The sequence below is a fragment of the Convolutriloba macropyga genome, chromosome 10 (genome assembly GCF_964194025.1).
Source record: "Convolutriloba macropyga chromosome 10, txConMacr16.3, whole genome shotgun sequence".
Lineage (NCBI taxonomy): Eukaryota > Metazoa > Xenacoelomorpha > Acoela > Convolutidae > Convolutriloba > Convolutriloba macropyga.
The window spans coordinates 30,851,903-30,913,010 of NC_134477.1; the positions used below are offsets into that span (position 1 = coordinate 30,851,903).

The 61,108-nt window shown below is 38.1% G+C and overlaps 1 protein-coding gene across 1 annotated transcript; it reads left to right on the top strand.

Moving 5' to 3' along the window:
* The first annotated feature begins 17,511 nt into the window (after nt 1-17,511).
* Nucleotides 17,512-60,132, top strand: LOC142347989 (prothrombin-like). Its single transcript, XM_075399154.1, has 5 exons — nt 17,512-17,784; nt 27,875-27,959; nt 28,351-28,408; nt 48,001-48,143; nt 59,973-60,132. The coding sequence occupies exons 1-5, from the start codon at nt 17,529-17,531 to the stop codon at nt 60,130-60,132; spliced, it is 702 nt and encodes a 233-aa protein (XP_075255269.1). The 5' UTR covers nt 17,512-17,528.
* The last annotated feature ends 976 nt before the right edge of the window (nt 60,133-61,108 follow it).

Below are 61,108 nucleotides of genomic sequence, written 5' to 3' on the forward strand. Positions count from 1 at the left end.
GCTTACTAAGTTTGTAAGCAATGTACCAGATCTGGCTGTCCGAATTGATGGGTCAGCTCAATCCACTGAACCGAAGGTCATCGTTTCATCCAAGAAGGAATCAATGCACGTGCTTGCGCTTAAGTGGGATCACAACAACGATACTGTGGTTGTGAGTAGAGGTACTAACAGCACCATCACAAAAAGTCTAACACAGCGCTTGGTCTTAACTCTTGTGTCAAAGGTCTACGACCCGATTGGTCTTGTCGCACCGTTCACTGTTGGTGCTCGGTTAATCTTGAAAGACATTTGGCGTGTCAATGGACAAAGTTGGGATGACGAGTTACCTAAAGACACAGTTGACATATTCCTTGCCTGGTGTCTTGAACTGCCGCGGTTAGCTGAGATCACTATACCGAGAAGTTACTTTTCAGGACCATTCCAACATCTTGAACTCCACATGTTTGGTGATAGCTCGCAAGACGTATTCAGTGCAGTAGGTTTTCTTAGGGCTCAAGTAACTTGCACCTCCGGGGAGATTATAACAGAGCTGGCGTTTGTCTTGGGCAAGGCCCGTGTTGCACCTTTTAAGGTAATGACATTTCCTAAGTTGGAATTACCAGCCGTTCTTCTCGATGCCCGTTTAAAACGGAAATCTGTCGAGCATTAACGGTTACAGTGGACAAAGTCTTTATGTGGACAGATAGTACCATCGTCTTGCAGTGGGTAAAACTCAACAAACAAACACCCCTTCTTCATTGCAAATTGTGTTAGTGAAATCTTGGAGAACACCAGCGTTGACCAAGGGAACCACGTCGCCAATTGTGATATTCCGGCAGATGCTGGCACTCGTGGTATGTCCGCTGAAATTTTGCAATTAAATAGCTGGGTGAGGGGTTCTGACTTCTTGAGAACTAAGCAATTCCCTTTTGTACCAAATACTGACGTCGTTGATAACATCAAGCTCGGCGTTGTAACTAAGGAACAAGAAGATGACTCCATCTCATCTCTAGCCGCATCCGTAACGAAGCCCCCTAAGGAACAAAGCATTAATCTAATCCCGTTTGATAATTTCAGTTCTTGTCAAAAATTACTTCGTGTCACCGCATATGTGCTCCGTCTTTTACCATCTCATGAAAGTTACCGTACCTTAGACGGCAGCAAAGCCGACCCTGTTGAGCTTGACGAAGCCGCGCGTCACCTTCAGTACTTGGTTCAAGGAGAGTCCTTTAATACTGAAAGAAAGGATCTTCTTGACAACAAATCCGTTCAGAAGAGCAGCCGCATTGCTCAGTTCATTCCGTTTATTGGACCTCATGGTCTCATCCGTTCCTCTGGTCGACTCCGACGGCTAGTGGAAATTGACTTTGACACTAATCATCTTATCGTGCTTGATGCGCGTCATACTTTTGTTAAACTGTTTCTGCGGCATACCCATTTGACGAACCATCATCGGGGCATCGATTACATAAGGTCAAAGGTACAAGAACGTTATGCCATCCTAAAACTACGTTCCACACTGCGTTCCATCAAATCAAACTGCGTCTTGTGTAGAAAGTTCCGTGCAGCAACCATTCAACCTATCATGGCAGACCTCCCAAAGAAGAGACTCGCATACCAGTCTCCTCCCTTTACCAACACCGGGAATGATTACTTCGGTCCATTCTACGTCACAGTTCGTCGGACTACCGAGAAGAGGTGGGGATTTCTCTTCACTTGTCTCACTACTCGTGCTGTCCATGTTGAAGTTGTCCCGTCTATGGACACTAGTTCCTGTATAATGGGAGTTGAGCAGTTCGTCTCCCGTCGGGGTACTCCTGCTATGATTTTGTCGGATAACGGTACGAACTTCATTGGAGCGGAGAAAGAGCTCCGTGAATGTGTGGAAAAATGGAATACGCTTAATATCGCTGCCGAACTTGCCAATAAGTGCATTAAATGGAGGTTCAATCCACCCAGTGCGCCACACCAAGGTGGCATCTGGGAGAGGTTAGTTCGTAGTTTTTAAAGAGTACTGTACTCTATCCTCGGTACGCGTCGCCTCACAGATGAGGTTTTGAACACTACTTTTTGTCTGGTCGAACACGCACTAAATTCACGTCCCTTAACGCCTGTGAGCGCCGACCCGTCCAACCTAGGCGCAATAACACCTAACCATTTTCCTACTGGTAACCAAACAACCAGAATGCCGTCTATCGTTGGCGTTCGATCATCGTAAGCGGTACGCCCGTGCACAGTCCTACGCTAATGCGATTTGAGCACGTTGGCTTAAGGAGTATGTACCTGCGCAGAAATGAAGAGCTAAGTGGCAGAAGCCTGCCGAGCATCACCTCAAGGTTGGTGACTTACTTTGGATTGTTGAAGAAAGCAACCCTAGGGGTTACTATCCAACTGCTCGAATTGAAGAACTTCGTTACGGCTCCGACAGCGTCGCCCGCTCCGCCGTCGTACACACGTCGTTCGGATCGCTCGTACCGATCCTCCCAACATTTTCTTCCAGGCCGGAGGATGTTACCGCGTAATTGAGCAACGCTATTTAAATTAAAGCGAGAATTTAAAGCGAGAAAGGATTACGTAATTTCTTAACAATTTAACATCTAATATGCATAGAAAGCTTTGAAAAAGTTCGTGTAACATAATTTTCGTTAAGCCAACTAATATACTAAATCGATTGCGCTCTTTTTAGGCTGAATATTTTTATATTTTGAAAACTTATCGGTGACCAATCTGAGTCCAAAATCGGCTCAGACAATATACCTGTTAAAAGTGATCAAGCTAGATTTGCCGGGCCATTGAGATGGGCCTTTGGCTTAATGCGTTGTTGAATACAGCCGACTTTATCGTTTTGCTTACTGAATTTACACATCGAAAGACAATTATCAGCTTTAGTACTCACCAAGAAAACGTCAAGATATGTACGAACTTGCAAGTTCTTTGCATGGCTGTCAAGAAAAAAGATCTTGGCAAGATTTCCAAGAAATATTAAACATATCATGGCAAGATATATCAAATATTAAAAGTTCAATAGCACTTAAGAATGAGATGTAGCAGGAAATCATAAGATTAAGCAAGAATAATCAAGAAATAGCTAGAATTATCAAGAATTATCAAGAATGTAGGAAAATACCGCTCCTGTTAATTTATTATTCAACAAATGAGTCGCTTTTTTCCCGTATAAAAAAATTTTTAAGTGGATGCTAGCTCGGTATGAACATAGTACACACCTTATACAGGACAGCCACCGTTAAGGCCCCCACTAATGTCTCAAAGAAATCTAAAACTTGTAACATGACATAAGACAAAAAAAGCGTTGAAAACCAAGACAGCAAAAAAACAACACTCGGCAAGTTGAATACATACAAAGCAACTACAGTATTTAAGCATCTAACATCAAATAGGAAAAACAAAAAAAAAGTCAGCTTAAAAACCAAAAACTTTCATAACTCCATTTTTTTTAAAAAACACTAATTCTGACAGTTTAGGCTCATCGACATTCTTTTTGCAATTGAGAGTGTGAGGCTTTTTACAACGACGACGAGAACGGTATTCTACATGTTTTTACGATTCCAAGAGAAGTTTGGTATTCTACAGGTTTTTACGAAGCGGAGAGGAGTATTGGAATTTTTTATCCCCCACCTATCTAACTCTATTGGCCACCGCCTATGCACCCTCCACCATCTCTCTACCCTTCCCCGTATATACTAAACCCCTTCTCCACCTAGCTAACACCCACCATCCTACCTCCTCTTGTCTACCAGCCCCCACCATCAACCCAACCCCTCAAACTGAAAAGTTCGTTTATTTCTTTGCTCTTTGTTGCTTCCGATGTAGGTAGAACACCAGCTTTTTATCTTCAATTAGTCTGACTTAGAGATTATATAGCACGACTCTTCGAGCCGTTTCCGGTATTCTACCGGCTATAATTTTTTTAGCTAATGCAAATGGTGCATGAGTTAAACTTTGATTTTGAATATTGAATTCTGTTTTAGAAATGTGGTTCATTTTTTCGAACACTACTTTACTTTAACAGTACCCTTGTTTTTATAACGGAAGCTGTTATGCGAAGCTGTAAGCTGATCGAAGCTATATTGCGGTGCTCTTGGTTTTTTACAATCCAAAGAACTTGAATTGTATTGGGGCGCTGTGTTTTTTTAAGATGTGTTCACACATTTTTCAATGACTTTGATCTTTCAAAACGGGATAAACAGGTAAAGCCCAGCGGGCATTAAGTTTCATTAGAGGCCAAAAGTGGGCTTTAGTAGTCCCTCAAGTGCTCAGAGTGGTGCTGCTGCGGGGATGGCCTTAATTCAAGGTTAAAAGGTCATTTTTAGGAGTTTTTGGGCTCAAAATGGTGCAATTTTTCACGTTTTTTTTGTAATTTTTTGAGTTTTTTGTTTGATTAGTCTTAGGTTGAAGTTTTTAAAGTTAATGAAGGCCTTTTGCGAGACAAAATTACTTTTGTCAATTGTTTTTTGTCAATTTTTGAGTTTTTCCTGCTTCAGGGGTCAGGGAATCTCCTTTAGGGTTTGATAATAGGGCATTGAATATTTTCTAGTAACAATGGATTGGTTTTCAACATTTTAATGTCTCGAATTTCGGCATTTTTTTGTTGATAAAATCTGCAATTTTTTTAAGGTTTTCTAAAGTTTTGTCAATTTTTTTCCATTCTCAAGAGCCAGAAAACTTATTCCACCGTCTGATAAAAAGTTACGGCATTGTTGTTAGTGTCAATGGATTTGTTTTTCAAAAGTTTAACCCTTCGAATTTGAGAATTTTATTCATTTTTCTTGTCTCAGTAACCAGGTAACCTCATCCAGAATTTGATAACATGTTATTATATACAAGCTTGGGTGCATTCGAATGGCTTTCAACATTTTAATAGAACAATTTTCTATTTTTCGAACTTTTTTATTTCTAAAAACTATCGCCAATGAATTTTTTGAGGCTTGAAATTGGGTTACTGAATAGCCTCCAGAGACAGGGAACTGATTCTGAAGATATTAATATCACGGTTTTTTGCAACATTTCATTAAATTCGCATTTGATTTGTCATTTTTTTTTTAAAATTTATTGGTCATTTTCAGGTTAATCGATCTTTGAGGGCCAATGAATTTTTTTGGGCTCTTGCAGATATAATACTCGACCGATTTCAAAAACAAAATTTTGTCTTGAACATATTTTTGAAACATGTATTTTTAAAGGGATGAAATTTTGCCTAAGGTAAAAAAAAGCTTCAAGAGTTTTAGTAATGAGTATTTTTTTGTTTATTTTGTCTGATTGTTTTAGTTTTCAATTTTTGAGATGATTTTTGTTCAGTTGATGTTTTGGCTGGATTTGTTCAGTTGATCTGCTAGTCAGGTAGAGTACTTTTAAGTTTTTCAATCAATTCTTTGAATTGTATTTCAGGACTTGTCCTGCTATGTTTTTTTGTTTCGTCGTCTGACGCTCTTTCTTCATTTTACATTTTTTCCCACAGCAAAGCTGAAAAAGTCAAATTTTCTGACTGACTTTTTCCTCTCACTAACGGCATTTGCGCGCGTGACGTCATTTCTCACTTAGCAAAAGTTTCTAGGTTATTTGCGTGATTGGAATTTGATCATACGTGACTTACCTCACTCAATAAAATGACTTTTGCACTTTAAAACTTAGGTTTAATTTGAATTTGTTTAAGGTCAAAGGAACTCATATGTGCTGTAAAGGTCCCTAATAAAAGGCTTCTTCGGACTGAATTTTAACAAGCTTTTTTAATTTATCGCTGAATGTTTTTTACTTAGTTTTTTGAGCGGCGGCGATTTTTTCAATTTTGATCGGTATCTGTGTTTGTATATTATATGGCACGCAGATCTATTCTTTTGCAGCTATTCCGGCAATCTGCCGGCTATGTTCACTACATAGTTATTAGGAAGTGATGCAGTATTCAAGGTCGAAATGTGATTTTGAGAAGCTTTCTTCACACAACAGTCCTTCCAACAGATACCCCCACCAATCAGCCCCCCCACCACCACCATTGACCTACTGCTCAACAATACGCCCCCTTCTAAACTGTTCGCCTCACCAGTCGCTCGAAAAACTTAGCAAGAAACTCTTTCTTCTACAGAGCAAGCTATACACACTTGGCATTTTAGCGAAGAAGAACCAGTTTGCACGAGACCCAAGTTTTGTACAAAGTCAATTAATAATAAATCTTAGGTGTAATATTAAAAGATTCTTTTCAATTGATTTTTAGTTGAAAATTTTCTTTTTGCAGGTTTATCTTGCAATTGTATCTAGCTCGAAAAAAGTAACTGGTTCAGTCGGAAAAAGTTATTAATTATGGACAAAAATTGAAATAGTTTTCTTAAAGTTAAATTAAAAAGGCAAAATTAAAACAGATCCACAACGGTTTATCATATTCTTTTGTTTTGATAGAAAATTTCTCGACCTTCTTATAATCAGATTAGGATTTTTTCTTCTGTCAGAAAAATCTAGAATTATTCAAGGGACCTGAAGTGAAACGCAAAATTAATTCAAGTTATATAGCAAATGTAACTGTTAGCTTTTTGGCGTTATAAAAGCTCTATAATCCTGAAAAACAATTGTAACTGATCAAAAATAAACACTAAAATTGAAGAAGTTTGATGCAAGATTGCAATAACGACTTGCAAATTTTAATATGCCAAAATTGGTACACGATTATTTATGCGTCGGATTCCGATACAGACCACTGACAACCAGAACTACTCAGCAGATCTCTTACATCCATCCAGCAAACAAGAGCATCATCGTCTCAAATCTGAGATGCGAAAAATATAAAGTTTTTCATTAAAAGTAATCAGAAAACTCCTCCTTCGATTTGTAACTAATCTGTCTCAAAAGAAAATTTTGACAGCACGTCTGTAGAACCCCAATACGAACCAACATATTTTCCCAATCACCTGAAAAACACACATCTTAAGTCACAACTGAAAAACAACAAACTCCTACCGGTAATCTTTGAGGAAAATTCGACCACGTGGGAAATTTGTAAAACATTACAGAATCAAACAGCTCTAAAATAAAAAGATCAGAAATCACACCCTGTATTATACCTAGTTATGCAACACAGAGCACAAAAATATTCGCAAGCATAGCAAGGTAATACTAATGTCTAAATCTCAAGACATGGCCAGTCATCCAAATACAAGATTGCTTCGATTACTAGACTAGCAAATCTATGCCAAATCTTTTAGTGCTGCCAACGGTCTGTGGTCGAATTTTGATCCATACAGTAACCAACGCATTTTATTGGATAAAAAGGAGTCATTTGACTTCTATCGCAAAGAAACTTATACATCTATGTTATCGTAGAGCCCCTCTGTCATTTTGAAGCTCTGAAACCCTGCCTTAGCAACAGCTCCTTCTAGCGCACGAAACACCGACATTTGACCACCGGTTCGCTGAATTTGAAATCGCTGATCATCTAGTCGCTGACAACAGAAGTTAGTAATTAACAGTGATTTTCTATAGTTTCGTAGTACATAGAGCGTACAATTTAAAACATAAACATCTTATGCTCCTTGGGAAAATGGATAAGCTGAAGAGAGCAATCCACATTAATACACACTCTTAAGCACAGCTTTCGATACACAATACGACACATGGGCTCGGTAAAAAACAACATTTTATTTTACGCCTTTAAATAACAAGTGCGGACAAATATGAAACTCTCCCTATAGTTTTTAACATCTAGCTGCAGTGCATTTCATAACCGCATACTGGCGGATAACTCATCGTCCAACTCTCTTCGTAAACACACTCATACAGATTGTCTTTGTTATCATCGTCATTTCGAAAATTCAAAGAAAAACTTTTGCTTCTTGGTTCCCTAAAGAAAAAACTTACACACTGATGTCTGTTCCGAAGTCACAAATTGTTTTAAACAAAAAAATGAAAGATTTGGATCTATTCTGTTTTGGGCTCCAGCGTAGTGAGCATAAATCTTTTTGAACCCCAGGCGAACGTGCAATTTTTTTTACAGAGTAAGGTGCTGTATAACAAAACATAATTTGTAACTGCGGGTCATGACAAACATTGGGAGGGGGGGGGGACAAAATAGATCCCGCAATTTTTTTGTAAATCGACAATTTAGCAAAACCCAGCCACTGATATTTAGTACATATGTTCTCATTGTTTACAACACTCAACAAAAAGATTTGATAAAAGAGTACAACCAGAAAAATGGTTCTCCATAAAATAATTGAAATCCCCCTAATAGTTACATATCCCGGGTCGAGGTTTTTGGGTAAAATTTTGTAACAAATGCGGTGAATGCGGTGAAATTTTGTAAGAAATGCGGTGATTGCGGTGAATGCGGTGAAAATAAATATTTCAGCGCATTTCACCGCATTTCTTACAAAAATTCACCGCAAAATTCACCGCTAATGTAAGAAATGCGGTGAACGCGGTGAATGCGGTGAAAAAAAATAATTCACCACATTTCACCGCATTTCTTACAAAAAATTCACCGCATATGATTTCCAAAGTTTACTCAATCTGATTTAAATTCACAAGAAATTCCAAAGCTGTGAGTGAAACTTGGCGCTGTGGACTAAGCAGTTGAAGGCATGCAGGAGGTCAGAGGTTCGATCCCGTGTGGGGATGATTCTTTTTTGTAAGAATACTGAAAACGCGGTGAAAATAAATAATTCACCGCGAGTCACCGCATTCACCGCTAAAAGATGTAAGAAATACGCGGTGAAAATTATTTTTTTCACCGCATTTCACCGCATTTCTTACGAAAATTCACCGCCAAACCTCGACCCGGGATTGGTCAGGGGGCTTTCATTGTGAACAAATTATTCGTAAAAAGAGCAATACTGTCGTTTTTCCCCAAGGATTTTTTCATTGAAAGGAAAAATGCAAAAAAATTGTAGATAATTATATCGTGAAGAGACTATCGCAAAAGCAGCGGTTGCAAAACCGAAATCCGTCTCGTTCATTGTTGACACACAAGAATAGAATAAAACACATTTTTTTCACAGCCCACAGACCGACTGTCCCGACTAAGCAATGAAGACTCGGTAGAATACTATAATCTAGACGCTCGTTTACTAAGACATCCCTCAAAAGACTACCACCACTTTATAACACAAACGAAAAATTCTGATTCACTATCAATGCATCTCTAAAAATACAGACACACAAAAAAATACAAAAATCTCCTCTTCTAGAAAATTTCAAGAGAGCGAATATTAGCACAACACAATAAACAGAACTATGTTCATTTTCCCACAAAAATAAATATTTATAACCCTCTTAAACAGGGCAGCGAAATACCTCAGGTCATTCAACCCATACCCACCAATATTATTACCTTCAAGGAAACTTATTAATCAAAATCTTGTCATCCAAGACAAACTTGGCGAATAATGAATTCTCTTGTTAACCATGCATAATTTCAATTTTTCTCCAATAGGAAATATAAAAAGAGTAAACACTCTTTCTTCAACAGTTTTTTAATGAAAAGATAAGCAAAATTTTATTTGAACACTGGTCTACTGGTTGGTGCGGGAAACCTCCAAAAAATTTAAGCAAACGAAAAACGACTTGGAAACTTTTCCCTACCATTAGGAAAGTCGAAGTTAGCTGCAAATTCATGAAATACAGTCACTTTGTAGTCCTTTTCCTACTCAATTTTTTCTTTCAGCTCTTCTTCCCAATCGAAAAATATTTTGTCCAACTCTCTCTTAACTTCTAAAATTCTCAGCTCCATCTCTCTAATCTTCTAATTTTGTCTCAACCCTCTCTTAATTTTTCAGGTTCTGGACACATTCTCTCTCTTAGCTTCTAAATCTTCTCAACTTTCTCTCTAGATTATCTTCCTGCACTTGGTAAAAGAGCCTAAATTGTATAACTGTTGTATTCACCTCTCTGGTTTTTGCACTCTCCACACTTTGTACTCTCCACACTTGGAAGGTTCACAATGGAAAATCACTCGTTTCAACGCAACAGAGCCGGTAAAACTCGGCGGCAAATTCAGCCAGTTTGCTCAAAAAACATTCTTCAAATTATACTTCTCAGTCACAGTCAATAATGAACAACCATTCCTCCTCAGTGATAACTGAGTTATTCTCACGACAACGCCTGGAGATACATTACAAAAGTATTACATACGCAAAAAATTTAGATAAATAATAAATTTCAGAACAAAGGATATCATTTTTCACAAAAAAATTTAAATCGGATTTTTCAAAATGAAGCAAGATATTTCTTCTTTGCACTCAAATTCCAAAACCTAGCAATTCCTAAAATCTTTAAGCACCTGTAAAAAGATGTAGTTTAAACACAAAAATTGGAAGCTATTCTAGTTTCATACGACTTTACTTTCTTCAAAGATTTTATGAAAAGGAAAGACTAGCTCCAATTTCTATTATCAGTCGTATCCGTACACTAATTTCTTTTTGTATCGAAAAAACAACTCAAATAGCAATTTTTTGGGAAAATTTTCCTTCGTTTTGTAATTGCTTCTACAAACACAATTTCATTTCGCCAGAAACTCGCATGGCGGCAATCCAACTAAGTAACCTCATTCAATTCGTTTACTTTTTAAATTCTGTCGAGCGACCACTATTGGATTTATTACTGTAATATTTGTCGCGATTCTAACAATTAGTAATGATGAAAATTATTGTCCTAGTCAAAATTTTACAATTCCGGTCCCTATCGACCTAGACCCCAGCACACCCTCATTCGAACAAGTGCCGACGTGTTGATACAACGACTCCTCAAAGCAGCCGACTTCCAAAAAATCATCATGAAAACTTTCAAAAAAAATGCGAGCTCAATAAACTGAAAAAGACCCCTAAAACTTCAATACACCTTTTTGGTCTGTAGATTAACCTCATCCCTGTGGACACTCTCCCCATATGTTTGCCGAATCAATAACGCTTCATCGGCTCCAGTAGCCTACCAATTTAAGCAACAACTAATTTCACATAACATATCACCGTGTTTAGTTTTATATATAGCAATAACAGCTTTGCTACAAATTTCTTTAACACCGGTTCTGCCACGAGCAGCACAATTACAAATAATATTTTATTCAAGATCTCCTATTATTGTTCCTATACTTCAATAAATTTAATTAAACCAACAAAAACGCAATGTTCAAATTCATCACAACCAGTGCAGAGTGTCTCAAGATTTTGAAAAACACTATAAAATATTAGCCTAGCGATTTTTGTCCCAAACGAGTTGTCAGACAATGACTCTTCAAGCACATAATTCTCTTCACTAACTGCTTCTCAAAAAGCAAACAACCCTTTTAATCCTCATCAATGACTTACTACAAAAACTTAGAGAGAGTACCCTCTCAAGAACACTCGATTTTGAAATACACTATACTGAGTTGATAAGCAGCAAAGGATTTTTAACGAACACACCTCAAATTTAAAGATCTTTACTTCCTTAACAAAGCAAAATAATGGAATGCCTTTTGCTTGATAAACAGAAACAAGATTCTGTAATTTAGAAAGTTGTTGAATGGAAAAAATATAACAACTGCCCTTCTACAATAACAATTGGAATACGAAAAATAAAAAGTTATTACATTTTTTGTCGTTGTGACATTATAAGTAATAGCGAAAGCAGTCAACTCTTGTTTTTCCTCCAAAAAAAACACGTCTTCTAAAATTTATCTGCCTTTCTCTTTACTGTTATCCCTTTTTCATTAAGTTTCTCATCAAAATCTCTCAAGCCATCCAGGTCCAGAGAAAAGATAAGCATTTATATCAGAAGAACACTAATTTTCCAATCCTAAAACTTGGTCAGCCATTCTCCTATAAGCTAGATTGCTTGGATTGTCAAACTAATAAATCTGTATCTTAACTTTTAATAGCCCCCCAACAACAGTTCTTAGAATGTTCTCCGAGCTTCAATCACCGCAGTGGATACCAAAGATTCAAATAAATCCGAATCCAACGAAAACGCCTATTTTTTAATGAAATACTTTTTGGAACCATGTAGTTCAAAAAACAAAAACAACGCTATTGACGCATTAAATATAATATTTGACCATTTTTTGCTAAGAAAGGCACTTCTATCCATTAGTAAAAAATAACGGAAAAGAATTCATTAACGTTGAGTGTAAATATTTTTTGTTGTACACACACATGCAAATAGTTTTTGTCACCATTCACAAAATAAAAGATTGCAAGAAAAATTTTTTGCTTCCTGGATCCTTGATTGAGGAAAAGCTCGCACTAATGTTTACAAAGCACATCGATTTTACTTAATCCAAAGTATTCATTTTTGAGCCATTTTTTGCCACAAACAAACCATTTTAATTTATTATCTATGAACTCCTCGTTAATAAATGAAACTCTAACGCATCTATAATATAATATATTATATAGATTAGAAGATTTTAACGTTCGAAAAAACGTTTGACACAGTATAATATTTCCCCCTACTTCGCCAATGAAATATTCATTCACAAACTTGTAGAGATTAAAATTTTGGAAAAGCTTTATTCAAAAACACCCAGTGAAACCGACGGTTATGAAACCTGTCTCTTTCCATGAAGAAAAACAAGAAATACCGTTCAAAACATAACCCAATTTTCTTCACAAACCACAAACGAACCCTCTGGACCAACTAATATAAAATCAGTAAAATTATCTACTCTACGACGACAACCCCAAAAGACTAAAAATTATGCGTAATCCAAACTAATTTTTTTTTCTTGCACGAACTCTATGGTATAGAATGTACACACACATAATTAACAACATTCAAAAACTTTCGTTCTAGCAGTATTTAGCTGAACACGAATAAGCATAACAAAATAAGTATATCCGAACTCTGCCCGGGTTGACAAAAATTTTTAGTCATAGAACTTTTATATCATGGAGCATCGACTTCATACATTCAAAAAGTCGTAAGAAATTGGTAGGACTACGACTTCGTCATAGATGAAAGTTTTATGACTAAACTTTTTCATAAATGGAAGTTCTATGACTACAACTACTCCATAATGAAGGCTACAAAAAATAACAATTTTTTTCTCCTAAACAGGTTATCAAACTCTCTCAGTTCTTTCACACCTCTCTCCAATAGTTTCTTTAACTTACGTAAACCTATCACAAAGAACCGCCATTGTTTTCCCACGCGTGGGAAATTGTTTATTCCAATTGCTATTTTAGCACAACCAGAAATCTTCATCCAACCGGAAGTGCGGAAGGGACAAAAGCTGGCCATTAACAACAGAAATAGTGATTTTGATGACAACAGAAAACTAATTTGACAGCTGGTTCACTGATTGATTTCTATTTTGAAAGATTTATATTTTTCCCCATCTTTACTTGATTTCTTAATTACTTTCCCCTCTCTTTCACTCACAATTATTATACACAGATTAGTCTACGCCTTAAACTTATATTCTACCCAATGTGACTTTAATATTTTCAGGAACCTCTGAAATTGAGTGACCAGCTCCAGCCATCAAATTTGAACCATCATATCCAGATACATTTTTTTGATCTCAATAGGAAAAAATTATCCACTTGATGTACTATTGGGAATATTTCTCCCAAATTTTCCAGATTGTCTGTCATATAAAAACGTAATATAATCCCACCAGAGTATCCTTTCGCAGCCCCTCAAGCAACTACAAAACATTAAAATCTTCTAACTCTGGTAGTTCTCTTGATGGTGCACTATCTTTTTAACTATTGCAAAATTTGTCCACATAATAGACAAAAATTAAATAATTATTGCGGCCCCTAGATTTTTGCCAACACAAAGTGACTCCTTAAAGCTATCGACTCTTTAACAGTCATTATAAAACATCTTTAATGAAAGCTGGAAAAAGGAGGAAAACCCCTACTCCGTCAATACTCCTTCCCAATCTTCAGACAGACTTCGTATTTTTAGGCACTCTCCCCCACTCTACCCCACTGTCGAAAACCCTTTATCGGTTACCCCACCCCAGTCCACCAACAACAACAACAGCGACCACAACAATTAGAACAACAGCAATAACAACAACAAGAACAATAAGGTAAATAAAATCTAATAAGGTACATAAAATGACTGATTAAAACTTCCATAGAACAAACATAGTTTTTCTCCAAACTCCGACTTACCACCATTAGCTCAACAACCAAATTTTTCCCTAAATCAAAATTTTTCAAATTTGTTAATACTCTCCACAATCAATTTTATTAAATATTTCAAGCATTATAAAGTTTTCCACTACTTCAAAACATTTTGCAAACACAACAAGAACTCTAAGTTCAGATTTGTCACAATCAGTGCAAAATGTCCCAAGGAAAAGAACAAATTATTGCAAAAAATTAGTGTGGTTTCAAACGGGTCATCGTTACAGATTCACTGATTAACATTCTTCTCCAACCTCTATTAAATTAGCATACAATTCCTTGAATCCTCCCAAGGGACCAATTTCTCAATTGGAACTATTCTTTGCGAATAAACGTGGAATCAATCTTTTAGTTTAGTATACTTCTTCCTCTGTTTGTGAAGCTCACTGCTTCTTGGCTCTGATGGAACACCTCCTATACTTGTTTTGAGCTCAAGTACAACAACGCCTCACCTGAATCAGCACGCTTATCATCGTTTGGGCAAAACTTTTGACAAAAGTGTCACCTATCCTAATTTACGTCCAGGATTAGTCCCACAATTTATAATACACCCACCCCTCCTATTTGGAAACCATTATAACGGAGGAACTTTACTTTTTTTGGCAAAGCAAATCAAGTCAGAAGAAAGCATCAGTCAATTTTAGAAACCAAGGGCCCAATTACAAAAACAGAGAGACAGAATCAAAGAACTGCTACGATACACAAAAACAAAATTTTCTGTTGATATTGTTATCAAAAAGGCAGATTTATTTTTCGTCCACAATACACCACTTCACTTGTTTTGTGCAAAAAAACAGACCCCCGCCATTTTTTTGCCACGGAAAACATTATAAATTTGATCGCTACGCTGTAAGCGCAGCAGGATTTTTTAATACTATAATACTCACTCAAAATCTTACATATTTCCGCTCCAAATGCAATAAAGTTTTCATTATTTTTTTCTATTCAATCTAAGCATCCGTAAAACAACCTAATACAATTGCTCAACAAAACATTTCAATTCCCAAATCGAGATAAAAAACTCATAGTAGCACACAACGACTGTTCCCCAAAAAAACATACAACCATGCAAGAGTACAAGTTTTAAAAAATCAGTGAATGCAAAAAAATCCCGCCGTAAAACGCCTCAGTGATGGAGATGATTTTGCCACAAAATCGCCCTTAAATTTTGATTGCTATAATTGGTATTTCAAAAATCTGGAATCCCATTTCATTCACACAGACACTGAAGATCTTTGAGAACTTCCACAGCTCGGACCTTTAAAAAAATCAGTTTAAAGGATAAGTTATCTAGTTTGATCACTTAGAGGATCCAATGTGCCAATCTAATACCAAAGCTTGACCAGGAAGTTTTTGATTTGATGGCTGAAATTCATTCGCCTTCCAATACGAAATTTCAGTACACGACCCTTCAGGTCATAACTGGGTTGTTGCTGCAACTCACTAATGTAACACTCACTCTGGAGTGATAATCATAAAGTTTTTATTAGAAACGCACTCGAATTAAGAGTGATAATGAATCGGGGTACGAAAATCAACCATTTGCGCAAAAAAACTACTGTCATTCTGTAACCTAAAGAGCACTATCCAATTTTTTTTACTTAGGTTGACCACAGGCCCGAATGATAAAAATCTGGAGCGAATACTCATCGAACAACCACAAACAACGAAACGGACACCGGACACCAACACTGTGCCCACGTGTACAAAACCAGTTTCTAGGTCTAGTGGCATGAGAAATCGGCTTTTTCTCGATTCAAAGTAACGGTTGAACAACTTCACAAATGTAACAATGTTTGTCTTTATTACGCTGCATAATAATAAGATTTGTTTGTACAATAAAGCAAAGGTTTTGTTTTGCCACAGGCAAACGCGCAATGAGAGTTCAGGACGGTTACCCTACAAAACCGTAAAACCACTCTCGGTATCCCCTAACACGAAAGCAGACTTTTGAAATGGTTATATTTTACCGCTTGAAACGAAAGTCTATCGTAAGTCTGAAAAGTATAAACATTTTAGATAACAAAATTGGTTTGACGCTGTACATCCAAAACAATTATTTGGGTACTGTCAGAAACGGATGAAACCAGTCTGGCAGTTTTCAAATATCTATGCAATTGAGATAGAGATCTTAAACTCACCGCCTCTGTTGTTTTAAGGCAAGAATTCCTTGTACTCTTAATATTTCGATGTAAGTCAGTCTTTTCCATTTTATGTACTTGAAAACCATTGTTTGGAACGCATGCAACTTTTCTATCAAAATAAAGTACATTTTGGTGATCATTTAACTGATATCGTCTTACCCACCTTACCCAATTAACCCGCGAAGCTGCAAAAAAATATTCACGCCCGACAATATAGGGCGCCATTTTTCTCAAATTATTTTGACCGCTCAACAAATTATCCCATTTCGTCATAGTGATTGGGCACACTCTACAGACAGAAATAATTTTAGCCAATTAGTAGATGACACAGCAGAGGTTTCTGAAGTCACCCAAGCGGTAATTTTTGCAGAACTTGCAAGACAGGCACAACTTCAAGCACATTAGTAGTAATCTGAACAACTGGACATGTAATCTGAACAATTATTGAGACCAAAGGTAACTTTGGCACGCATAATTTTCTCAGCTAAACGTTCAAAATGCAAGCGTCAATTTTATGCCAGATCAACGGTGAAATAAATGTCATTATCTAATAAAATGATCTCTTTGTGCAAACTTTCAAGACCTCACAAAATAGGCGAGACTGTTAAAAAGGTGTAACTTTTTTTATTGATAATAGAATTTACTTGTCCCCCGCAAAACTGCTTCAATTAGGCCAAATTTTGATGACTTGAAACTCTCGATTAAATAATAACCAGTTCGGAAACCAAAAGAAGTTTTTTCCAAGGTCGAGAAAAGTGCCTTTTTGAAACCATTGAACTCTGAACACAGGACTACAACAAAACTTAAATTCATTGATGCGTGTTGTGAAATGCAACGCTCTAACCTACTTCACCTTGATATGGTTCAAACTGAATTAAATTTTTTGTGTCCTTTCATCCTTCGAATTTGATTGAGTCAAAGACATATTATACTTATTTTCTAAACCTAAGTTGACTATTTTTGTTTGTTCTAGTTTTGATGAGAATAAAGTAGTTCATTAGCTAGTGCAATTTTGATTAATTCATGGTTGATCAAACTTACATCCTTTTCTGTTGGTTCAATGTTGTTTGTGTGAACAGGTGTGAGAGAATAGGTTGTTTATAAATATGAGTAAGCAAATTAGTATTCATTCTAACAAATAGACAATCGTCAAAGAGATACGGTATACAGCAAAATATACTAATCTAAATTTGATTTTTAACAACCACCTGATTATACCTAAATTTACTATAGTAATTGTCTCGTCACTATTTTTTCTACTGTCAAAAAGACCAAAAAGTGGAAAATAATGAAAATATATATTTCATTGTCACTAGTGATTTTCAGCCTAGTTAGAGATATAGCGCCTTATGTTTTTGAAGGAGCGTCCACAGAGAGGTTAAAGAATAGTTTGATCAACAATATTATTAACGGAAAGCCGACAAGAACCAGGGATTTCGCTGTGCTTCTAAGACGAACTGAAGGCGATGAAGTGTTTTGTGGAGCTACCATTATAGATGTTTATTGGGCTATAACCGCAGCTCATTGCGTCTACAATATTCCAGGTGAGAAAGAAATTGACAATTTTCAGTCTGTTTTGTAATAAGAACAAAGTAAATTTTAATACTCTTCCTTTGCGTAAATTTGGTTTATATAGAACCAACATCTAATTTGAGAAGCATAGTAAAAAATTTTTTCTTAGTCATTGCTTTTTCTAAGGGGCTGCGAAGAAAAGTGGCAAGAATCCATTGTTGATGTCAAGCTATCGTTTTAAAAATGTTTTCTTATAATCCAAACTACATTTTTAAGACCAGGACATATGGCAGTGGAGAAAGAAAATCAATTATTAAAACTCCAAATATGAGTCCGGGAACTTACTCCCGCCAGAAATAGACCTGTACGGAACAAACCCATTGAAATGAACCACCACAACCAAAGTGACTTTTCGGCTATTGAATTTTGATCACTTGTTTGGTTGTAATATAAGCATGCCAAGTCCTACAGTCCAGAATCTCCTGCGTTCGTGTCCAGAATTTAATGAGTTCAAAGACAGACAAAATGCAATAGCTACACATAGCTTTCATAATTGAACTTAACATAATTTAGTATATATATCCTCAAAAGTACTAACTGGTTAATAGAGTTATAAAAAGCTTTGTGTCAACTTAGAAAACGCTTTGCAATTTTTTGGCTTAATATGATGTCCCCTGGCTTGTAAGGCATAAATATGTTGTTTCTCAGCTTAATCTACTTTGTTTAGAACAAGAAATAAAATGTTTAAATTCAACGCAAAAGAGTGAGTGCCTTTCTTTTCGCATTTGACATTTGGCTATTTATTTTTACTCTAGTGAGTTTCGGCTTGACTTTCTGACTCGAAAGCTGCCACTTAAGTAGGTACTCCTGTGTAAGAGTGCTATGCCTTCTTATTGGTATTAGTTTCTTATCAGGGCCGAAAAATTAGGATGCGGTCATGTCCAGAATTGTGTGCGTTCAGGTCCAGACTTTGGTGCGTACATGTACAGACTTTAATTTGTTTATCGATATTTCTACTTTATGTAATTTGGAATACCCGACGCCTCCCCCGTGCTTTCATCTTCGGTCTGGGCACACTTGATTCCGTCTGGACCTCACATTGGGAAATGCGCTAAATGCGCAGCTCATAACTGTCCAGTGGATATAAATCTGCGTTAGGATTTTTTTATTCTTTCCCTTGGGAGTTTATTTATCCTCCAAAATTAAATGGTTTCGCCAAAACTGTTTTGAAGAGTAGATACTATAAAAAAAATGTTGTTTTCGAGCTCCAAACCATAAGTTATGTCCATGCTTCACCAGCAAAATTAGAAAACTTAAAAGTATTTAAAGACCCGAAAAAGGGACAAATTTGAAGCCAGAGCAGTTTTTCTTTGGATAAACTACAGCGTGCCGAAATGGAACCGAAGAGGGTTTAAAATTAAACCATTTTCCTTGATTATTTTGTTATCCAGGTAAAACGATTACGGGTTATTTTGTTAAAATGTCTCAAGTCCCACCAGAATTTTGACCGAAAAAACTTTCTCATAAATTTCAAAATATTTTTCTGAGGTGGAAAGAATTGTGGTCACCATTTGAGCGGAAGAGACACACGCAAAAAAAGGTATCATCTATCAACCAAATAAATTAAAGCCCATCTTTTCTCAAAATTGCCGAGGTGACTTTCATTGCTTCCACCATAAAACTGCTCAAGGTTACTGTTGCGGCTTCCCGAGAATCTCAGCGGGACAAAATTATCTCAGCCTACTTCTCGAGCTTTACGCCGGCCTGATTCTTTACTGAATCCAATTGCCTAATGATCTCGTGGAAAAGTTTAATAACTCCGACATTTAAAGGACTGTAACTTCAATTTTGTTGATTGAAGTTAAGAATTTGTTTAGTGAAAAACTAAAATCAATTTTTAAAGCTCCATCAGGGTTAGTAATGTTTCTAGTTTATTGTCAAGAAAGTTCTTGTCTCGATCATAACTTAAATTAGAGTTAAACACTGAAAGTGATGAAGAATTAAATTTTAGTGTTTTCTGAGAACCAACTGCTCTTGGTAACAGTTTCAAATGAACTTAAATACAAAATGGTTTCACTTTTCAAACAATTTGGTTAGAATAATTGATGAGGTAGATATCATTTTTAACATCAATGCTACTCGATTCTGATTGATTAATTAAGTAAGTGTATTAGATCAGTATGTGCATATTAAATGTCAGATTACTGCATTATTTACTTTTGTTGACATAGACAAGGCTGATACGTATATAAATCTATATGCCTCAAATGTACGCAACTCGATCACAAGTAAACACTTAAAAGATCATAGAGTAAATACTTTAAAAACTTAGACAACAATTAATAAACTATCAAAAAAGCACTTTTTGCACCATATAGGAATAGCCACACTTGTGGGTCTGATGCCAGAACGTTTGTTGGCTCCATGAATAACCCATAGCGTACCCTAACCGTGTGCTTTAACTTCGAGTCACTCAGATCTTCCTTTTCCAAAATCGGTTTGGTGTACAAACTTTCGGCACGAACTTGTGCAAAATTTTCATTTTTTTGACCATTTCTGAGTTTTAACAACTTCTAAGTTTTTTAGTTTCAAAATTTATGACTTGCGTACTGATGGCAATACATGCTGATTTGAAGTGGTGCCAACATGGCTGACCTTGTTTTTTATCTCGAAAACACCATGTGCCATCTTGTCTCTCGATAATCGTATGACGCCATGGTCGCCTTTGAAGACCTGTTTTACTCTTCCCATTTTGTACTCACCTCGTTTCACTGAACCATCTATCATCCAAGCAAGTTCTGCTTCTTTTAGTTTTGACTTATCTTCTTTTGACCACTTCAATCTTTGGCTCCTTTGGGGAAGATATTCACGAGTCCAACTTTCCCGATCTTGTCGGCATATATTTGAGCCAATTTGAAGGACTTTCTCAGGTCATGGTAGCTCTCGCCAGATGTCATAAATGGATTACTCGTGTTTTCTTGCCCTAAAAGATTAGGTGGGATTGCTGTCAAATCTTCTTGGCGTTCACTTACTTCTGTCAGTTGCCTTGCGTTGAAAGTTTGTTCTGCAAGAAGCTTTGTTGTGCTAAGTACCTTGTCTGTGAGGCTTCGGTTGATCACGATTGCAATCATGTTTTTCTTGCAAATTTGAACCAGTCTCTCCCAGGTTCCACTGAAATGTGGGGCTCCAGCAGGGTTGAAATTCCAAACAATCTTTTTCTGTGCTATGTCACTTTCAATCTAAGCTTTGACCCACTCGATCAGGACTGCTTTAGTTCTTTGGATGCTCCAACGAAGTTCTTGCCGTTGTCACTGATGATGGTACTTGTTTAGCCAAGTCTTGTAATAATTCATTTAACTGCATCTAGACATGACTCGGTGTCCTATGACTGTGCGACTTCGATGTCCACTGCGCTCGTTGTTAGACAAGTGAAGAGGCAGCACCAACTATTCGCGGTACGTCGTAGAGAGTTCACTTCAAAAGGTCCGAAGTCATGGGTGAATGGGAAAACATGTTCGTCGGGTCGTTTTCGGGGTAGGTCCGGCATCGGTGATTGAAATGGGTTGGCGTTCCTGTGTCTGTATTTGATACGTCTTAAATTTATTTTACTGAAAGCAATTTGCAACCCAGTGATTCAAAACTCTTGTTGGAGAATCTTTCTGACATATTCTTTGCCTTTATGTAGATTGTCGCGGTCCAACAGAATTTGTGCAACAGGATGCTTCGCATTTAACAATATTGGGTGTTTGACCTTGTATTAAAGGTTTCAATAATTCGGTCGACTCTTCATTCAAATTGTTCCATCTAATTCTATGAAGGGTGAGTTATGGCAATGTTCAATGTTTCTGAGATCTCATTGCTGCCTGTTTTCGACTTTGAAACATTCGCGAAGCTTTTGCTTTGTACAAATCGAAACAGTATTTGCTCTGCTTGATGGATCTCGTCTTCTTTTAGAGGTCCCTTCTGCTTCCTCTTGAACCTCATGCAGCAGGCAATAAAGTTTGTAATTCTACTGAAACTGTTGTTGCGGTTTCAGTCAATTGGTTGCTTAGCTTGTGATTCTGTATCTACAGCACTGATAGCTTGCTTGTGACCGACCGTCGTTCTCTTGACAACACGGCTTTGGCCACTTATCTTTGTCCTTTTATATGCATGCCCGTTTAACCACACAGAATCCCGGAGGCCTTCAATGGACATTCTGCGGGTTCCGATGTCAGCAGGGTGTGCAACACCTTTGACATGTCCAAATTGATCCATAAATGACTTTCCCAGTATTTCCGCTGCTCTGTTCACAACGAAAACTTGTTGTTTGTTGTGCGCTGCTTGTAGCCATTGCAGTGGCGTTAATGACGGAGTCCAATGATAGATTTTAACAATTCGGACAACAAGTTTGCTGAGTATCTGCTTTCTGAGCCGAGCTTTGTAAACTGCGACCTGGAGTTCTAACTTCAATATTGTCATGTGTCTGATGGGTGCTACACAACTTTTCCCTGTTACATAGGTCAGTCTCAATGGTCATATTGCAGATATACCACGATGCACATTGTTTCTTCTGATGCATCGCTAAAGATGTTAAATCTCAGGTTTGAAAATCCATTTTCAAAATAAAGTCTGTTTAATGACATTGATCTTATCTCCTCAGCTCAGAGCACCAATCAATGAACAGTTGTGTGTGGTCAGCTAAAACATTTATGTTCCATGCTTGCCTTATTGCTTCCAAATGCTTTTAAGTAGAAACCGCATTCGTATGGTGAGGGTTGAACATAATGTCCGAGCACTGCCGAGCACTGCTGAGACAAACGACAAGACAAGTGTCTCAGTTATTTTTGCTGTATTTTTGAATTTTCTCAATCAGTTCGGCAACAGTCAATGGGACTGTCTGTTTCAACGTTCCAGTTCAATCCTAGGATAGAAAATGATTGTGTTTTTGCTTCGAAAGTCTTGACAACTATCCTTGATCTGTCTGCCTCTGGGATTTATGACTTGACTTCATCGTCACCTATTATCCATTTCGTCAAATTGAACCCACCTTTGATGAGGATGTCTCTGACTTTCTGGTAGATTTCGATTGCTTCTTGAGGGGTTCTGACTGACTTTAGGAAGTTGTCCATGTAGAAGTTTTGCTGAACCGTTCTGAAAAGACTTTTGTCGTTGACTGCATTACCTTTTGCCAATTGGTTCACCGTGTTTTTGCACATCTGGGCAAACTTTTCGCCCCAAAAACGTGTCTTGTGTACTCGTGCACTTCTGTATTTCGCTCCGGATGGTGTCGTCACGGAAATTGTAGAAATCGGCTGTTGTCGTCTGGGAGAGCGATTTGAAGAAACATTGCTTCTATATTGGCTGATAATGCTATTTGGTGTTCTCGGAAGCGGAAAATAATTCCGATAAAACTCTGCAGCCCGTCAGTTTCAGATAAAAATGTGTCATTGAGGGCTACGCCTTGATACTTTGCTGACGTGAAGCACACTCTTAGGACTCATTCAGGCTTATGCGGGTTATTGAAAGAATGATGAGGCATTTAACATTGTAGTTTGAATCGGTTTTCATTCAGTTAAGTTTGATCAACTTTCGGAACGTATCCAGCATTGACATCGGTGTCAGTGGTTTCTGTATAGCGCATCATTAGGGGTTCGTCGTAATTCTGAAGGCGTCGTTCTAGTAAATTGAACTCCCAAAAGGTTTTTGGTAACTTCACTCCTTCTTCTAGCCACAGAAATCCAATTTCTTTCACTAATTGAGTTGTTTGCGTTGAGTCACTGAATCGCGTTGTTTGCTCCAACGTCTTGATTGCTCGTTGTTCTTCTTTTGAATGACCGATGACGTCGCAGTTTGTGGCTTAGGACTCGATATCCCATCATTTACTCAACTGGTTTGCTATTTTATTATATGCAATTGATGTTGCTCTTGTAGCAAGAGTTGCTGCTTGCTTAGCTGATAGCGGACCACTTAGGGCTCAGGTAATCTTTGATTTCTCTGCCCGTGGTGCAACTTTGTATTCTTACTTCTTGAAATCGAGAAGGTGATGAATGTCATGTTAGTTTTGTCCAAGAATCGCCTTAACCTCATTTAGATTGTAGGTCTGATTCGCAAGCTCCTCAAATTTGGGTAAAGGCTTTCAACTCTTGCAGCTCCACAATCTGGTCAACCAAATTGAGTTTCTCGTGCTAATAGAATTGCACTTTTGTCAATGGTCGAAACTTCTCATCAGCCGAAACAGCTTTCGGCACTATTTCAATCTGAACACCGTGTGAGCCATGGATCCCTGCTACCGATAAGGACGCTTTCCGGAATTGTTGTTGAAGTTTAAATACCGCTGATTTATTTTCAAATAATATTGAGGATCCCGAGTCAGTCACACATTGCTAGCACAATTAAGATTAAGTTTCTGTTTGTCGAATTGATCCGCACCACTTGGAGTCCACCTTGAGTTATGTTAGTTGCCACTGACGTTGTAGCATCCGATATGTTTTTTGTAGTTTCCTTTTTTGAGAAATTGCTGCGCCAAAGTCTGTTGTGTCGCCTTTCAAAGTTGGGTACACTACATGTACTGTTTTTGCATTCCTGTGACATACGGCCTCTTCTCAAACTATTGAAAAAAGTCGGAATTTCTGGATATGCTCTGGTCGTTCATTTGCTTTCATTGATTAGAACTTTTCACGAGTCTAAATGGAGTATTGTCCGTCTTTGACGGGACTTTCTTGGTTCTGGGGTTTGCTTGAGGCGTCAGCGTTTGAGGCAAAGATACTCATCTTCGGCTTATCGGGGCTTTGAAATTTATCTCTGTCAAACGACAATTTGTCTGTGCAAACAAATTCTCATAAAAAACCACTTTGTATGCAAACCACACTTCAAAAACAATCAGGTTTCCGCTCAGTAGTCCACGAATTTTCATATACTGTAATCGTCCTTCTCTCAGTTGTGGAGAAGATTTTTATACGTTTATACGTTGCTGAACTTAGCCCTGCTACTGCTACTAAGTCGGATGTGTATCCTAGTTGAGTTAAACTGTTTACCATATTTGTAATCTCATTTGCAAGTTTAACGATGCTCGTAGACTTGTGGTGCCAAACTTGAGGTTTAGTTTGTATTTTCTTGAATTGAGCTTTGACTATGACATCTGATCTGACAGAGTATATTACAAGCATGATAGTAAGATTGTGAGCTTAATCTTATTCCCGATATTGTTGCTTTCGATGATGAGACTGGTTTTCAGGTATTGCAGAATTTCAGTATCGCTGTTTTTTTTATGAAATACAACATCAAACAGACACCACCACAGTGGCCTGCCCGAAAGATCCCACGAATTTTACTTTCTGCAAATCACTGGCACCACCGCTCTCTAATGGTTGGCAAATGACTTGTGAATTGGTTTGGTTCACTTTGTTCCTTTCTACTCTCGGCAGATCTGTTCCGATAGTTTTATGTGGGGCTCTGACTTCTGTTTCTGTTTTGGAATGCGATTGTTTCTTGCTGCTGAAATGTCGTCTTCGTCAACGGCGCTTGCGAATCCGTCACTTTAATTCTTTTGTGGACTTCTGGTTTCATGAGAATCTCGGCTCGGTCAATTTTGCTAAAAAGATTCCTAAACCTGGTTGAAACAGCGGGCAAGTTTTCGGATAGGCACTGAAACGTTTGCCGTCTCTGGCTGGTGTGACATTTGTTGGAGGGTCGATAACACCGTCTGGGGATAGTGGCCGGCTAGGGACAGACCGTTGAGCCAATGATTTTGTCCACCCTGTTGTTTTTTCGTTATTTACTTTTAATGCATCACTTTCTATCTCATCTGCCACTGATCCGGATGCTCTTGAGCATCGATTGGTCAGCTCAAGTTTTAGAAGTTTTAGCTCTTCGACCGCATCAGCTTTCTTTTTTTCCTTTTCATTTTCAAGGGCCCGCTCATGCAGTCTCAGACGTAGTTCGGCCTCCTGCTGTTGCAAATTTGGAGGTAACTCTTGTTCTTGTTGTTGCTGCTGTAAATGTAATCTTTTATTGACAGTTCATTCAAAATTGGATCAGCAGCTTCTACTAATTGAATGCTCGCAATGTGTTTTTCCGACAGTCAACAAATTCAGTGTGGAAACTTTCAATGTCTCAGAGAAAGGGCACTTTGTCAACTACTCATCACAAAGCTTTAATCTTTTCTTCTGACATACGCTTGGTGTCATTGTCAAAATTTTCAAAATACTTTGATTTCAATAGCAACCTCTGCTGTTGTCTGTGGTATTCTAAAGCGTCAAACGTCTCGAAAATGCTTTGATAGGCATTTTTATCTGTCGTCGTTTTTTATTGTGTCAGGTAGCCTTCTAGCTTGGTGAGATATCTGGAGAAAAGTATGTGTAGGCCAGCTTGCTCTTACTCTAACGTCTTGAGTTGACCACTCCACTTCCAATCAAATCTGTTCCAGTGGCTTCTGGAACCTTTGCTGGCCATCGTTACCCCTTGTGGTTTGGTCCACTTAATCGAATTGAAGATTTGTTGCTGTTCATGTTGTTGTAGTGTCATGTGGCTGTTGTCCGAGTTGACGGACCAATTTTTGCGGCTTCTCAAGATTCTAATTAGGAACAAAATATCAGTTCTCGAGCTTTACGCCTGACTGATTCTTCACCGACTCAGATTGCCTAATGATCTCATGGAAACAATTAATCGCTGGGTCGTTTAAAGGACTGTATCTTTTTATTTGTTGATTGAAGTTAAGAATATCTTTAGTGATAGACTATATTCAATCTCGTATCAAGTTTTTAATGCTGCAGCCAGTGTTGGTAATGTTGCTGATTTCTCGTCAAGAAAACTCAACTAACTAAAATTAAGGAATATCTTAAGACCTACAAAATGGTTTCACTATTCAAACAATTCGGTTAAAGTAAACAAATATGTATATATCATTTATAGCAACATTGTTACTCGTTTCTGATTGTTTAATTAAAAGAAAGAATTAGATCAGTATATGCATAGTAAAAGTCAAATTACTTCAATATTTATTTTTGTTGACATAAGTCATGCTGATACGTACGTAACTCTAAATGCCTGAAATGTAATACATTCGACCGCAAATAAAAACCAGAATAAACTCCAAAAAGGATCATAGAATAAAAGATTTAGGAAAATTGACAATAAATAACGAAATATCAAAAATTCATTTTTTGCAACAATTGCCTAAAAGCCACACCTGTGGGTCTGATTCCAGAACGTTCGTTGGGTCCATGAACAGCTTATTGGTTACCATAAACGTGTGCTATAACATCGGGTGGCTCAGGTTTTCCCTTCCCGAAATCGGGCGGGGGGTGTACAACTTTTCGGTCCCAACTTGTAAAAATTTTCAGTTTTGAGTGTTTTTGAGTTTTGACAATTTCTAAGTTTTTTTCAGTTTCAAAAGTTATTTATGATGGCTTATTATCTGATGGCTCTTGTTGCTGATTTGAAGTGGCGCCAACAGTTACAAAGACAATAAAGGAGTCTATAAAAAATTTCCCCCAAAATTTTTTCTATATACAAAAAATTAATTAAAACAATATTTCAATTGCATTTGAATAACTCTGGGATCTACGACCCTAGTCATTTGTCAATTTATAGTTTGCAATTTTTTGTATTTTTTTAATAATTATGTTTTTTATAAATTGTTAAATATCTATTTATTACAGAAAACTCTAAAATTTATAGCCGTTATAGATCAATCTTTTATTACAAGTACTCTTCTCTATCGATACGCTCACTGTTCAATTGTTGTTTATCGGCGATTATAACAATTAGATTAATTGTGAGAAGTTAGTTAGAATTTCTTCATTAGGGGATTAGAGGAATCGCAAAAACAATTCCATTTCGTAATTTTCTGAAAATAAAACATATCACCGGATTCTTGCAGCTAAATATTCTACAATAACTTTTGATGGGTAAGTTGGGGGTAAGCAGGACATTATTTTTAGCCACCGTTCTGGATAAAATCCATATATATTTTCTCTGTCGAAATTTGTATAGGTTGCTTCCAGACGATTAAAACACTGTTTGATTTAAACCAGCACTATCCTTAAAACTGTCACTTATATTTTTTGAAACTGTCACTTATAATTATAATGCATTGTGATGTGGCTCTTGTGGAAAACCTGCAAATGACTTTTTGTTTAGAAGCCATGTTCTACTTGGAATATACAAAGTGGAAAACAAGTCGACGGAGAACTCGAGTCATTCTGCGCAAGTTCATCCATCCACGGTTAGTTACAAAAAAGGAGAGATATAGTTTCTATATAAGAATGAAGGAGTTGATTTGTCTTACTTTGATAACTAACTAATAACAGAAATTTTCACGGGTCTACAACAGCCCCTTCGTAAGCAAATTTCATTCAGCGCAATTGTTTTTTGAAATCAGGTTCGATTTACTTTTGTATTACGCTCAGTGTGTTAGAAAATTTATGTCTGCGATAAGATTGCTGAAAAAGCTAAATAAGAGAATAATTTTTATTTATTCCTAAACCTTTGTAACCACTTTTTTATTGGATTCTGGCTGTCATTCTTGGTTCGGTTTACAGCTATCAATAGTAAAAGGTGTGTCATACTGTTTTCGTTTCTCCCTTTAATTTCTAACCGGACTTTTAAATTAACAGGTTCGAAGGCAGTGCGGAGTACCGAAATGATGTTGCCCTGCTGAGACTTAAAACCAAAGTAGTCAAAGTTTACACATCAGCAACTTCAAACCGTTGATAATTGGAAATTAATTTCTGAAATCAATACAAAACCTTTTCTTTCCTTATGGACAAAAGGGACAATAGGGACAATAGTGAAAAGAATCAAAGCAAAAGTGCGAGTGCCTTCTTGAGACACAAATTGATGCCATAAAAAAGGAAGCGACAGACAGTTAAGCTATCTGCGATAGGTGCAGTCCTAATCCTCAATATAGTAAGACTTAAACCTCAATATAGTAAGAAAAAATTGACATGCAAAATTTAACACTAGGTTCTATCGAAGCCAAATTGACTTGTCAACTGTATTGAGTAACCATTATTAGTTCGTGATTACCATAAATAGATGTAGTAAAACTTGAACTCAAACTTGAACTAACTCCACTATCATCAAATAATTTTGCCGGGTCTCTGCGAATTACGAAATCCATTACCAGTCAAATCAATTGGGGTAACTAACATTGATTTAATGGTTAACCTGAGAATGAATTAACTTTGATATCTTCGAACTCCTGAGGAGAAATATTGCTAAGTAAGAGAAACTTTGAATGAAGCACAGAAATAAGATCACTTAATGGTTTTAACGAAGCCCAACCTAGTTTCATTAATTGGGTTACTGAAACCTATTGAGAAATAGAACTTAATGATTAAAAGTTGATCATTGTTGAAACTTGTGAACTTTGTGAAAATTCGTCCAATTACACTTTTTATCAGAAAAAGCTTGAAACTTTGCATAACTCTAGCGCAGTTGTAAAACTATAATTTGTATTAAAAAGAATTCCAAAAATCAATCTAGTTTAAAAAAAGTTCTAGCAAAAGTCGATTTTACGAATTCGAATATATTTTGGCATTTCGAGCAAAATAAATTTGTTGGACACTAAAGCTGAAGTTTTAGTTATTAAGACAACGTTAAAGCAACGTTAAAACTTCCATTTAGCAGATAATACATTTGAATTTTGATAAAACATTGATCAAACTCGAAAATTGAGGACTCTATAAGCTGTCCTCCAATTACACTAGTAATTAGCACAAGTTTTAAATTTTGCATAAATAAGGCCAGGTGATCCCAATTTCGGTATATGGTGCGAGTTTTTGGACATAATCCAGCCAAAAGGACTGTTTTAACTTTGACTATATTTGTTATTCAGAAACAACAAAGCTTAACAATTAGTTGTAGAGAATAATTGAATATCAAATGGTGCAACGGTAGTTTACAAAATCAAGAATAAAAAAATTTCACGAAATTTATTGTAATAACCTGACAGATTTGAAATTGCTAAAATTAACTGGCTGGATTAAATTTTTATTGTCATCGACGGAAGAAGCAGCAGATAAGTTTGGTCACTAGGACCCACAAGTGGAGGGGAAAATCGGTGTCCAAAGAGATGAAGAGAATGCCAAAGACAACACTTACCGGTAATCGAACTAATCAACAGCAAAACGACCGCAACGCAAAACGCAAAAAACATTTCCAAAAAGAAAATGAGGTGAGAATCTTGCCTTTAAGGAATAACTCAGGTCATCAGTGAGCCCATACGACGAAAGTTAAAACGGTTTAGTCAGAGAATTCAACTCAAAACGCAATCTATACTACAAATTAGTCGAAGATTCAGATACTCACAACAAATTAAAGTCCTCTGAATGCAGGCTTGTTGTCTCCTAGAGAAAGAGATCCCCAAGCAATTGCAGCTTCAAAACAAGCTTGCACCTATCCCAGAACGTTTTGTATCAGAACATCTAGAGCGAGCGAGAAAATTCTCAGCAGATTCCAACATCCAATGCCTTGAATATATAATTAAATACGTAAATCATTTAACACAGAGCGAAGCAACACAAGTCAACAGTTCAGTTAATCAAACGTTTTCTTGCTGGGCAACAGCGGTCTGTTAGGATGCAAAAAATGTTTGATAAACGTCCTCATTGTAAACTAAGATTGAAGAACAATTGAGAAAAATCAGTATGGAACCCGAAAAGAAGTTTGGATTGGAGCAAGCGCTGTTGGCACAAAGAAAGGTCGAGCATAAAATAAAATGAGGGCAATAGAAAAAAAGAATATTCTTCTGGATGAAGAGCGTAATCTTGATTACAAAACAAAAAGAACGGCCTTAAAGAATGGTGATGTTGGTTAGCACTCCACCAGCGCTACCAGAAAAACCACTTTTCAACTAAACACTAGAAAAGAGATAAGTATCGGATTCAGTTAAAAATCAACAATTTCTAACGTCAAATAGAACTTTCTTACACCAGTACGCTTCCCGATACGACGGAAACCCACTCGAATGTCCGGATTGTTCTAGCGTGTTTATTGCTACGGTGGATCAACCAATACGCGACTCAAAGAAAGTGATCCATTTGAAGCCCCTAATGACAGGCAATGCCAGATGAACATTTTCTGGAATTGGGTCTTCAGGAGAAGTCTTTATTTTTGCTAAGTATTTTGGAGAGAAATTTTGGAAGGCCTCCCATTGTTTTCGAGACTAAGTTTGAGAGTCTCCGCAAAAAAACTCCTAAAATAGAAGTGTTGATTCGATGATAAAGAAGAAGATTGGCCTGATCTGGCTATGTTTCACATATGGCCATTAGATTTGATAATTGAGTATGAAGGGTTGTCAGAATTTAAAACGAGCGAAAAGAAGCAGACCGAAGAAAAACATCTCGTCTCAAAAGTTTCGATTTTAATTGCGAAGGAAATGAAGCAACTCTGTTGTGATGAACAATCACCAGCTGAAAAGAGTTATAAAATTTGGAATGATCAATTGTTCATAAACAACTGTGTGAATTGTTGGCACCCAGCATTGATCAAAAAACAAGCCTATGATACGAGCGAAAAGAAGAAGACCGAAGAAAAACATCTCGTCTCAAAAATTTCGTTTTAATTGCGAAGGAAATGAAGCAACTCTGTTTTGATGAACAATCACCAGCTGAAAAGAGTCCTAAAAATTGGAATGGTCCATTGTTCATAAACAACTGTGTGAATCGTTGGCACGCTGCATTGATCAAAAAACAAGCCTATGATACGAATATCTACACAAAGGCAAGCAATGAAAGATTGTAAAATTAACGCCTACGGTGTAAATGTATGCACCAAGAAACTCGTGCATTTGCTACTCTCAGAACACTAATTGGAAGTGAAAAATCACGCAGTCAACGTACGCGCAGCAAAAACGAACCAAATTAACGTTACTAGCTTCCTTAATATATTTTCTGCCTCAACACTTAGCTAAACAGATAACTTTTACTCGATAACTGATCAACGGTTTCATTCATCGATCAAAATTTGCAAGAAAAAGTACAAGAATTCATCCTACCAAAGCGTCTAACTACCCGTTTTACAGGTACAGGTTTTTTCGATCAATGCTTCTGCACAGCCGTCTCGTCTGTCTCATTAGAAAACACATGTACTATAGTACGACCATAGCAATGTGAAATAGATCTCAAATTCTTGAGTTCTAACCCATATGAGCTAAAATTTGAGAGAAATTGGCATCATTATTTGTGAAGATAACTACGAGCTACAACTAACATTGGAATACAAGAATTTTACCACTGTACATTGCAGGCAATTGCTTTGAAGTAAGAGTGAACCACTTGCAAACCCTCCGGCAACTAAAGCACAACCTTTGGTCAATTTTATTCAAGCGATCGAATAAATCACAGTAACGCATATCGGAATATGCTGTATCGACAATTAATATATACAGTTGTTGAGAGGAGATTCGTTGAGATACTAATATAGTCCAAGTTGGTAGTTATATTTGAGAATGGACAGTGTTTTCCTCGTCATTCACCAAAACACCCCAAGAAGCATGGCAAAGTTCGACGTGTTGGCAATGCTGCATCAAAACAAAAAGAGGTGTGCCTGCTTGACAAAATATTAACAGAAACTTTCCAATTACATGAGTGGATTGAAAGATATCTAGATTTCGCGAAGGACCAAGAGCACTGACAGGTTCCATCAAATTGATGCTTCTGCAAGTGGAAGTTCCCAATAAGGAACGAAATTAATTGAATCTTCCATAGAGGCACAAGGCCAACCCAACCGTTCTCTTATACAAAAATTAGAGTAACGTATTTTGTTGGCACCACTTCAAATCAGCTACAAATGCCATCAGACAGCAAGAAATAACGTTCAAAACTGAAAAAACTTACATTTTGTCAAAACTCAAAAATGGTCAAAGCTGAAAATTTCTACAAGTTGGGACCAAAATTTTTTTACACCCTCCCGATTTTTGGAAGGGAAAACCTGAGCAACCCGAGGTTATGGCACACGGTTAGGGTTACCTCTAAACTACTCATAGAGCCAACGAACGTTATCGCATCAGACTCTCCAGTGTGGCTATAAGCACTTACATTGTGCAAAATTGGCATTTTTCGATATTTTGTTATTTATTGTTAAATTTCTTAAGTTATTTATTTTATGATACTTTAGGTGTTCATTTAAGGTAAAATAACTTACATTCGAGGCATTTATAGCTCCGTCATAACCATCAGTGACTATTTCAATAAAACTAAGTATTAAGGTAATTTGACAATTGCTATGTAAACAATGACCTGAATCATTTTCTTGATTAACCAATAAGAAACCAGTAGTGATGATGTTATAAACGACATATATTTGATTATTTACATCAACCAAATTGTTTGTATAGGAATCTGTATTGCATTTAGAACCATTAAAAACTGTTACCGAGAGCAGTTGGTTCTCAGATTAGACTAAAATTTGATTCTCTAACAATTTTACATTTTTTTGCTAAGTTTTGCTAGATCTTAAGATCTTGCGAGTTTTCAGTTAGTTGAGCTCACTTGACAAGAAGTTAGCAGCCATACTAGCTACTGGTTAAAGCCTAAAAAACTTCAGCACGAGATTGAACATAGATTATTACTAAAGATTTTCTTAACTTTAATCAACAAAAATTAAGTTACAGTCCTTTAAATACGTCCGAGCGACAAATTATTTCTGCGAGATTGTTATTCAATCAAATCCAGTGAAAAACCAGGCCGGCTTAAAACTCGAGAAGCAGGCTGTGATATATCGGTTCCGCTGAGATTCTTGAGCAGCCGCAACATTTGGTCCGCCCACCCGGACATCAACAACAACACTATCAGCAACGAATCTTCGATTCAATTTGGTGTATCAGATCAAAATCAAAAGTCAGAGTAGGCCAGCAAAAGTCCCAGTGGACAGTGGAGAACAGTTGATTGGAAGACGATTGGTCAACTGAAGATGTTAGAGAAGACGCGTCACCGAGGATTGACGCGTCACTGAAGATGTTAGAGAAGACGCGTCTGGAGAAGATTGTTCTCCAGACGCGTCACCGAGCTAAAAGGCTACCTGACTCAAAACAAAACAATGATTGCCGAAAGTGCATATCGAGTCTTCTTCGAGACGTACGACAACTTAGAAGCAGCAAAGGTTACTATTAAAACCAAGTACTCAGAAGCTTTCGACAATGACACCAAGCGTATGTTAGAAGAAAAGAGCAAAGATTTGAGACGGGTAGTTGACGAGGTACCATTTCTCCGAGACATTAAAGGGTTTCGCAAAAATTTCGTTGCCGATTGTGCGGACACATTTTGAGCATACAAAACAGTGAAATCTGTTCACCAAATAGAGAGCAGAATCGATTCCAATGATAAAGCTAGAAAATTACTCCCAAGAGCTTGTGGAGTTCAGTAAAAAATAGGAGTCACTAACAGGACCTGATCAAGCAGTACGGGTGCAGCAAGGATTGTGCAAATCAAACATCGATAGTGTCATCCACATCGACTGGTGATAAAGACCCAAACGAGACCGTAATTGAAACAGGAAATGGAGCAATAGAAAACGCCGAGCAGAACGTCGGGGTCTCTTCCAGGCATTTGCTACACAAGGAAGCAGAAAAGAACCCAGTATCGCCAAATCGCGATCATCGAGAAGGCGACATATTGAAGAAAAGGAACTGGAAAACCCAAGAGCTAAGAAGGAAACAGAGCAACGATTGCAAAAGCGACAGTTGGAGTTAGAGCAGGAGTGTGAAGAAATAGAACTTCGTCGCCAGCAAGAAGAATTACGACTGCAACAACAACAGCAACAGCAACAACAACAGCAACAACAAGAAGAGGAGTTACGTCTTAAGATGCAATAACAAGAAGAGGAACTGCGTCTTCGACAGCATGAGCAAACCCTTGAAAACGAAAGAAAGAAAGCAGATGCCGACGAAGAACAAAGACGGCTGAAATTTGAGCTGACCAAAAGAAGCTCAAGGGCATCTGGATCAGTGTCAGATGAGATAGAAAGTGTTGGATCAAGACGCAATCATGAAAGATCAGTCGGGTGGGCAGAATCAGTGGCTCAACAGTCTGTCTCTAGACGACCACTATCTCCAAACTTTGTTATCGACCCTCCAACGATTGTCAAACAGGACAGAGTTGACAAACGTTTCACGACCTACTCGAAAACAACCCCGCTGTTCCAACTGGGTGAAGGACTTTTCTCAACTCAAATGCCAGAACCGATTATTCCCAAGAAACAAAAAATCCGTAAATCAATTAGAGTAACGGACCCACCACCGCCGTTGACAAGGACGACGTTTCAGCAGCAGGAAACGTCAGCAGTTCAAAACACAAAAGGAGTCAGAGTACCATTAACAACTCTCGAAACAGGTCTGCCGAGAGCAGAAACAGAAGCACACTTAATCAAACACTCCCCAAGTCATTTACCAAACAGCATCAAGCAGTGGTGCCAGAGGCTTGCCAAAACTAAAACTGACTGAGTTTTCAGGAGATCCTCTGTAATGGCCAGAGTGGTCGTTGTAATAGTCCTCTTGTAATGGTCGTTGTTATTCAAAAGCCAATCAGCGATATGAAAAAGATGCAATACCTGAAGAGAAGTCTAACGGGTCAAGCAAAAGCAACAATATCGGGAATGGGATTCAGCTCACAATCATATTATCTTGCTTGGGATATACTCTGTGAGAAGTATGGCAGATCAAATGTTATAGTCATTGCTCAATTCAGGAGAAAACATACTCATCGTCCAATTCGACACAAAGATTCTACGAGCATCGTCAAGTTTGCAATTTTGGTTACAAACATGGTGAAGACCTTGACTCAACTTGGATACACATCAGACCTAGAAGCAGAATTAGGGCTAAGTTCAACAACGAGAAATTTTTGCCGCAACTGAGAGAACAGTGGTTGCAGTATATGCAAGATCGTCGAGAGGCAACTTGATTGTTGATTGTTTTTTGAAGAATGGCTTGCCTCCTAAGCAGGAGTTCTTGAGAACCTGTTAGCGCAGACAAACTGGTCGTTTGCCTGAAATAGATTTCAAAGCCGTGATAAACCGAAGACGAGTACCTTTGCTTCAAACGTTTAAGAGTCAAGCAAACAAAAGAATCTCAAATGTCCCTTCAAAAACGGACAACACCACGTGGACTTGGAAATTTCAAATCAATGAAAGTAGAAATTTCAAATCAATGAAAGTAAAAGAACGACGCGAGCAAGTCCAGAAGTTCCGACTGTGTTACAATTGTTTGAGACCAGGTCACATTTCGAAGGACTGCAAAAGCAGGACATGCAGTTTACCCCCTGTGGCAGGCGACACAACAGACTTTTGCACAGCAAATTAACGAAGAAGGATACTACAAAGAATGTCTCAGATGCTACAACGGCAGTAGCAACTAACATCACCCAAGGAGGACTCAGTGTGGTACGAATCAAGCTGACAAACAGAGACTTAAGCCTAAGTGTACTAGCAAAGTGTGATTCAGGATCCTCGATTTCATTCGTAGACAAGCCAGTGGTGTCTAAACTTCTACTTTAAGGCCGAAAAGCGACCTTATCAGTAGGAGGGATTCATGGCTCACAATATATCAAGACTGAAATAGTGCCGATAGCTGTTTCAGTGCATGAGAAATCTCAACCATTGACAACAGTGCAATTCTATGTGCTCAAGAAACTGAAGTTGGGTGACCAGATTCTGGAGCTGCAAGAATTGAGGGACCGTTACCCACATTTGAGGAACTTGCCAAATCAGACCTACAATCTAAACGAGGTTCAAGTGATTTTTGGACAAGACTGTTACGAAATTCATCACTCTTTCGAATTCATGAGATCAGAAGACAAAGCCGCACCATGGGCAGTAAAAACAAAGATTGGCTGGGCCATAAATGGTCTGCTATCAGCTAAGCAAGCAGCAATTCTTGCCACAACAGCAACATCAATCGCAGACAATAAACTAGCAAACCAGTTGAGTAAGTGGTGGGATATCGAGTTTTACGCTTCAAACTGCAATGTCACTTGTAAAATGAGGAACAACAAGCAATTAAGACGTTGGAGCAATCAACACGATTCAACGGTGAAAGGTACGAAGTTGTCTTTTGTGGCGAGAGGACGAAGTGAAGTTACCGAACAACTTCTACTCTGCAATGGGACAACTCAAGTCCCTAGAACGGTGCCTGCAGAAAGACGAAACGCAAAAGATGCCCGACCAGGAAACCACTGACACGGACGTCAACGCCGGTTGCGTTCGGAAAGTTGACCATAACGAACTGAATGAAACCAAAGACAAAACTGCAGTGGTATTTACCGCATCATCACGTCATTAATCCGCACAAACCTGAGAAAGTCAGAAAAGTGTGCAACGCAGCAGCAAAGTACCAAGGTGTAGCCCTAAACCACAAACTTTAATCTGGACCAGACCTGTTGCAGAGTCTGATCAGATTTATTTTACGCTTCCGCGAACACCTAATACCACTTTGAGCCGACATAGAAGCGATGCTTTTGCAAGTTGCTGTCCCAAGCGATGACGGCCGATGCAAACGATTTCTCTGGCGAGAAGATTCAGAGCACAGAACAGAAGTCTACGAGTATACACGACACGTTTTGGGGCGAAGCTCGCTGACTTGTGCAAATTACGCTTTGCACCAAATGGCGAAAGATAACGAAGTCAACGACGAAAGTCTCGTCAGAACGTTTCAGCAAAACTTCTACATGGATGACTTTCTAAAGTCAGTCAGAACCCTCAAGAAGCAATCGAAATCCACCAGAAAGTCAGAGATAACCTCATCAAAGGTGGATTCAATTTGACGAAATGGATAACAGGTGACGATGAAGTCAAGTCACAGATCCCAGAGACAGACAGATCAACGAAAGTTGTGAAAACTTTCGAAGCAGAACCACCATCTTCAGTCCTGGGACTCAACTGGAATGTGGACACAGACAGTCTCATTTTCAGTTGTGAAACTGAGAAAGAAGTTCCAGCAAAAATAACTCAGAGAATTGTCCTAACCTTTGTCTCATCAGTGTTCGACCCAATTGGGATATGTTCACCCTTCAACATACGATTGCGGTTTCTATTCAAAAGCATCTGGGCAGCAATGAGGCAGGCATGGGACAAAGTATTGTCTGCAGACCACTCAAAATTGTTCATTGATTGGTGCTCTGAGTTGACAAAAATAAGGACTATGTCATTAAATCGACTTTATTTAAAAACGGATGTACAAACTTGAGACTCCTCATTTTCACAGATTCATCAGAAAAGGCAATTTGCATCGTAGCATATCTGCCAGATGAAGCAAGGTTAAGATTGACCTATGTGATAGGAAAATGCCGTGTGGCACCCATCAGACACTCGACGATTCCGAAGTTAGAACTTCAAGCCGCAGCTTACCGAGTTCGTCTCAGAAAGCAGACACTCAACAAACATGATGTCAAACTTGACAAAAACTATCATTTGACCAACTCGTCAGCACTGCTACAGTGGCTACAAGCAGCGAATAAGAAGCAACAAGAGTTCGTTGCAAACAGAGCAGCGGAAATACTGGAAAACTCATCTATGGATCAATTGGGACATGTCAAAGGTGTTACAAACCCTGCTGACATCGGAACCCGAGGAATGTCCATCAAAGGCCTCTTTGAGTCCGTATGGCTAAACGGGCCGGCATGGCTACAGACAGATGAAGAAAAGTGGCCAAAGCCGTGGTGCCAAGTGAACGAAGCTGAAGCTGAGCTAGTTACTAGTACTGTAGCCACAGAAACTGAAATAGACAATCTATTTGACTGGAGATGATACAGTAGCTTCAACCGAATTAGAAACTTCATTGGATACTGCTAGAGGTTCAAGACGAAGCAGAAGGGACCCCTCAAAGCAGACGAAATCCATGAAGCAGAACAAATATTGTTTCGATTTGTTCAAAACGAAAGCTTCCCGAATGTTTCAAAGTTGATAGCAAACGGCAAAGAAATCTCAAAAACATTGAACACAGCCAAATTGTCACCCTTCATAGAGGAAAACGGAACTATTTCAGTGAAAGGTCGGCTGAAACATTCAAATCTGGATTACAATGCGAAACATCCAATACTATTGACAGCAAAACATCCAGTCGTACAACTTCTGTTGGAGAGAGCGCATCGTGACAACCTACACGAGGGCACAGAGTATGTGAAAAACCTTCTTCAACAAGAGTTGTGGATTGTTGGATTGAGAAACGCATTAAGGAAAAATCAAGTTTAATTGTGTCAAATGCAGACACAGAAAGGCCAACCCAATCCACCCAACGATGGTGGACCTACCCCGAGAACGACTTGATGAATATGTGTTCCCATTCACCCATACCGGAGTTGACTACTTTGGACCCTTTGTAGTCAGGTCTCTTCGACGTACCACGACGAGATGGTGCTGCCTCTTCACTTGCCTGACAACCATAGCTGTACACATCGAAGTTGCACGGTCATTGGACACGAGTCATGTCTAGCTGCAGTGACAAGATTCATTGCAAGACGTGGCTACTCCAACACCATCATTGGTGACAACGGAATTTCGTTGAGCAGCCAATGAGCTGAAAGCATTCATGAACGATTGGGACAAAGCTAACATTGAAATTGACTTAGTACAGAAAAAGATTGTTTGGAACTTCAATCCTCACGGAGCTCCTCACTTTGGTGGAATCTGGGAAAGACTAGCTCAAAGTTGCCAGATGGACATGATTGCAATCCTGAACAACCGAAGCCCCACTGACGAGGTACTCAGCACGACAATGTGTCTTGTGGAACAAACACTCAACGCAAGACCCCTGACAGCAATAGGTGACGAACCTGAAGACATGACCCACTCACACCAAATCTTTTCTTGCTAGGACGAGAGAACGCGAGCGCACCATTCATGCCATCCAGTGAACGCTACCATGACCTAAGAAGATCTTTCAAAACGGCTCAAGCATATGCCGACATGATTTGGAGAAAATGAACTCGTGAATACCTACCACAAGGGAACCAGAGATCGAAGTGGTCAAAAGAACATGTGCGAAAACTGAAAGAAGGTTAACTAGTATGGCTAGTAGATGATTCTTTGATACGCTGTGAGTATGAACGGTGGGACGAGTCATTGAGATCTTCACTGGCAACAACGGTGTTGTGAGATCAGCGAGAGTTAAAATGGCACATGGAGAGCTAAACCAGCCGGTCGTGAAGTTAGCGCCAGTAATCTACGATGTTGTTTCCGAGATCGATAACAGAACCGGCGATGTTAGCACCACTTCAGATCCGCTAGAAATGCCGTCACACAGCAAAAAATAACGTTCGAAATTGAAAAAACTTAGATTTTGTCAAAACTCAAAAATGGTCGAAACTGAAAATTTTTACAAGTTAGTACCGAAATTTCGTACAACCTCCCGATTTTTGGAAGGAAAACCTGAGCAAACCGAGGTTACGGCACACAATTAGGGTTACCTCTAAGCTACTCATGGACCCAACGAACGATATCGCATCAGAGCCACAATTATGGCTATTAGCACTTATATGTGCAAAATTGGAATTTTTCGATATTTTGTTAATTATTGTTCAGTTTCTTAGATTGTTTATTTTACGACAATTTAGATGTTCATTAAAGGTGAACTACCGTACATTCGAGGCATTTAGATCCACGAAATAACCATCCGTGCTTATGCCAACAAAAGCAAATATTGCAGTATTTTGACTTTTACCATGTAAACAATGATCTGAATCATTTTCTTGACTAACCAATCAGAAACCAGTAGAGATGATGTTATAAATCACAAATATTTGATTATTTACTTTTAACCAATTGTTTGAGTAAAGAAACTCTATTTTATTTAGAACAATTAGAAACCGTTACCAAGAGCAGTTGGCTCTCAAATTAGACTAAAATTTGATTCTTTAACAACTTTAGTCTTCTTTGCTAAGTTTTGCTAGACCTTAAGATCTCGCGATTTTTAATTTAGTTGAGCTCACTTTACAAAAATTAGCAACATTACTAGCTACTGGTTAAAGCCTTACAGAATTCAGCACGAGTTTGAACATGGATTATCAATAAGGATTTTCTTAACTTCAATCCTTACAGTCCTCAAAGTTACGGTCCTTTAAATACGTCCGAGCGACAAATTATTTCTTCGAGATTATTAGTCAATCGAACCCAGTGAAGAACCAGGCTGGCGTAAAACTCGAGAACCAGGGTGTGATATATCGGTTCCTCTGAGATTCATGAGCAGCCGCAACATATTTGGAGCTACTAATACTCAAATGTGTGCAAAAATCATCTCTCAAATGAGAGCCACTCGACAATGACAAATGTTTTTAAAGCAGCAAGGCCAATACAAAAACTTCTACCTTTTTGATTTCATCAAATGGGTAAATAAAGCTCAGAAAAAGCAAAGGAAGTCTTTAATCCCTTACAATTACTTCTGCCCCAATTTTATTTTGAATGAAGGAACTGGATAAACAAACATGAAACTGTTACCACAGCAATCAACATTTGCAGTCAATCAACATTACAAAGCAAGTCGAGGTCATACGTCATACAGAGAGGGCACTAATGTGTTTGGACTATAGTGGACTGCTTTCGCCGATAGTCTCTGAGTGTGCTAAGGTTTCAATAAAAAAAATTGAAGCATCCAAAATACGGAGAAATGTTCTGTCACTACTATCAACTTTCTTTCAGTCGAAGGTTTATTAGGTTGTATGCTGCGTTCAATTTTCATATGATATGACTTTTGAAAAGCATCTCAATTTAAAAAAAAACATTATTTGGGAGAACGGGGTTTTATCTTTTGAAGAAGCAGAATTCCCGAAGTTGTTTGAAAATTCCCGACTTCCTGTCAAAGCTGAAACAAGCACCGAAAGAAGATACTTCAAAACTGCCAAAAACTAAACCAAAATTTATGTGTTTGCCTAGTCATATTAAGACATGATGTCTGAAAACTATTATCTACGGTCCCAACCAAGAAAATATTCCGCTCACTTCGCATTTGTTATTGGAAAATGCTGAGCAGCACAACTCAGACTTCTTTCAATACCAGGATTGGAATTGCAAACGGCAGTCATGCCAGTGTGCTTGACAGAAACTATAGTCAAGGACCACAACACGAGGATGCAAATTTGTAGTTTTAGTTAGATTCAACGAGAGTACTGCAGTGGATACAAAACTCTCATTGTTACAGGAAGTGATTCTGACGTGCAGATTAGCTGAGATACTGGATGCGTGGGATAATGGAAAATGAAAGTGTTAGTTGAAACCGAGCTGACATTAAAATTTTCAGGAGAAGTTAGTCACTCACTGCGGTGGTCTGGTTGAATTGGTCAGAGACATAATGGCAATCTAGCAAGTGAACCTAATATTTACATCAGATGGAAAGAGTGTACACTCCTCGGTTTTCATGACACTAGTTGACGAAAAGAAAGATGTTAATCAGTGGGAATTTTTCAGCTATTTTATCAGACTGGTAAATGCAGTGGTATACGTGAAGCTGACGTTGAGCAGTGAGGACGGAAGAGCAATTATAGTGAACATTGAACAGACAGAAAGAGAAAAAACTGTGAACTTCCAGTTGCTAAAGCAAGAAGTTTACTGACAAGGCAAATTATCTTAGGTGAAAACTGAAAGAAAAGAAATAGAAAAAACTTCACAGTTCTCACCCTTCCTCGATTTGTTAATCTTTAGAAGTGATCTTAAAAACAATCAAAACGAAAGCATTGAGCATGAAAAAAAATTGCTAAGCGTTTGATACCAATTTTAGGCAAATGAAACGCCATACGACCAAAATAGAACTTGTGTATCACCTCCAAAAGGCAGAGCAAATAAGATAAACACCTATAGATTTACCTGAAGACCTTTTAGGTGCTTTGTCAGTCTCTACAAATACTGGAGTGGACTGCATGAGCCCCTTCATCAGCCCCTCTCTGCAAATATTAGGCAAAGACCGAAAACTGATGGTGTTGTCTGTTCATTTGCCGAACTGTAAGAGCGGTGAAATTGGAAGTGGTACCCACGTTTGAAAAATTTGTTGGAGCTAACAGGAACTGCAGAGAGTGTTGCTGTATGGAACAAAGAAGGTTTCTAAGAACATCTAAATCCACAGAAGAGATTCATATCATATGGAAATTCAACCCACCTGCAGCGCCGCATTTTTCTGGAGTCACCAAGGATTTCGTTTCAATTATGATGTGTAAGGTTGAATTGATGTTGAGTGCAGGACGTTGATTCCTGTGAGCTCAGACAATGACAACTTAGAAGCATTGACTCCCAATCACTTTTTGCTTGGCGACTAGAAAATTTGCCTATACTATCTACATTGCACAGAACAAGGTGCTGATCTTCGGAAGTGCTTGCGACAGAATCAAGCCTATCCAAATCAATTGTGAAAAATTTCATAAAAGTAACAAACGATGGAGTCTCTAGAAGACCAGCAGTGAAGCCCCCCTTGCTACAAAATGGAAACGATTTTTCACTAGGGGAAACGGAATCGAAGATGTTAAGGCCTGTTTTATTAAGTGAATAAACATCAGTCAAAGATGGTCAATATAAATCAGTAAACAGTAGTAGAAAATTATGACAAACGCAATTTAAAACTGCGTTATATCGTAGCCACAATGATTCTTTCACGGTTCTCAAATATAAACTTTAACTGTTTTTAGGACGTGATTACCATAGGCGAATTGATCAAGAAATCGAAAACTTGAGCAGTCTTCACTATCAGAAAATTTGTATTGCCAATTAGATATGAATAACAAAAAAAAATACTAAATCAAAAATCGAGCTCAAATAGAGCATCAATTGCGGATTATATTATGTCAGTCTTAGTTAGTTTTTTCAAATAAAAAAAGCAAATTAGAGGGCATGATGAATCGTAAAAGGTAATTTAAGATGGGATTAATAGTATTAGGAGCAATTGATGACTTGACAATCGCTCTGAATTAAGAATGAAACAGTGGAAAACCCCTCAACAACTAAAGCACAGCTTTGGTGAATTTTATTCAAGCAATCAAAGAATTCAAAGTGACGCATAGTCGAAAATTCTTTGTCAACAATTGATAAATATGGTCGTGGCGAAGAGATTCGCAGTGATACTAATCTTGTCCAAAGCGGCAGACAAGTTTTGGAATGGATGGTGTTTGCTACATCATCCAAAAAAACACCCCAACAATTATGGCAAAGTATGACGTGTTCGCAATGCTGCATCAAAACACAAAGTAGTATGCCTGAATGACAAAATATTAAAAGGAACTCTCCTATTACACGAGTGGATTGAATGATATCGAGATTTCGCGAAGGACAAAGAGCAATGAAAGCCTCCTCAAATTGATGCTTCTGCAAATGAAAGTTCCCAATAAAGGACAAAGTTGGTGGAAACTTCCATGGAGGCACAGAGCCAATAACCCGTTAAATTATACGAATATTAGAGTGATGTGTTTGGAGCTACCAATTCTCAAGTGTTTGCAGAAAAATCAGTCAAACAAGCGCGATTCGACAATAAAATATGTTTTCAAGTTCAGCGAGGGCAGTGCAAGACTTCTAATTGTTTGATTTCATCAAATCAGTTTAAAAACCCAGAAAAAGCAAAGGAGGTCTTCACTCAGTTGCAATTTCTTCTTCACAGGAGACTTGAAGTCAATCAACATTACGAAGCAAATCGAGGTCAAAACTCATACAGAAGCTTCTTATGTGTTTGGACAATAGTGGACTGCTTTCGACGATACTGTCCGAGTGTACCAAGGTTCCAAAAAAAAATTGATACATCCATAATTCGGAGAAAGGTTCTGTCCCTACTATTATCGTTATGTCATTCGAAGGTTTTTTAAGTTGTTCGCTGCGTTCAACGATCACATGACATGACGTTTGAGAAGCATTTCGACTAAAAACGGGCAACATTTGGGACGATGGGGTTGTATCTTTTGAAGAAGCTGAACACCCGAACTTGAAAAAAATCTTCCAGTCAAAGGTGAAAAAGCCCCAATAAAAAGTACTTCGAAACATTAAGGAACTAAACCAAAATTTATGTGATTGCCTAGGCATATGAAGACACGATGTGTGAAGTGGATTATCTACGTTCCCAACCAAAAAAATATTTTGCTCACTTTGCTTTTGTTAAAAAAGCCTAACCTCGTTTCATTGTAGGCGCTATTGAAACCAGTTGAAAAACAGATATTGTTGATTAAAAGGTGATCATTATTGAAACCAAGAAAATACTCAACTGAATTTGCATTTGTTATTGGAAAATACAGAGCAGCGCCACTAGGACCTCTTTTAAAACGAGGATTGGAGTTGGAAAGGGCAGTCATGCCAGTCTGTTTGAAACAAGTTATAGTCAAGGACCACAATATAAGGATGCAATTTTGTAGTTTTCGTTAGATTCAACTACAATACTGCAGTGGATACAAAATTGTCATTGTTACAGGAAGTGATTCTGGCGTATAGAGTAGCGGAGATTCTGGATACGGCTGATGCTTCATAGTTGAAAAATGTAAATGGTATCTGCAACCCAGCTGACATTAGCACCAAAGCAATCAGAATAAAAAATTCAGGTGAATTGAGTGACTCTCTGCACTGGGTTGGTTGAAGTGACCGGAAACATGAGGGTAACCTTGCAAGTTAACCTAGAAAGGCAAGTCTAGCCCAAAAGAACCTAATATTTCCCTCAGATGAATACAGCATACCCTCAGTCGTCATGACACAAGCTGACGAAAAAAGTATATTATTCAGTGGGAAAGTTTCAATTCTTTCAAAAGGATAGTAAATGCAGTGTCATGCGTGCAACTGGCGTTGAGCAGTGAAAAACCAAAAATAATTACAGTAAACCGAGAAGGAGCAAACGCAATCGACTTCAACTTGCTACAGCAAGAACAGTTTACGGAGGAAAAATTAACTTAAGCGGAAACTGAAACCTGAAACATAGCAAAATTCCGCAGTTTTGACCTTTCATTGATATGTTGATCTTGCGAAGTGATCATAAAAACAATCAAAACTAAAGCATTGAGCATACAAGAAAATTTGTTTGGCAGTGAATATTGATTCTAGGCAAAGGAAACGCCATACGATCAACCAAGAACTTGTGTGACACCTAAAATCGGGCAGAGCAAAAAGCGAAACCTCTATGGATTTACCCAATGAACTTTAAGGCGCTTCATCAGTCTCTACAGTTGCTATAGTAGACTACTTCAGCCCGTTCTCTATGAATATTGGGCGAAAAACAAAAACCGATGATGTCTGTTCATTTGTCCAACCGTGAGAGCGGTGATGTACAATGATTCGTTCACGCTTCTCAACTATAATTTTTAAATGTTTTTAAGACGTGATTGTCATCAAAGAAGTGACCGAGAAAAAAGAAAAACTCACGTTGATTTCACTATTGAAAAATATTAATTGCAACATTGATATGAATTAGAAAAAGCCTTACCGCTTCGAATTTCAAGCTCAAGTGGATAATTTAAAACCGAATTTATTAAGTCAGTTTCAGCGAATTGTCAAATAATAATAGCAATTTAGAGAGCACGGCGAATCGTATAAAGTAATTTTAAATCGAGATTCATTTTATTGAGAGCATTTGATGACATGGTTATTGCTTACCAATCAACGTGAATTTCAGAGCTCCATAAATGGGCTTGAAAATACCAAAAATCGGTTAAATTTTGTTAACTTTATATGAATAAATTGACATACAATGAGTAATGAATTCAAATTAATGATCGTTAATGTAATTGTCAAGGTTAATGTTCTGTTTTCAATAACTCATTGATTATAAAAAATATTTCAGTTATCGAAGGTACAGCAAAACTAGATTTGATTTGTTTAAATAAAGAATTAAATTTGATACTCTCAATCTCTCCTTCTGATTATTGAAATTCCTAAGTAAAAGAAACTCTGTACAAAGTACGGAACTAACAATCCTTACTGGTTTTAAGGACGCGCAACATCGTTTCGTTTTAGGCGCTTCTGAAACCAGTTGAGAAACAGAAATTTTGACTAAAAGTTGATCCTTATTGAAAACAGTAACCCTTAGGTTTAGTTATTTCAGTTACACTTTTTATCAGCTCAAATTTGAAAATTTGAATAACTTTAATTTGAAAACTATATTTTGTAGGAACAATAATTCCCAAATTCTGTTTTTGATGCAAGTTTTTAACAAATCTCAAACACAAGTTGATTATTTGAACTTGGAATTATTTCTGTTATTCCGAGCGAAACAAATTTATTGAACAGCAAAGCTGAACGATTTTTTTCTAAGACTAATTGAGTATCAGGTAATGCAACGTTTATCTACAATATAGTGGATACTAAATTCAACTGTGAGAACGTAATTTGAATAACTTTAATTTGAAAGCTATATTTTGTAGGAACAATAATTCCCAAATTATGTTTTTGATGCAAGTTTTTAACATATCTCAAACAAAAGTTGATTATTTGAACTTGGAATTATCTATGTTATTCCGAGCGAAACAAATTTATTGAACAGCAAAGCTGAAGGATTTGTTTCTAAGACTAATTGAGTATCAGGTAATGCAACGTTTATCTACAATATAGTGGATACTAAATTGAACTGTGAAAACGTAATATCAGGACAGAATTGAAACCGCTGAAACGAATTGGGCTTTGTAAGGTTTTCCTTGTGACTTATAGGAGAGCAGCCGTTACAAAAAGTTGAAAAATTTCTGCTACTAACTTCCTTGCACACAAAAATCCTGGACATTGAGCGGTAATTAGATTGCTTCACAACATTTCAAAGATCTTTTTAAAAAATATTTTCTACATGTTTTGTGTGGCATCCACTATAGATATAAAATTATTACTAAAATTTGACTTTATTCTGGTCGACAAAATCTCTGTAAGCAGTGAAAATGGGTGTAAGAATTAACTCCTCGTCGTAGCGGCCCTAGAGGCATGGTAAAACTCGCTATTTCCGAAGTTTTTTTTATCAGTTAGGCAGGGTTCTATTTCCGGGGGTATTTTCAATGGGTGTTTTTCCTACTTTAAATTTTTTTCTGGGGAAGTGTTTTTCTCCTTGGGGATAGTTTGTTCTCAAACAATGTGAAAACATTTTTTTTTGTTTTTACTGTCAAAAATGTATACTTCACGACTATAAACAATGGCTAACTGCTATGCCAATCCTTATGAATTAAAATTACATACCTGGGTCGAGTTGTCAACGCTAAGAATTGCTAAAACAATGTAGAAATTGCTCTGAATAAGCTGAACAGACGTAAAAAATGCGATTAGTATCTACAGAAAATTAAAATTTCAGTTCAAGGTCATTTCAAATTTCCTGATAAATCGGGAATGAGCTTTGACTACTTTGCTGCATGAAGATAGCAGATGCACAGTTGCGAGAGATACCCGACCTCATACTGCCTACGTGCCAAGAGAGCCTAAATGTGCTTAATATGTTCAATCTGGGGAGACCAGTGCTTGGTTTCGCTGGGTTTGGATCCATCTCGAAAAGTCACAAAATGTACGGTGTCTATTTTTATAATTACTTTTCTAAATAAAAATAGATAACCAGTTGCAGCTAAATATGGTGGAACTATTTTTTTCGTTTAAACTAATTTGATGGTCGAGTCAGATCTAAGACATGATAAGGTCCAAGATCTAAGACATTAGTTGAGGGCAATGGTGTACATTGTGACCCAAGTTGATAGTCCGGACTGTTTCTGATCAGCCTTTTCCCGCTGGCTAATTAACAAATTCAGGGTTTAACCAATTAGCATGCTTAATCTCCCTCCCTCCCTCAACCCCCTGCTTATTGTTTACGGATCTTTTATGCCTTCTCTCACTTGCGACTGCCTGTTTTATGTAACATCGTAAATTGGGGTTCATAAACGATAAACGGATTGGAGGGTCAGAATAGGCCGATTTCCTATGTCAATTTTTGTCAATAAACAATTGTTTTAAAACAAGAGGGCATTCATGATTCTGTGCGTGACACAGCAAGTTCACACTTTCAATAAACTACAGACAATGAACCAGATTACCGAATGTGACAGGTTGCCAGAGATGTTAGTTTTCGCGCAAAATTTGATTAAGCGAGTTGCATGGAAATCATTTTCGACTACGTTAAAGTTCTTCTTTTTTTTGCAAATTGTCATTACATGACTGAGCTTCGTCCCGTCAATGAATGTGCTCTTCACTTTTAGCAGAATAGGAAAATCTGATCAATAACTAGTGTATTTGGAAATGTTTTTCAAAAGGAATACAATAGTATTACAAGATGAAAAGCAAAAAAAATTATAATCGACTTGCTTAATTTCTCAAAAAAACTCAAAATAACTACAAAGTCCTCGAGTACAAAAATTTGCACGGAAAAAATGATCCTATCTGGATAACGATAAGGTCACAGTGTTCTATTCAAAATCACAAATTACAAGGAAGTTCAACATATCAGAAACTTTTCAAATGACGAGACTGTACATTAAAAAAATGTGGAAAAAAATTAGGTTCTCATGTGTAAATTTGATACACAAGATGTAGCCAGACAGCAAAGTCTTCAAAATTTTCCAATTTCAAAAGTATAATTCGTCGTAAATCTTGCTTCAAATGTCAACAATATTTTCAGAGCAAAGTTTGCAACATTCACAAAGAAACTTTCAGAGGAAATTTTGTGCGCGAAAGCAAGCCACATAAACTATTTCAATATTTGATGAAGCCTAAGCTCTTGGGAAAGAAGCTGAGACAATACCTCAGCACTCAGCGTGGTACGGTAAACTAAAAAACTGAAGTTAAGAAATTATGTTCGAAAACTTGGTCTAAGTTGAAAACAGCTTCTACGAGCATTAAGAAAAGGTTTTTTTTTACAGCAATAAATATTCAATTGAAATTCATTTTGAGATAATTTTTTTTATGATCCTATCTGACTAAATTTAAGGTATGCTTGGAAATTTGGTAATTTTTGGAAAAGTCATGTTTCAAGTTCCAGGAGAAGGTGCTATATTCATTCCCTTTTTGGAGGCAAACTGCTACGAGAGCAGCTCTCTTTGCTCTACTCACACAGATGGAGCTTTCCTTTCAACGGCGTGGAGAAAACTCAATTCTAAGATTTTCTCTCAAAGAATCTAACACGAGAAGTTCAACAAAAAAGACAGTTAATCAAGTCAACTTTTTAGTTCTGCTACCTACCTCAATTATGAAGATAAACTTTTCATTACGAGACAAAATGTTTTAGAATGACCGAACAAGAAATGAGGAGCAGAAAAAAATGAAAAAGAATGACTGTACTGGAGCGGTCTCGCAAAAAATCTAGAGAACAAACAACAATTGCTCACAAAATGTGATTAGTGCTCATTGGATTTTTACATAGGAAATCGAATTCACGAGAGTCTCTGTTTTGTCAAAACACTGTGATTTCCTCAGCTCTTTTAGGTTTTTTTTAATTCAACTTTCTGAGCTGAAACAATGTGTATGAAAAAATTTTGTGCTCGAAAAGATAAGAGAACGCCGCAACTGGGTCAGACTACTAACGGTGATTTTTTGCTGATATGTACTCTGACGACTGCATGCTCATTCTTGAGTAAAAAGTTTCGTATATATTCATCACAGCGTTTGTATTTTCTTATTTTTGAGCAAAACAAGATTAACCGAACGATGTTGCACTCAAAGCTACCGAGACAAGGATCAGCTCCATTTTTTTTTGTGGCATGCTTCAGCGAGGTTTAGTTTAATATTGCGGCTGAGCTTAACAACTCAGAAATCAAATTGAATAGCGCTTCAAGGTCATTTCAAGCCTTAAAAGCTAGAATAGTGTGACAAGCGAAATTCAATGCTACATTCTATCGAAGCCAAACGGATTTGGTCATTTTGTTCAACTTTTATATTTAGCAACTATTATTAGAACACAATCGTCATTCATGAAGTCAAACTATAACTCAAACTCGAACTACCTCAACAACCAGCAAAACAGAACTACGACTTAACAGTATTGCATCAGATTCTTTGCGATTGGATTGCGAATCAACCTGTTATTGATACAGAATATTCGACAAAACTTCTATATGGTTAACAAATTTCTCATGACATCAAGTTTACACTGAAAAAGTGACGTTATGGAAAAGTGTTCACATTCTGTCGACATTATTATCTACAACCAATCAACAGTTGAATTTGTCATGTAAATCCACGTGACTAGCAGCATAAAAGGATCTTGAAAAACTACCAAAAATCAGAAGAAATTTGCAATTTTGGTCAAATTAAACTGACATACAGTGCGTATTGAAGAACACTCTCTTGAGCAGTAAATTACTTGTTTTCGTGTCTTGTTTCTGTAGATCAAATTAGTGATGGTACAGCCTAACTTTACTCTGACTTATTGAAAATAGAATTGACTTTGAAATTCTCAAATTTTCACATTGCGGAACAAAGTTCTAATAAGTTGAGTTACAGAGTAGATAAACTGTTCGTTCTTGTTTCATTCATTTACCAGTTGCCTCGGCTGATTCCAGTTTCTTGATCGGTAGATCTGAGAACTTGGTTACAAAGATATAGAAAACTTTGTATTTCGCCCATGTATTAAGATTGGGTATAAAATATAAAAGGTAGCCCCACCAACGCAGTTTACCGAGCGTTGTTCGTTCTTAAATCAGATAGTAGGCCTACTTATCGTTTATAAACCACTGAAATTTTATCTCACTAGTATTTGTGGTTAAGGAGATATCATTGAAAAACATCTTATTTGAGACTCACTGATTATTTGAAATTTTGGACTTTTGCTTAGTTGAAGCAAAGTTATTTGTTATTCGGCAAAGCTGAACAAGCAGTTATTTGACATTATTGAATATCAAGTAATGCAACGGCATTCTATAGTATAGCGGATAATACAGTTCACAAAAGTTAACTGCAAAAACACAATATCCGGACAGATTTGAAACCGCTGAAACGAACTGGGCGGTGTAAAGTTTTCCTTGACTTTGATAGGAGAGCACCCGTTACATTTGGCCCGCCGACTCGAACAGTGGAATGCAAACTGCTGTCCAACCTGATGAAGAGATTGCCGAAGTCAACCCCAAAAGAGAATCAAACAAATCAACAGCAACAGGCCAGTGAGGCGAACAGAAGAGTGCAATTCACAAAACACGTTGAAGAATTGACCTCGTTTAAACGGAACAAGCAAAGCAAACAGCAACCAGGCAATTCGAGCACAACCAGCAGAGAGGAGTTTCAATCAACAGCTCACAGGTACGACAAGAGATTCCGAGACTTAGTGGAAGAAGTCAACACTAAAAGAAGTCTTGGCTACAAAATAATTGAAGATTCAGATAGACCCAACAAATTAAAGGTCCTCTATCAACAGACTGTCCACCTCCTAGAGGAAGAAATACCCAAGCAATTGCAGGGTCGAAACAAGCTTGTGCCCTACCAAGCAAATTTCGTTGAAGAACATCTGAAAGAAGCAAGGAAGTGCAAAGCAAGTTTGGACTATCATTGGCTTGCATATATCAGCAAAGGCACGCAACCAGAAATGAATGCAGAGCAAAGCAACGTAACCCAAGCAGTGAACGACAACGAGAGCAACAACAACTACCCAACGGACAACCCAGTTGCTCAAACAGTGCAAAATGGAGCAACAGCAAGTGGCCAAGAGACGGAGAGTGTTTCGGAAGCATCGTCAGCAAAGCAAAGGCGAGAGGAAAGGATGAAGAAATTCGATATCGAATTCGAAACCAAGATGCGACTCGAACAAGCACGGTTTGAGCGGAGGAGGCTAGAGCTGGAAATGCAAATGAAAGAACTGGAAACCAAGCATCAACCGCTGGAGGAAGAGCGTGAGCTAGAGCGCAAAGTGAAGAGAACGGCATTAGAAAACGATGATGCTCGTTCCCAATCAACTGGTGCTCGAGACAAATCACCTTTCAACTGGTCCCCCAAGAAAAGAGATGTCTCTGACTGGGCCAGCAGAATCGACAACCTTCTAACACCAGATCGATCAACAGCTCGCTTCGAAGTAACCCCTGAAGTGAACAGGCAAAGTCACTTCTCACGATATCGCAGTTCACGAGACCGATCCTCAAGTGTTGAAGACCGAGACGTTTCCCCCAGAGCCGCTCTACTACGATGCAACACTGGCTATTCAGGTAGTATTAGCCTACCAAAGTTGAAGTTGAACAACTTCGACGGGAACCCTCTCGAATGGCCGGAGTGGTCTAGTATGTTCATTGCTACAGTGGATCAACGACCAATACCAGACTCAGAGAAGATGAGTCATCTGAAGACTCTACTGACAGGCAAGGCAAGGTCAGCAATCTCTGGAATGGGCTATTCTGGACAGTTCTATGGTGCTGCATGGAGCATTCTGGAGAGGAAATTTGGAAGGCCTCATGTGATCATTGATGCACAACTGGAGAGCCTTCGCAAAGCAAGTCAGGTGAAGCCACACGACTCAACAGGTCTGATCAGTTTCTCAGTTATTGTTTCGAACTTTGTGAATTTGCTCAAAGAGTACAAGCAGATTGGTGATCTGCAATCAAGCTCGACACTGTATAAGGCAGTAGATAAGCTACCCCAAGTTCTCAAAGAGAAGTGGTGGTTCTATGTTGATGATAAAGATAAAGATTGGCCTGATCTGATTATGTTTGAAAAATGGCTATCAAGGATAGCGTTCGTGCACGAAGGGTTTTCAGCTTTCAAGGGAGAGCGAAGAGAAGAAGACCGAAGGAGCACAAATAGAGACAAACGGTTCTCGAAAACGTCGAACTTCAGTGCAAGTTCCAACTTGAAAGAAACGAAGCAAACGCAAAGTGATCACTGTCCACTAGCTGATGGCACTCATAAAATATGGAACTGTCCACTATTCAGAAACATGAGTGTGAATGATCGGTACCTAGCAGTGAGAAAGCAACGCTTATGTTACGGATGTCTAGGCAAAGGACATGCAATCAAAGATTGTAAAGTCAATGCGTGCGGCATCAATGGATGCATCAAGAAGCACAACCGATTGCTACACCCAGAAAACCAAATGGACGAGGGTAATCATGCAGTCAACGTAAGCGCAGCAACAATCAACTAGAGTAACGAAGTTACTAGCTTTCTTCAGATAGTTCCTGTCTCAATACAGAGCGGTGGCAACAGGCTGAACACATATGCTTTCCTCGATAGTGGATCAACGGTCTCATTCATCGATCAATGTGTACAAGAGAAGTTACGGGCCCAAGGCACCGATGCGACGCTTAACATAGCTGGCATACACGGAACAAAGGATCTGAAGACAGAAAGGATTCCTCTCAAAATAAAGGGACTACATTCAAAGGTGCATTCAATCGAAGCGTTTGCACACCCGTCAATCTCCTTTGGAAAAACAAACTACAACTACAACAAACTGAAGCAAAGCTTCAATCACTTGAGTGTTTTACCCAACAAAAGCTTCAACTTGATGGAATTTGGCATCATCCTTGGTCAAGATGCTTATGAGCTACAATGCCCATTGGACTATAAGATAGGAACACGGAGTGAACCTTTCGCCGTTTTAACAGAGCTAGGATGGGTAGTCAGTGGACCCATGACGGGCAAAAGAAGACAAAACGTTTGTCATTTCGCCTTCACTGAAGATGTGAAAGTGGCTGAGAATATCCAAACCTGGTGGGACATAGAAACCTATGCTTCCAAAATCAACGTCGTCAGTCAGTCAAAGAAGGAACTGCAGGCACAAAAGATGCTAGAGAGTACGACAAAGTTCACAGGCGAGCGGTACGAAGTGGGAATGCTGTGGAGTGAACCAGAGCCAAACCTACCGAACAACTACAGCTCAGCCTTGGGTCAGCTTTACTCACTGGAGCGAAGATTCCAAAGGGACCCAAACCTGAAGAATTTGTATCAACAGTCAATAGATACAGGCGTAGAAAAAAAATTCGTAAAGATATTGGACGAGTCCGAAGTGAAAGGCAACTTCGGGAAAGAATGGTATTTGCCACACCATCCAGTGCTAAACCCGAACAAGCCTGGCAAAGTAAGACGTGTTTGCAATGCTGCCTCAAAGTACAAAGAAGAATGCCTTAATGATAAGCTACTAGCAGGACCTGATCTGCTACATGGGTTGATTGGAACAATATTCAGATTCCGTGAAGGACCAATAGCCCTGACAGCTGACATCGAATCGATGTTTCTACAAGTGCAAGTTCCCGAACAGGACAGAAGTTGCTTGAGCTTCTTATGGCGTCCTAGAACAAACGAACCTGTTCAGATATACGAATATCAGCGTCATGTTTTTGGAGCTAAGAGTTCTCCAACTTGTGCAAACTATGCTTTCAAGCGAGTGGGACTGGACAACGAAAAAGAGTATCCAATAGCAACCAAGGCAATACAAAACAACTTCTACATGGACGATTTCATCAAATCGGTAGAAACCCCTGAAGAGGCAATTGAAGTCTTCAATCAACTACAACCTCTTCTCTCACGACATGGATTTGAATTTAAGAAGTGGATAAGCAATAACGATGCAGTTACCGAAGCAATCCCAGAAGACTTGAAGTCAATCAGCAACACAAAGCAAGTCGAAGTGGAACCCAGTACGGAGGGATCTTCAGTGCTAGGACTACAATGGACCGTTACTGATGATAGCCTTCAAGTATGCAGAGGTACAAACAAGGAAGTTGAAGCACCTATAACCCAGAGGAAGATTCTGTCATTGGTATCTTCAGTATTCGACCCGATCGGATTGTTTGCTCCGTTCAGTGTTCACATGAGACGACTTCTGAAAGGCATCTGGACTAAGAATGGACAACATTGGGACAACAAAGTGGAAACTAGTGAAGAAGAGGAAATCCTGAGATGGGAAGAACAACATCCAATAGTGGCTGAAACAAGCATCGATAGAAGGTACTTCAACAAAGAGAGGGATAAAACCGAACTACATGTGTTTGCTGACACATCTGAAGACACGATGTGTGCAGTGGCCTATCTACGTTCACAACCAAAAGAATACTCAGCGGACTTAGCATTTGTTATTGGAAAATGCAGAGTGGCACCGATGAGGCATCTTTCAATACCGCGATTGGAATTGCAAGCGGCAGTCATGGCAGTGATGTAGAAAGAACAGATAGTCAAGGAACATGAAATGAGGATAAATAGTTGCAGTTTTTGGTCAGACTCAACTACGGTATTGCAGTGGATACACAGTTCCCATCACAAACAACAAGTGTTTGTGGCCAATCGAGTAGCTGAGATACTAGATACAACTGATGTTTCACAGTGGAAACATATGAGCGGTATCAACAACCCAGCGGACATTGGCACCAGAGCAATCAACATTGAGGAACTCAAGAGAAGTGAGTGGCTCACTGGGCCGGCCTGGTTGAAACAACGAGAAAGCGAATGGCCACAGCAAGTGAACCTCATATTTGCCTCAGATGAAGAGAATATACCCTCGTCAGTCTTCATGATACAGGCTGAAGAGAAGAAAGCTGTTATCCAGTGGGAACGATTCAGTAACTTCAACAGACTAGTAAATACAGTGGCATACGTACATCGAGCATTGAACAAGCACAGACCAGCAACACTCATAGTTAGCATTGAAGAGAGAGAAAAAGCAAAAGCAACGATCTTCAAACTACTACAGCAAGAACAGTTTGGTGAAGATATGAAATCTCTCAAAGCTGAAAAGGAATTTCCAAAAGGCAGCAAAATCCTACAATTCTCACCCTTCCTAGATGAAGAAGGACTTATTCGAGCCAAAGGCAGAATAGGCAAGAGCCAATTGGACTTCAATGCAAAGCATCCAATTTTGCTACATTGGAAACATCATGCGGTTGAATTATTCTTGTGAAACGAGCACAAGGACAATCAACACGAGGGCACTGAGCATGTAAGAAACATTGTTCAGCAGAAGATGTGGATCCTAGGCATACGGAACGCCTTAAGATCAATCAAGAACAATTGCATTACCTGCAGAAAAGGCAGAGCACAAACGATAGCACCAGTAATGGCAGGTCTACCCGAAGAGCGGTTAGATGCTTCAACAGCCTTTAAAAATGTTGGACTCGTCTATTTTGGCCCTTTCATTGTGAAGATTGGGCGAAGAAATGAAAATCGATGGTGTTGTCTATTTACTTGTCTAACTATGAGAGCGGTGCATATAGAAGTGGTACCTAAGTTGGACACTGATAGTTGTCTCAATGCAATAATGAGATTTATTGCTCGAAGAGGCAAATCGAATGCGATCATCAACGACAATGGGACAAACTTTGTTGGAGCTGAAAGAGAGTTTGCAGAGTACGTTGCGGCATGGAACAAAGAAGGGATCGAAGAACATTTAATTCAACGAGGGATCACATGGAAGTTCAACCCAGCCGCAGCACCTCACTTCGGAGGAGTATGGGAGCGGTTGGTGAGAAGTTGCAAGAAAGCAATGTCTGCAGTATTGGGGAACAGATCAGTCACCGAGGACGTTCTTTCAATAACGATGTGTATTGTTGAGCAGACATTGAACGCAAGACCTTTGACTCCAGTCAGTTCAGATGCTAATGACTTAGAAGCAGTGACCCCCAATCACTTCTTGCTTGGCAACAGGAACGTTTGCTTACCCTACCTACCATGCGCAGAAGAGTTTGTTGATCATCGAAAGCTCTTTCGACAAACTCAAGCCTATGCAAACCTCATATGGGACAGATTTCGTAAAGAATATCTGCCAACTCTGAATAATCGGCAAAAATGGCGATCTACGGCGAACGAAACCCTCAAAGAAGGCGATCTCGTTTGGTTGATTGAAGACAGCGATAAGCGTGGATATTACAATCTAGGTCGAGTTGCGGAGACCATCGATGGGTCTGACGGTGTGATTCGATCAGCTATAGTTCGAACGAACGACGGAGTGTACAAGAGACCAGTAGTGAAGCTCGCCCCAGTACTACCTGGAAAAGATGTTTTCGCGATGGAAAACAGGGCCGGCGATATTGCGGCTGAGCTTAACAACTCAGAAATCAAATTGAATAGCGCCTCAAGGTCATTTCAAGCCTTAAAAGCTAGAATAGTGTGACAAGCGAAATTCAATGCTACATTCTATCGAAGCCAAACGGATTTGGTCATTTTGTTCAACTTTTATATTTAGCAACTATTATTAGAACACAATCGTCATTCATGAAGTCAAACTATAACTCAAACTCGAACTACCTCAACAACCAGCAAAACAATACTACGACTTAACAGTATTGCATCAGATTCTTTGCGATTGGATTGCGAATCAACCTGTTATTGATACAGAATATTCGACAAAACTTCTATATGGTTAACAAATTTCTCATGACATCAAGTTTACACTAGAAAAGTGACGTTATGGAAAAGTGTTCACATTCTGTCGACATTATTATCTACAACCAATCAACAGTTGAATTTGACATGTAAATCCGCGTGACTAGCAGCATAAAAGGATCTTGAAAAGCTACCAAAAATCAGACGAAATTTGCAATTTTGGTCAAATTAAACTGACATACAGTGCGTATTGAAGCACACTCTCTTGAGCGGTAAATTACTTGTTATCGTGTCTTTGTTTCTGTAGATCAAATTAGTGATTGTACAGCCTAACTTTACTCTGACTTATTGAAAAAAGAATTGACTTTGAAATTCTCAAATTTTCCCATTGCGGAACAAAGTTCTAATAAGTTCAGTTACAGAGTAGATAAACTGTTCGTTCTTGTTTCATTCATTTACCAGTTGCCTAGGCTGATTCCAGTTTCTTGATCGGTAGATCTGAGAACTTGGTTAAAAAGAAATAGAAAACTTTGTATTTCGCCCATGTATTAAGATTGGGTATAAAATATAAAAGGTAGCCCCACCAACGCAGTTTACCGAGCGTTGTTCGTTCTTAAATCAGATAGTAGGCCTACTTATCGTTTATAAACCAGTGAAATTTTATCTCACTAGTATTTGTGGTTAAGGAGATATCATTGAAAAACATCTTATTTGAGACTCACTGATTATTTGAAATTTTGGACTTTTGTTTAGTTGAAGCAAAGTTATTTGTTATTCGGCAAAGCTGAACAAGCAGTTATTTGACATTATTGAATATCAAGTAATGCAACGGCATTCTATAGTATAGCGGATATTACAGTTCACAAAAGTTAACTGCAAAAACACAATATCCGGACAGATTTGAAACCGCTGAAACGAACTGGGCGGTGTAAAGTTTTCCTTGACTTTGATAGGAGAGCAGCCGTTACAGCCGTTACAGCCGAGAGCAGCCGTTATTTTTTGCTGATATGTACTCTGACGACTGCATGCTCATTCTTGAGTAAAAAGTTTCGTATATATTCATCACAGCGTTTGTATTTTCTTATTTTTGAGCAAAACAAGATCAACCGAACGATGTTGCACTCAAAGCTACCGAAACAAGGATCAGCTCCATTTTTTTGTGGCATGCTTCAGCGAGGTTTAGTTTAATGATGGAGGAATTTTAGAGAGATGACGTTTTGTAAACAAATAATTCAAGATGACTTTTCACCCATACCGAAATCCATACAAGGAAGTGAAAACTTTGCGAGCTTTTCATTCACATTCAACATTCGATAGTAATTTGACGTCACTGCAATTGGGTTTCATAAAATCTCAAAAAGAGATAATCAGATAACGCGCAAAGCAAGATGTAGAGGTTGATAAAATTACTCAAAATGTTAAAGGCAAAAACTGTTAGGAAAAACTTTCTAAAATTTTCCAGTTGGGAAAATGACACGACCAGAGCCATTTGTTCTAACATCCCTTGAAATTAATTGTTCACCAACTGAAAAACAACCAAGGATTTTTTTAACCGATTAAAATTTTTGAGTTGCCAAAAATGTGTCTTGTTACGCAAGCCTAATCACACATACATCACTTGAGAACAATGCGATCAGTAAAAAAGGAGTTTAGTAGGTAAGTTTAGAGTTAATTAAGTCTAGAAAATAACGTATCTGTTTTATTTTGCGATTCTTATCATTTAGAGGATAGGTGCTTGATTTCATGCATTTGTTTTAATTACTCATTGGTGTTCAAAGAGTTTCGCTTGCGTACAAGTGTGAAATCTCCATAAATGGAAAAACAACTTCTTTGATCTAAGAAAATCTTTTCTAATTTTACTCATTTCTTTCTACTTTTTTTAAAAATAAGAGATGAGAAAATAACTGGAGATATTTTTTAACTGATAAAGGTTTAATTACTTCGTTAGCAAAATTCAACGCAATTCTTACAAGAATTCACCGCTTTCAGCGCATTCAACGCTAAAAGATGCGGGCGCTTTGCGGTGAAAAAAGTTTTTTTTCACCGCTATTCACCACTAATCTTACATTATTTTTTGTCAAAACCTCGACCCGGGTAGGTTTTACTTTTGTTTTAGCCGACTGAATTGTCCAAGTGAGACGTTTTTCCATGAATCTATGTTCGCATCTGTCTCCACATTTTCAGGAATTGAGTTCTGTCGTGAAGACAACGTCTGTGTTGACTCAGTTTCAGTCAATGATATGGTAAGGAAAATCAGCATTGTATATTTTAAATAAATTTAAGATATTAATAAAATAAAAAAAAAATCCTTTTGTGCAAAAGCAGGAACAAAACTAAACCCATATTCCTTTTCCGTACAACATTAAGACATTATATTTGATATAAATAGGAGTCAATAAGTGCGATCTATATCTATTGATGACACTCAAGAAAGCCCTTCCCGGGTCGAAGTTTGGCCAAAAAAATAATGTAAGATTAGCGGTGAAAAAAAAACTTTTTTCACCGCAAAGCGCCCGCATCTTTTTGCGGTTCTTAGCGGTGAAAAAATTTTTTTCACCGCATTAGCCAGAATTCTTACAAAAAAGAAACTGCCGTACAAGGGTTCGAACCTCTACCTCCTGCGTGTCACCAACTCCGTAGTCCAATGTGGCATCTGTCACTTACTACAATGATATTTCCTTTGGATATAAGATAAGCGTTGAAATTAGCGCGGTGAATGTTTGTAAGATTTGCGATTTTAGCGGTGAAAAAATTTTTTTCACCGCATTCTGCTGGTAGCGGTGAAAAAATTTTTTTCGCCGCATTCTGCTTGTAACGGTGAAATATTTTTTTTCACTGCATCCTGCTGGTAGTGGTGAAAAAATTTTCTTTCATCGCTTAAGCGGTGAAAACAAATTTTTCACCGCTTAAAAGTTTTTTTTCACCGCATTCATCGCATTAAACGCAAATCTTACATTTTTACTCAAATTCACCGCAAATCTTACATCTTTAGCGATTTTTAGCGGTGACACCTCGACCCGGGTTGTCAGATATTACAGCAGCAATTGCATGCTTAAAAATAAAATGGAATTCGCGCCTCTATTAAATACGGGGAACTTTAGACCAATGCTATCTCTTGAATTCAATTAATCCTTTCTCTATACGTTAAGAGGGTTTTACGTTTTGGAGTGTGGCGACAAAGGAACTATTACTATAATAATGAGACATAATACAATGTCTCTGTCCTTCCCCAGACGCGTATGTTTTGGCAAA

Bases quoted from the DNA above. Each gene is read 5' to 3' on its own strand.
- LOC142347989 (XM_075399154.1), top strand. From the start codon at position 17,529: ATGAAAATATATATTTCATTGTCACTAGTGATTTTCAGCCTAGTTAGA. The intron at 27,960-28,350 runs GTTAGTTACAAA...TTAAATTAACAG, and splicing joins CGCAAGTTCATCCATCCACG to GTTCGAAGGCAGTGCGGAGT. The intron at 48,144-59,972 runs GTACGGTGTCTA...CTTTTGTTTTAG, and splicing joins ATCTCGAAAAGTCACAAAAT to CCGACTGAATTGTCCAAGTG.